Here is a 64,837-nt window from a genome sequence, read left to right as displayed (position 1 = left end):
TTTTTGGAAAGCGGAAGGGAGTAGGGTTTTGAGTTTTGGGTAAGGGGTGAGGTAAGAAAAAAATTTAAAATATTTTTTTTAATTGGGGGCAGGGGAGGGGGATTAAGGGTCGGAGTAGGGATGGGTGATTTTGAGATTCAACTCAAGAGGGAGGTTGAAAGAGAGTTTTGGAAAATGTTTTCCTTACTTTTTAAAGTGAAGTCATTTTCCTTAGATTTGAGGAAAATGAGTTGATTTGGAAAACATCTTCCAAAATCTTTAAGCCAACCAAACATGAGAAAATTGGAAAATATTTTCGAGAAAATGTTTTCCTTCATACCAAACACACCCTAAGAGAATGGCATTCTCTTGCATATTGATGATTACATTTTTTACTCCTTAAATTTTCTGGGATCTTTTTCCCTTATCAGCAGTTCGTACTATGTAAATTTAACTAACATTATTCTTTAATGGATTACATGACATTGTGATCATTGTCATTTGTGGTGATTGGCTATCACTTGTTCAATATTTCTTACAGAAAACCAGTAATACGTTAGCAGTCCCATCTACTATTTTGACTAGTCCTTTTTGCTTTCCCAGACTGAAATGACGACTGCTGAGAGAGAACTAGATCAAAATATTAATTATGATTGGAACCGGATTCAAGAAACGAGTGAGGATGTTGAACCACTTTTTGGACCTGGTTACACTGGCTTAGTCAATCTTGGCAACAGGTTAGGGTAACCTTTTATTAGTGCTGCTTAGCCAACAATGTATTTCTGAACTTCATTTGGAGAAAGAAACATATGAAACTCTCTGGTCTCATATATCATTTTTGCAGTTGCTACTTGGCTGCTACAATGCAGGTAATGTTCTCAACACGTTCCTTTTGTTCAAGGTAAGATAATTTTACTAGTGATAAATGTATTTGATGTTCATTAATTGAAGAAAAACGTCATTTAAGTTGAAATGGTTTTGTGATTTCCTTCTTTTTTACATCTCACTGTCTAATGTGGTATCCTTGTCAGATACCACGTGGATCAATGTCTGAAAGAAGCTTTCAGCAAGGCTCCTGCTGATCCAACTGTAGACCTTAACATGCAGCTGTGAGTAATTTGGATCTGTTCATTTACCTGTTCACCATTTCCATTACTTCTCAACTAGCTATTGCATTAGTTGTGCACTCTGCTGCCGCAAAAACACGTCGTTTTACAAAACATGTCATGTTTGATACTGAATTGGGCTTACATTTATCATTAATCGTTATTACAGGAAGCTAATCACTGCACACACTTTATGCATTTGCAAATTGAATTGCTCCATTAGGGTTCCCTAAGTATTACCTTTGAGAAGATAATCACATCCAGCATATTTGCTTGAATGAATGATATCAATCCCCAGCCTTCTTCCCCTCCTTTTTCTTTTTCTTTTCAAGGGCTTTTTATCAGGAGGATTATCAAGCAGGTTTTGTCAATACCCTGTAACTGAAATTCAGTTGTGCGGTACTTATTATGTTAAGAGTTGCAGTTAACTGAAGTTTCTGGTCCAAATACACACTAATCCCTAGCCGAGGACTTGTATTAGCTGACACAACTCTGGAATTGAGGCATAATTATTTAGTATAAACAGGACCCCTGTAGCAGAGCCTTTCCATGCTTCGATTTTCATATTTGGTAGATATTTTGTTATACCTGCCATTGTTATGAATTTTTCTGGTGTGCTCAACCTATTGACGTCTGACCTGTATTTTGGCAGAACAAAGTTGGCTCATGGCTTGCTTTCTGGTAAATATTCGGCTCCTGTTCTGGAGGTATGTGTGAGAGCATCTTGTTCCTTTTTGTATCATCGTTTCTTTTCGCTGGGGCTTATAACTATCTTTTGGTGATTCAGAAAGATAATACTGCTAATGCTGCTAATTCACAGGTAAATTTTCTTCTATGATTGCATTTACATGGTGGACTTGTAGAGTGGTCCAAGCATTTTAATATTTTGATAGAAGCTTGCTGCCCATGTAGTACAACAACTACATACCCTGTATTTCCCACAAAGTGGGGTCGGGGGTAAAGTGATCGCAGTCCATACCACTACCTTAAAGGTGATATAGAGAGGTTGTTTCCGATAGACCCATGGCTCAAGACAAAAACAAGCTAGAAAGGAAATGGTAAGGGAACAAGAAACAATAGGTACTAACACATCAAATAATAACAGAACAAGACTATCACCAAGTAATACGACAAACGATAACACACTCCGAAACAAGACTAGCCCTATGACTACTAGCACAGATAACAAAACAAAGTCCTCCGTCATACTAACCTTCTACCCTAATTCGACGCCTCCACTCCTTCCTATCTTAGGGTTATGGCAATTGATTATTGAAAAGATAAGTAAGTTTTCTCTGTGAACACAAAGCTCAAGGAACTAATCTGATTGTCATGTATGTACATTGAGGCAAATGCTTGCAACCATCAATGCAATCATAGGGAGGTTTTCTAGATCGTTGCAAGCATTTGCCTCAATGTACATATATGACAATTGGGTTAGTTTTTTATGCTTTGTTCACAGAGAAAACTAACTTACCTAGGTTCGGAACACTTTTATGTCACAGTTCATGGATCCTTAAGCTTTGTTTATGTACACCACAAAGCCCTTGAAGCAAAATTTCCAGAACCTCAACATTTTTTTTTTCAATTAAGAACCTCAACATGCTGCAGGTAGTGTATTTTTCCATGAACTTCATGTCAATGCCTTAAAATTGGAAGTTGGCTGCAAAATTTTCCCCAGAACTTGTGGTATCTGGTTTATTGAAGCTTTTTAAGTATGTTGCAAAATTATTTTTGAAAGTGTTTGTTTCACTTGTCGTGGTGCACTAAGAAATGCTTCTCATTATTTAGGGACATAATTTTAGTACTCAACTCATATGAGTTCTTTGTTCTCTTTTCATAGCATGTCTTTTTCACTTCATCCATCTCTCCCTTCTTATAAGTACTTGCTCTCATCACTTTCCAGAAACAGGATGGTATCCGTCCTCGAATGTTCAAGTCAGTGATAGCTGCTAGTCACCCTGAATTTTCAACAATGAGACAACAGGTACAAAACGAACTCTACCTTGAGGGTCAATTACATATTGCAATTTTCTGCTCCCAGACTATCATTTGTAATTTAAGATTATTAGACTTAAGTGTGATAGTGCTTCCCTACTAAAAGAAGTCCAGCAATCTCTTGGTACTGCTTCACACCTTAAAAATCCTTTTGAGCTCTTTTCTATCCAGCTGATGCAATGTTTGGCAAGTTGATGCATACATCAACCCTTGGGAATTTTCAATTTAGCCGGTCTCTCAGAACTGTTGTGCATGCTCTTATTAATTTCATAGTCCCTTAGCTTTGTTGCCCTTAAAATCCAGTAGGTTGTTTCTGTGTTGCTATTATGTTCATTTTAGTATGTTGTCATTGCCATGGCTGTCAGTCTGTCACTATTCTTATGATTTACTGATAACAACGTATGTCTAGGATGCCTTAGAGTTCTTCCTGCATTTTATTGATCAAGTAGAACGGATAAACTCTGGGACACCTGATTTTGATCCGTCGAAGAGCTTCAAGTTTGGTATTGAAGAACGCCTCCAATGTTCCTCTGGCAAAGTTACTTACAACAGAAGGAATGATTATATTCTCTCTCTTAATATTCCTTTGGAGAAGGCTGTAAATAAAAGTGAGCTTTCTTTTTTATCCAATGCTCTCTTCCTGCCATTTCTTGAAGTAGTTGTCATTACAAAATTCCATCTTAGCTTGTTATTAACGAGTAATTTAGTAGGCATTTGACCATGAGGTTTTTTTTCACTTTTTCCCGGAAAGTTATTTCACTTTAGTGAAAAAAGTGAAAATAGTAGTGTTTGGCCATAAGAATTATTTCAATTTAGTGAAAATTGTTGTTGGAAAAGTGAAAACAAGTAACCTATTTCTCTCACAAAATTTCAAAAACAACTCCAATTTATATTCATGGCCAAACACAACTTCAACTCCAACTCCGGAAAATCTGCCTCTGTTCTTATATTTTGTGTTGTATGAAATTCCAGAAGAGCTAGCAGAATTCCAAAATTTAAAGTCTGAGAGAGCTGCAGGCGGAAAAGAACTGTGAGTTTTAAGTGACTAATATGTGCCTGCCTTTCATGTACTTCTGCTAAATGTATGGCTTTTGCAGATCAGCTGATGAAATTGTTCGCCCAAGAGTGTCACTGAAGGATTGCTTAGATTGTTTTTCAGCTCCTGAGGAGGTGCATGATTTCTACAGCACAGCTTTATCGGCTAGAACAACAGCAATCAAGTAATCTTGTTATTCTCCTCATAAAGTTACTTCTTCAATTTTCCTCTCTCTGCTTACAGCATCTAATATGTAGTTTATCTGTATCTCTTCTTCTGTTTTAGTAGGTCCTGGTTTAATAAGTTGCTAGTCCCTAGTACCTTATTGTTTTGGCTTCCAAACTACTTACACAGTTGGCTGTAGATATTATAGATGTCTTGTCTCTAACCACTGGATGGATAGTGTCTGCAACCTTTTATCTATTTGCTTCAGATTCGTACCTGATGAGGCTACTTCTTTTTATCTTTTTTAATTCTGTTTGTAAATAGAACTGCAGGTTTGACTTCTTTTCCAGATTATCTCGTTTTGCACATGCGGAAATTTGTTATGGAGGAAGGTTGGGTGCCAAAGAAGCTTGGTATGTTAATGTTTCTTATTGATATAATTCTCTGAGTCTACTGCTTCATCTTGTTAAATTGCTAATCTCTTTCTGTGATGATCCTTCTAGATGTCTACATAGATGTCCCTGAAACCATTGACATAAGTAGCATGCGAAGTTATGGTATTCAACCAGGAGAAGAGCTGTTGCCCGAGAGTGGTATGGATCACCTCGTCTTTTACTAAATTCATAGTGTAAAAATGTCTTCCATTTCGGTGCAATAGTGCTCTATCGTTAAGAATAATATGAGCATGTCTATCAGGTTATGTCTCAGAACTTATTTTCTGCCGTGCACCCCTCTTGTAGCTACTCAACTTTTGTAAGATTTTTTCTTACTTTGTGGTAAAGCTGCTGCCATGTGACCAGGAGGGTTATGGGTTCTAGCCTTGGAAACAGCCCCTATGCAGAAATGTAAGGTGAGGCTGCGTACAATAGATCCTTGTGGTCGGGCCCATCCCCGGACCCTGCGCATAGCGGGAGCTTACTGCTTCGGGCTGTCCTTTTCCCCCCCTTACTTTGTAGTATCAGGTTGTGAGTGTTCAGATAACATTGAACTTTGCTTAGCCGTATTTAGTTCCCCTGGTGATACATGTAAAATGATTTGGCATCTTATTCAATTTTCTTTTTGACTTTTTGGTAAGTTATTTTTGGTATGCGGTTTAAGACGTTCAATTATATGTTCTAGTGTTTTTTAAGTGATATTGTTATGGTCTAGTTTTTCTATATAAATGGGAGTAGTGACGGGATAAATTTGTGTATTTGTAGAGCCATATTTAACAGACAGCATATACCTCAGAAATTCATAGTTCATGAAATAGAATTCCAGTCACTATTTAATCTAATTCCTGATCTAATAATAGTTTCTTTAGTTAAGCGAGTTATTAGTGTTGCTTCTCACTCTCCAAGCTAATGATGGTTCCAATTCTGGGGTTCTGCAAACTTGGGGATGGTTGCATTAACAGATTTTTTGTGGGTGTGTGATCGTCACATAATTAACGTCAGAGGTTTTGGCTATAGGTGTTGCTTGTATGTCAAGTTCCTTTAGGGTTTGAAACCTTTGGGTCATATTTTTTGAAGTAATAAATTGCTGTTACTTTTAATTACTTGCCCATGAACAGCTGCAGGAGATGGTGAGCAGTCAATAAAGCTTCTGGCTGACGAGGGTATTGTTGCACAGCTTGTTTCGATGGGATTTAATCAACTTCATTGTCAGAAGGCTGCAATCAGTACCTCCAACAGTGGAGTAGAGGCAGCAATGGATTGGTTACTTAATCACATGAATGATCCAGGTAGCCTTTGATTTTTCCTTTCAAGCAGGGTCTACCCACGTTTCGTGCTATTACTTGATACAGGGTATATTGATGCATATTTTCTTCCCAGATATTGATGCTCCTATATCAGAAAACAAGCAAAATCCTGAGATTGATCAATCTATAGTTGATACACTGGTTTCCTTTGGTTTTGAAGAGAAACTTGCTCGTAAAGCCCTGAAGGCATCGGTATATATCTCACTTCTACTGGCATTTATTATTTACTGCAAGGTTCCTTGCTCTTCACTGCCTATAGCATAATGTTGTCCTTCCCTTGTTTCTATCCATTCACAGGGAGGTGATGTTGAAAAAGCTACTGAATGGATATTCAGCAACCCTAGTGCTGGTACTGCATCAGACATGGATGTTACAACTAGTAGTGGAGCTGCAGTTGATACCTTGATGCCTGATGGAGGAGGAAGTAAGTTCCCCATCTCTGGTTCTACTAGTTGACGTACAGCTTTGTTGCTTTTATGTAGATCTGATCCGATGATATATTCTTAAAAAATCTACGAGGCAATGACATTAGCCTTTTCTTTAAGTGGTGCTAGTGAAGAGCCTCTGTAGTGTATTACTAAAAAATTTCTTTAGCTCCATATTTCTGATCCTGCTTAATGAGCTTGGTATAGGATCTTATATATATATATAAAATGTTATGGTAGTTCTACCACTTCAGCTTCTCCGTTAACCTTCCAATATAGCCACCTTCTCATGGACTTTATCATCTTGGTCATGGATTTTAGAAGTGGAATGCTATATTTACTGTCTAATTTTTCTGTCTCTCATACGTGAGCTTAGTAGAACTAGTGGAGTCTCCTTTCAAAATTCCTTACTCTACCACTTGTGTGGTTAGAAGTGGGTTTATTTTTCTTCTCCTTTTTGTGATTTGATAGCTCTTCGCCTCTTCCCCCTCTCCTCCAAGGGGCAACAATGGTTTCCCACTTTTCACACCTAGCATCTTGCACCTCCAACTAACGGTGGTCTGACTGGAGGGCTCTTAACATAACTCCATATCATGGGTTCTTGGTTTCTGGTGGTTGGAAATGGTCAAGATAGATGCCTCATATGCTTTTCTTGATCTAAACTTCTAATTTCCTATCTAGAGACCGGAATTTTTGTTTGGTTGAAGGGGCACAGGTTGCTTTCATTAAAACCATATTCCTGTCAAGGGCTCCAAATTAATTTCAGGACAAATTCAATTTATTTATGGGTCCTGTTTCTTTGGTTTTGCAATGTTGATTGATATCTGAACATTCTTCACCATTTGTTTGAATCACTGCATATACACTGCATATATCCGGAACGTTTAAGAGCAAGGACTATTGGGACTCGACATAACTATTCCTAAGTTTTAGGATGATAGAAGCTCCCTACATCTTTTTCAAAGGGTTTTAATACTTCAATTGTACTATGTATTTTCATCCAATGCAATTGGGCTTAATTCTATATTATTTCATGCCAGTTGAGTCTAACCAAGTGTTTCTTGGATAATAAACAGGATACAGGCTCCTTGGATTCGTGAGCCACATAGGCACATCTACCCAGTGTGGCCATTATGTCGCTCATATTCGCAAAGATGGCCGGTGGGTGATTTTTAATGATGAAAAAGTTGGGGTCTCAAAAAATCCCCCCATGGACATGGGATACCTTTACTTTTTTGAAAGACTTGAGAGTTGAACCATGGACATCTCGGAGTAGGATTAAATGTTGAGATACGCATACAGGACCAAGCAACTTCTGAGTCTGCTTGCTGGTGTCATTTGTTGAGGCTGAATACATACAACAAATGTCTCTCATAACATGTAAACTTGTTTAGGACCTGGATTTTGAAAGATTTTTCTTCCATACATGTAGGGATCGCCCTGTTGTACTGGTTCTAAATAGATTCGTTTTAACCTTCCGATGTTACTCTTTCTGTTTTGTTACTTGATTTTAAATGGTCATTGTTGATTGTTCAATAGGCATGCATTATTGTCTGATGATGAGAGATATTAGCGTCAATATAGGTGGCTAAATGAAATTTTTTAACAAACTTTAGTTTCTTAGTTCTTTTGGTCAAGGTGTAAGAGACCAAAGTATTTGAAATATTTTGAAGCATCAAGTTGTTTAGATTGACACCTATTACCACTCTCTGACATGGCACTAGTAGAGTGGAAATCAGCATATAAATTATATGTTTAACATCATTTAGATGAGATCTGACCGACATATCTCCACCTTAGCCTCTATTTCCAAGTTTTGGAACCAATTATTATCCAAATACAAACGCAGAATTGCAATTTGCCATTTTATGTGGGGAGGCTTACTTTGTCAAACTCTGTGTAGCAATTTAGTAGGGACTATTTTAAGTGTATCAGAGCCTAAAACGCATGGATAAAATAAACAATTTTTTAAAAGGCAAGGACTGCATTTCTAGTAGCAGCAGTACAAATCGTCTAGTACAACTTAAGGACGACTGCAAATGGATATTAGAGTCGAAGTACACTGAGAGAGATAGCTAAGAATTCAAAGTACGAATATATACATATTCAAATGTACTACTACAAAAAATCCCATATCTTAATGTACTTCAAAATTGTCAAAGTATTAAATTAAATTAATAGGTTGGACCAAGATAAAAGGAAGTGGAAGGTGTGGCTGCAAAATAATGTGAAACAGGAGATTTCCCAGAAATATTGCATAATGCTTAGTCCATAGCATCCCTGGATACGTTAGTATTCTGGAGTACCCTTTATCGCAGAGTGCTTAGTCTATAGCATCCCTAGATGCTTTAGTGCTTTGGAGTGCCCTTTATTGCAGAGTGCTTAGAAACATCATTGAGTGCAGCGTTGATGACATATTTGAGAATTCCCCTTTCTCGGTTTTTTTCATCTACGCTGCACTCAATCATGTTTTTAATTCTCTGAAGGAAACTATTTACATGAAGTTATATTGTTATCGCAGATCCAGCAGGTTTGTTCTCAAAAAACAACATATATTGTAATTCCCATTAATTCGATGTGTGCGGACACTTGGTAACTTCACTCGTCTTGAAATGTTCTTCCTTTTTCTCTGGTAAATCATCTAACTAAATTCAAGTTTTTATAATCAATTTGATATTTTGATTGAATCGGGGGCAAACGCCTACAAACAGATCAGGGGGTCTCGTTGGTGCCACCTAAGTAGGCAGTGGATGTATGACGTTTGGAGTTACTGTTCGTACACTTGTTCTCAATAGAAGAAGTATAAATAACATAAATACCAACTATTTTGGAAGTAATTATACTCTCTCCCACTCTTTTAGTTACTTTACTCTCTCCCTATTAATATACATAACATAGCCGACATACACATAGCATTATGTGTATATGTTGGGATTTTTGTAATATGTTTAGGGAGTTGGGATTTTTTGTAATATTAGAAACATAAGTTGTGTATTTGTGTAATTTTTAGACAGAAGAATGAGTGGTCTTTGCTCGAGGCAATTATGACCTTTCAGGAGAATCGATTATTGTATAAAAAATACACTCATACTACATCCAAGACTTCTTAATTGTCATGAAAATCGTTCCTCAACCTAAAAAGGCATTGACCACCCAATTTAATTTGAATTAGAACATACAGACATTTGTGAGCTCTAGTATTGACTATTTTTCAGATTCAGTCACAATGATTTACATCCTAATTGGACCAAAATTTTCAAGGCTTGTTCTAATTTATTTTCTGTTAAATTTCTATATTATAATAGTAATTTTTCCTAACCTAATGTACATTAGCTTAACCACTTATCTTATTTTACACTTTTAAACTAACGATTCCCACCATATAACAATTTTCATTAAGTCGATTTCTTTACTTTAACAAACTGCTGTTTTTCGATGATAGTGACATGATATCCTTAGGGGTCTAATTGAGTTCAATTTATCGAAAAATTATACTACTACGTAAATGATGCAAAGATAATTGTCTTAAATAAAAATTGTTGAATTTTTCCTTAATAAGAAAACTTATAACGTAATAATGTTGGTGGTTCACTTATTATTTTAGGTGCATTAACTAGTTACTCCCTTCGTCCCAAATTATTCGTCCCGAATTTCCTAATTTGATTTCTCATTTTACTTGTTGTAATAATGTTGGTGGTTCACTTATTATTTTAGGTGCATTAACTAGTTACTCCCTTCGTCCCAAGTTATTCGTCCCAAATTTTCTAATTTGATTTCTCATTTTACTTGTCTCTTTTCATTAATCAAGAAGAAACAAAAAAAAAAAATTCTATGTTTTACCCTTTACATTAATTATATTTTCTTCAAATTAAAATTTAAACATCATTTAATAGGTTTACTATGGTAAACTAGTCATGTTATTAATTATTTTTTTGAATCAATGTGTTATCTCAATTTGGGACAGGTAATTTGGGAGGGAGGGAGTATGTCACAAGTCACACCATTCTTTAAACAAGACAGGAAAATTAGATGCCAAAGGAAACAAGAAAAAAAGTTGAGAGTTAGCTCCAAGTTAACAACCCATGATTTCTTCCCATCTATTTTAGCCTTGGTGGACAGAGTTACCTGATACCTGTTGCTAGTGGAAGGTGACAGATATTCCGTGAAATTAATCGAAATGCATGCAAACTGACTCAAACATCACGATTATCATTAAAAAAGAAAAGAAAAGTTAACGACCGATGATTGAGAATTTCCTTCTAAGAATGAGAATCTGTAATGAATCAATTGTCCCACATTGGAAAAAAAGAGAAATGCTAAGGGGGTCAACCCAAAAGATTAGTTTAGTAGGTGGGAGAACCCATTGATTTATAACCCCCTTAGCATTTCTCTTTTTTTCCAATGTGGGACAGTTGGTTCATTACAGAATCAACATCAACAGTTCCACTAATCATTAGGTACATACATTATTATAACATAATTAAAGCAAGGGGAAAAGTATGATTTTATAAATTTCATAATTAAATGTCTTTGATTATTCTATAAGTGAATTACTTACGTATTTTATTATTTTGGCACGTAGAAAGAAAATATTATTCTAAGAATATTTGTGTATAATTTAAACAAGTATTATGAGAAGTGTGAGTAAGAGGGTTAAAACTTACACGCCATTTCCTACTTTCACTAATTTTTCTCATTTTTAAAGAATTTGTTTTCCTAAAATAAGTATTTTTCAAAATTTTTGATCAATTAAATATAAATAAATAAATAAATTTATTCCATATAATTGATAAAAATAAATAAATAAATAAATAAATCTCAATCAAGTGTTAATTTAATTGCCTATTATTTTATTTTTTTGGGGGGTTAAAATTGCCTAGAATTTTTTAGTACAATATTAGAAGACTTGCTCAACAATGAAAAGAGAATATATTTAGCAACAAATATGGGCAGAAGTTACACAATCGTTTATGATTCAAGTATATCTTCAATTAATTTAAATCAATAGTATCTCAATTTTAATTAAGGTAAAGAACGATTGTAATATAATTCTTGAGGAACAAGATTTCACTAGCCATCCCATTTTGCCGTTCCCAACTATTTGAGCACTAAAATAATCGATTTTATATTAGGACTAGTTTGAACGTATCTCGATTAAATTTACATAAAAATTTACTTTCTTTCATCAATAAATATATCATGTAAATATATTTATCAAGATGAACAAATTTTTTTTTTTACATAATACTAGTATCTGTAATAAAATTTGAACTTGAGATTTTTTTACTTTTAACCTATTACTTAAATCAATTTTTCTTTTTAAAATTTTTAAATAAAAATTATGATTTAAAATAAATCTTAGATATTTTATGAGATTATAAATCATTTCTTATGGTGAAAAAAAAAAAGACAAAGGACATTCTAATGCACTAAAGTTTCTGTTATACAAGTGCGAGAAAGAATCAGATCACAATAATTATACGCAGCCTCACTTTACATTTAGAAAGATTTATTTTTATGACGTGAACAAGCTAAAAAAGAAAATATATCATATAAATTAAGAAGAAAGATAAGTTTTTATCTATCACTATTTCTTCCACATCTCCTCCAACAAAAGAAAATTATTACTACTACAATTCTAAATTTAACCGCGAACTCAATAATTTTATTGCAAACTCTATATATATTTGTTTGAAACTCAATAAAAATTTGAAATTATAATATAAAGTCCATAAATTAGAAATTTTACATTTCCTATTCTCATGGTCCACGTAGAATGAATTTTAGGCAAATAAGTGAACAATAACCCCCTTGAGTCGCCAATATAATTGTGGTGCAATGGATGGGGCTGCTTCACCTTTAATCAGAGGTCGAGGGATTAACCTTGGGCATGAAAAAAACTTTGTTGGGAGCACTACACACTAAAATGGAGTCCTATCGGACCTAAATTCGAATTAATCGTACTCCAATGCAGGTATCGAACACCGAATAAAAAAAAAAACTAAACTTAAAGAGTCCAAAAAAATCCGTGGGCTTACGTAACCAGCAAACTGACTTGTAAAGAAAAGACAAAGATTCCGCGTGCACAGCTGCCCTGGTTTTTAAACACTACATACTCATTCTTAATTCCTTAAATTTATTATGATATTTTATGTAGATATTTTTATTTCATTTAAATAATTCAATTCCTAATAAAGTACTTATTATACAATTAAACACTTTCAATTCAAATAATGAAAAAGATTTGTCCGTTTTTATTTATGTATTAAATAGTTAAATTAGCCATATAAAGTGTAGTCTTCTTTATTTATACGCATCATCAATTTCAAATAGAAAATATATGGGATTTATGGCTTGTTAAGTTAAACGCATATAATTAAAGAAAGTATTATATTTTATGTGGTTAACTTACTTCATTCTTTTTATTATAGCTACTTCACAAAAGGTTATGTCATATTTATCATAGTATTTTTGTCACGACTTCTTCGTTTATGGTACTTCTTCGTTTATGGTACTTCTATTGCCTAACTACTTTTATCTATGTTTTATCAATTCAAAAGTTTATCGAAAATAACATTTCTACCTTCAACATAAAGCATGGTCTGAGTACACATATCCTTCCCAAAACCCCTTTAGAATTGTTAACTCAAATACCTAATAGACTAAATTAAAATAATTCATTAGAATTTAAGGTGCTCAATCGAAAAAAGAAAGTAAATTTGAATATCTAAATATAATATTCCCATAAGTTTAGGGACTGTAAAAATAATTAATTGCCTTACTTTATTATTATGCAAGTAAAGTAAGTAAATCAAAAACTATGGATCTTTTCCTAAACTATAGGCAAATCCGCCTCTAGTTTTTCATATTTCCAATTCCTTTCTCTTTCTTCCAGATTATTCCACCCTTATATTTAACCTCTCCCTATATATACATACTACACACACAAAATTAACATCTGATTCATCCTCAAATACACCAAACAAAAAATATAACATACTATTTTACTTGTCGTCCTTACTAAAAATGAATGCGGGAGCAACAAAAGGATCCGCATGGATAGTAGCAGCAAGTATAGGAGCAGTAGAAGCATTAAAAGATCAAGGATTTGCTAGATGGAATTATGCATTAAGGTCAATTAATCACTATGCTAAGACTTATTTAATTACTAATAATAATACTTCGAGTTCAGTGAGGAGATTTTCTACAACTCCAACAGGTTCACCAGGGCCAGTGGTGTCTAGTGAGAAGTGGAAGAAGAAAGAAGAGATGGTGAATAAAGTTATTGGTTTGAGTTGTTGGGGTCCAAGTACTGTTAGATTTTAGTGTTGTTTATTTGGTTTAATATATGATTTGTAATTTTGTTTTATGTAGTATATCGAAATATAAAAGTTCGAATGAAAGATTTTGATTTTAGAAATTTATTCGCAATTGATGTTTTCATTACTTTATGTTTGAACTTGGTATCTATATTGATAATCAGTGTCGAAGTCAGAAATTTGACGAAAAACATGTAAATCTTTTACTCAATTATATTAGGGATGTAAGAACATGTAAATCTTTTATTCAATTATATTAGGAGAACATGTAAATCTTTTACTCAATTATATTAGGGGTGTGTAAAATTTTTGGAACTGGCGATTACTTTTGAATTAAAGTAGCGACAAGCCTTATCATTTAACTTTCGTATATCACATAAGTTTCTGGCAAAGAGTGTGCACCTAAATCATACTTTGAATGCGCACTAAAAAAGTGAGTAATCAATTGTAGACACGTAATTTTGTCCCTCCCTGAAAACATTTTTACCATTCTACCCTCGTCTTACTGTGTGCCCTCATCCGTGTGATTATATCTCACAAAAATACAAAAAATAACAAACTAACTACTCAACCAATTAAATCTCAACACCCTCTACCTTATCCTAACCACCTACCTCACCCCCTAACCCACGTTACCCCATCCACTTACCCCCTCTTGGTCGCATTTTTTTTCCCTTCAACTAAGGATATATACACACACTAGATAATAATACAGGGGGATCTTTTTCAGAAGGAGGGCTTTTTCTTCCATAAGAGAGCGTTTTCCAGGGATTTGGAAGAGAGACTCTCAATTGACCATAGCCACGCAGATATCCATTTTTGGCTCCTTATTCACCAATATTCACTTACACGCACACAGAGAGCACACACTCATCCACCATCTTCATCACAGACCTTATATAAATAAACACTCATCCTCACTACTCCACAAAATTCCTACAAAAAGCTTCATTCTTCTACGTATACACAGAAAAATGGAGTAGATCGAGAGAGAAGATTGAGGGGGAGAAACGGGATCCATTTTTTATTTTCTTCTTCGGGGAGATGCACAATCGATCGGAGAGAGCTGGTTGGAGAAACTGAGATGCGGGAGAAAGAGAGAGGAGAGAAACAGCAGTCCCCGTCGCATCACTGTTTCGGCGACCTTCTCTTTACCGGAAAATAGCGAAAACTCTATCGGGTAACCCATTGAAATTGGCGAGAACTCTTCGAAATTAGCAAAATCAGTCCCAAATTGACTGAACCGATTTGTTGCGGTTTGAATCCAGTGAAATTCACTGAAAAACAGCTGGTATCTGTCGGGAAACAAGTAAATCAGTGAGTTCAATCCATCTAACAAGTAAATCAGTGAGTTCAATCCATCTCCATCACCTTAACTGAGAAAAACGGCGAGGGTACTAACGGGTCAGTAGCATCGAGGTTCCGAACGTTCATTTTCTATCTCGGTCTCATTGGTGCAAAATTGTTTTGGGGTTTGCTATATTTTGGGTTGGTCAGTCGAGTTGTGAATTTCCTATTGGTTCGTTGTTGAGGTTCGAATCGAGGTTTTTTGGCACGTGGATTCGTCTTCTCGATTGACTGATATTTGGAATAAAATCATCGTTGAGGTCCATTTCTACTCTTTTCCTTTTTTTATTTCATTGTTGATGGAATATGGTGCATTGAATGAAATCTCGTGTGTTGTTTGATTTGGATTGGTGATAAATTGCTACTTTGATATTGATTTGTTGCTTAATTTCGTTAAAAAGTGATTGTGGATTATTGAAATAAAAATCATGAATTGTGGAAATTTAGCATTAAAAGAAAATTTGAGGCGGAATTGAGAAATTGGTCAAAATGGGAGAATTTAGATTAACTTTGGTTTAGTGTTGTCTCGTTCAATTCGGAATGAGCATAAGTATTATTGGAACGTGATAGAATTATGATATGTTGAAATGGATAGGCAAATGTAGGTTCGGGTAGGCAAATTTAGAACTTGTGTTTTGGTTGAATGTTTGAATGTGCGTGAGAATGTTTCTTTCTAGTTTATCGTATTTGATTCAAGTGTATTCATTTGGCCGGGGGATGCCCCGAGGTTTCATGTATTTGTTCAGCGGGGAATGCCCCGACGTATTATGTTTTCGAAGGAGGTTCGTGATCAAGGCCCGAGGCATCGGGTGAGGCATTCGGACTTAGTCTAGGATTAGTTTAAAATAGGATTTACATTTCCGTATTTTTCTATTTCGGGACTGGACACTATATTTTTTATTCGTTTTATTTTGTTTGTTTGTTTGATTGTTTTATATGTTTTTGTGTGGTTTGTACATTCGTAGTGTCAAATTAGCCAATACACTCTACCAAGCGACCGTGGTCGAACCACAGGATCAAGGGGTGCCTAACACCTTTCCCTCGGTCAACATAATTTCTTAGCCGGAATCTTTGTTCGTAAACCTGTTTAAAGAGTCAAATCATTTTGAAAAGAATCTTTCAAAGGTGACATGGCACACCGAATTATGTCAAGTGGCGACTCTGAGCAAAAAATGTAAACAATCCTTTTTCAAAATTAATTTTCAATCTTTTTGTTACTTTGATAATAAAAAATCCTTTCAAACTTAAAATCAATCCTTTTGGAGTTACAAAAAAGGGGGTGTGACAGCTCCGGCGACTCTGCCAGGGACTTTTTCAGAATTCGAGCTTATTTTTGGAGTTGTATCGGCTTACTTTGACATTATGGGTGTATAAACATTGTTTGTGTTATCATTTGTTGTTTATTTTATCATTGTTGAGTGCTACGTGTTTACCGTTTTTCTCTTGTGTGCAACCACTTTATATCTGGCATCATGTGCATAACCCGAGTCAATTCTTTCTGCAACAAGTCCCAGAGTGCACGTCGTGCGCACGAACTCTAGTTAAGTCACCCTTATTTTAGGAGGGGAAGCCGTTGGATGTATGGAGTAGGTGAAAAGCAAAACAACCACTATTGACCATATGCTCCCCCGAACGGCCTTATTAGTGAACCACAACGTAGGTCAACCTTTAGGTCATATTTATCTGCATCATATTGAGACCTAGCGGGACCCACTTAGTCCTTTGTAGGAGACTCACCTCTGAAGCATACCTACGTGCTAAATGTTGCATTTTGAGGGTAACAGGGCCATTTGATGGACTAATTTGGGGAAAGCATGTGCTAGAATTAAAGAAAGGTGTGTAGGCATGGAAAAATTTAAAAAAAAGGGAAAAAGGAGAAAAGGTGAATCAAAAAAGAGTTTTGTAGTTGTTAGGTTCTTTATGGCTTTTGTTTTCCACGATTCAAAAATTCAAAAAAAAAAGATTTTTTTTTACTTTTTGCACTCATTTTTCAAAAATAATTAAAAAAAACATTAAAAAGATTTTCCTTTTGTTTCATTTAGCAAGAATTCACAATTCGAAAACTCCAAAATAATTTTTTTTAGGAGCTTTTTATAGAAGAAAAATTCAAAAAAAAGGTGGTAGAAGTTTTGTACATTTCATATAACGAAAATACCAAAAAGATTTTCTTTCATAGCTGTTGGTGTCATTTTTTATGTGAAGTGTCAAATTGAAAACTCAAAAAAAAAAATTGTTATGTTATTCATCGTGTGTCGTTGGTCGTGTGTCAAGTCAGGGTGCAATCTGTTATTTAATCATTAATTGTCCAATCTGGATGAACTACGCACCCCTGATTCTCCTCTCTCGGGAGTGATTTGAAAAATCCCCCAAAAGATTTTCTTCACTTTTCCTTTAAAGTTAGTGTTTCCATACATCTTTAAAAGAAAATCACAAAAAAAGATTTTTTGTTAATTGCTTCAAGTCTCATTTTCGTATGAAATTCAAAAATCGAAAACCCAAAAAGATTTTTCTTTGGTAATCATAGGTTTCATTTTGTATAGGGAGTTTAAACCTGAAAAATGCAAAAAGATTTTTGTCAATTCTTTTGACAATTTGTTATTTTTGAAGTTTCTGAAAAATAAAGGAAAGAGAATTAATTGGCCATTGTGACAAGACTTCATGAACTATGCACACCGAATTCTCCTCTTTCGGGGGTGAGATACGTAGGCACCCCTCTTGGGTTCGGTGACCTTTTCAAAAAGAAAAAAAAGGGTTTTAAAAAAAATGTTGAATTCTAACGCATTTGTTATCTCTTGTTCAGTTAGTTTAAGGTGGTTGGTTTGTGGCATTTTGACTGGTCCTCCATATTGGACCAAGTCACAGAGAAAGTTATGGCCAACAAGGATATCGAGTTTGTTGTCACTGATCAGATAGGGAGTTCGGGCAATGAGAATTTAGAAGCTAATGAAGAGATTTGAAAATTAAGGCAACAAATGATAGAAATGCATTGAGTTTGGGCTAATGGGTTACCACCTCCTCCATTTCCCGCTGATAATCTGGAATATCTTTCTAGCTTGCCTCCAGTGTCACATAAACAGTTTCCTATTTTTGTTGACACAGCACAATATGCATCAGGAACTGCTCCGGGGCAACATTATCCAAACACTTCCAATACATTTCCTCACTCCTCAACACAAAGCTACCACATGCTCGGCTCCACCCACTGTTCATGTTTTTGCAGCACCACCCCCACTCGAAGCTCCTACTTTTGAGTTTTATCCACAAGTTGTGCCTCTCCACTCTGCGAGAGAGCCTGTATTGAATATTTTTGTTGATCAACATCATGCTATTGAGCCCACATTTAAGTCAACTAATCCTTATGGCTATACTCACCCGCCTGAATTTCCTCTTAACACTGAGAAGCCTGTTATAACAGAAGAATAAGAGGAAATGACTAGAAAATTAAGAAGTTTGGAACTGGCTATGAAAGACCTCCAGGGACTTGAGGGGTACAAAAGTGTCTCATATAAAGATCTGTGTATGTTTTCAGGGGTTCATCTTCCTTTTGGTTTTAAAATGCCGAAGTTTGAGAAGTATGATGGACATGGCAATCCTGAAAAAATTACTCATGACATATTTTGGTGAGAGTCTTTCAGGCCTAGCCTCAGAATGGTTTGTTGACCAAGACATCGACAAGTGGATTAGTTGGGATGACCTAGCTAATGAATTTGTGCAACAATTCCAATACAATGTGGAGTTGATTCCTGATGAGAAATCCCTAACTAACATGAAGAAAAAGAGTACTGAGACTTTCAGAGAGTATGCGATTAGATGGCGTGAACAAGCTGCTAGGGTGAAATCGTCAATGAAAGAAAGTAAGATAGTGGAGGTACTTTTTCAAGCGCAGGATGAAACATATTATCAACACTTGTTACCTGCATTAGGCAAGCCATTTATTGAGGTCCTCAAAATGGGGAAGATGATAGAAGAGGGAATTAAGACTAGTCACATTGTGAGTTTTACAACATTGAAAGCGACAACTCAAGCAATTCAAAAGAGTTTAGGAAGTGTTGGGGAGACAAAGAATGAGGAAGTTGCATCTTCTATTGTAGTTGGACAGCGGGTACGGTCAAGAAGATCCCGTTGTCGTCACTTTCAGGCTCAAACCCAAGTTCATGCCCAAGCTCTATAGAATCACTCCCAAAATCCATTATACTCTGCTCCTCCACCTCCATATCTAGTATATAAATCACAATCATATGTTCAACCCCCATCTTACCCATAGTGGAACACACCAACTCCTCAGAGTCATCTTCTAACTCTACAAACATACCAAAATCCTTTCAAGCCTGATTTTCGATCCAAGCCAAACAATGAAATAAGGCAGAATTCGAGAGATCGCTTCACACCAATTAGAGATTTGTATACCAGTTTATTTTAGAGATTAGTACAATGAGGCATGATAAATCCTCTTCTTGGGTGCACTCTTAATCGACATTCAAGAAATTTTGATCCTAATGTACGATGCGCGTATCATTCTGATGCTCAGGGTCATAGTATTGAAGATTGTCGAGATTTGAAAAGAGAAATTTAAAAGAAGATTCAAGATAGATCAATTATAGTGCAGAACATTGACAGTGTAGGAAGCTCTAGTCATGCTGGTATGCAAACCAGTGGCTAAGTTGTCAGGCTGAGCAATTGAGAAGTCACCCCCCTCCCTACTAGGAAGAGGTCTGGTAGTTTGTTTTATTTTCTTTTCTGTTTTTTGAATTATTTCAGGGTTGTAGTTCGGGATCTATCTTAGTTTGGCTTTTTTTTGTTTATGTTCAAACCCTTATATCTTTTATTTCAACTAACTGAATTGCCCCTTTTCCTTTGTGTTTTAAATATGTGTTGTTTGTTTGTTTTTTTTATACATTACATTTTATGTTGACTCTAGTGATATGACATGCTTGTGAAATTTTCAGCTAGATCTTAAAGTCTAATTTAATCATGAAACATGGAATCAGAGGGCTAAGTTTAAAAAAACATCTGAGAAAATAGGTAGAGTGCTGAAACATTTGGTGACAAGTTGAAGCCCTTTTTTGAAAATTAAGACAATTATTTTGAGAATCACATGAATAACTTGGTCATCAATTGAAAAACATAGCTCAATTAGGTCAAACAGTGTCTGCTGATCCTATCAAAATGAACAGAAAGAAAATCAACTCCACGAAAGCATGAGTCATTCAATGTGAGGGATGTACAATAAATATAGAGTTGTATATTTGACAAGTATAGAAAAGAGGTGACACACATGCTCGGGGAAAGTTAGTGTTGTAAAACATGTCATAAGTGATGTTGATCGTGCACTTTCACATTGCATGCTAGGTACTAGTATTTTCAAGGATTGATATGATGAATGCATTTTATTCTGCTATCCAAACGTTGTGTCATCCTTTGTTTACCCCATTTGAGCCTTAGTGTTATTTTCTTTCATACCCCTCTTTTGGAATCAAGATAAAGCCAGCAAAGCTCTACAGAAAAGTATCAAGAAAGAGAATAGAGTCAGAAAGTTAAAAAAAAAAAGAGAAAAATGTGTCCAAGAAGGAAGAAAAGAGTGTCGAGAAATTAGAGTCAGAAAAATCACAAAGAAAAACAAGCCAAAAAAAAAAACAAGTCAGAATCAAGCAAAAAAAGAATAAGCTAACAGAACTACGCGTAACCTGATTCTCCACTTTCGGGAGTGAGATACGTAGGATGCCCTACCCGGGGCTCGGTCCAACCAAATAAACAATTTAGAGTCACCCAGTCAGAAGAAACTGGGGCATGAGTTAATCCTCATTGTTTGAGTCGATTCCAAAAGTTGTAAGTCCTATCCCACTTTAAGTGTCGTTTGTTCCCCATGCCATCCTTTCTTTCTAACCCTATCCAAAATCCAAGTTTCAACCAAATAAAGATCTTCAGATCAATCTTTGAGAATGTTAAGACTAAACATGCAATGGATGTGATGACGTATTTTGGGAACTACTTATTTTCCTCAGCAGAATCAGGAGAGAAATAAAAATGAGAGAGTTTTATTGGTGAAAACCCTCATGGGCACCGTAAGATGATGGTAAGTTGAGAGAGATAAAATAAGAGTCTTATCGGTGAAAACCCTTACGGGCACTGTGAGACGACTGTGAGTTGAAAGAAATGAAAATAAGAGAATCTTATTGGTGAAAAACCCTCTCGGATACCATAAGGAAATGGTGAGGTGATAAAAAGAAATGAGAGAGACTTGTTGGCGGAAACCCTTCAAGGCGCCACTAGCCGAATGAGGTCTCAGAATGTAATTGGCCCAAGGAAGCAACTCACTTTCAGGGTCATTAACTCAACAACGATTTGTGAGTATTTTGGATGGAAAGATCAGACAGTTTAATTTGATATGCATGTCATAATCATTAGAGTTGACTATCATTTCCAGATAAACTTTTCTTTCATCTTTTTCAATGGGGACATTCATTGTCATTTCTTTCTTTTCTATAGTTACATTTTTATCTTCTTGAGTCAGTTATCCAAATAAAAGAAAAATTGTTATTATCTTTCTCTTGTCTTTGAGTTAAGTCCATGTCAAAACAAGTAAGAAAGGATCTCAAAACTGGCTACTGGCTTCTTTAATTGCATAAAGCAAAACAAAAGGCCAACACATGAAAGGCACATGATTGTGAGCTGAAATAAGGCATGAAAAATTTTTCTCAACAGACAAGTCGGGAACTCATAGAAATACTAAGGTTTAAAAGGTCTATCTGAGAAGCATGGCAAAGCAGAGATACTGTGTTTGTTTTAGTCACTCTTAATAATCTGAGTTCGAGTTAATGATTTAGCAAGTCAATGATATATGCTAATGGTTGGAAGCAAGGTTAAATGTAATGATGGCAAGAGCGATTGCCGCGAAATCTAAAGCCACAAACCAACCACCGTGTTTTTAAACTTACAAGTTTTCTTTGATGAATCAGGAAATATGTTACCTTTAAATCAAGGACTTCATAGCATAAATATCAAGGGCTACAATGCCTCATTCCTACAAATGCAGGAAACAATATTGATGCACAGGTTTGATAATCAAATCATAGTAAAATTCATCATCCTATATCCCTTGGAGATACACTTTCTTGTCCAGGGATTTCAGTTTTCATTTGCTAGGGGATACACTTCTTAAATTGAACCTTGATTCCTATAAGACGTACCTTTTAGTCGAGTCATTTTCCTTGACCCCTAGAAGACGTACCTTTTAGTCGAGTCATTCCCTTTGACCCCTAGAAGACGTACCTTTTAGTCGAGTCATTTCTCTTGACCCTTAGAAGACGTACCTTTTAATCGAGTCATCCTCTTTGACCCCTAAAAGATGTACCTTTTAGTCGAGTCATTCCCCTTGACCCCTAGAAGACGTACTTTTTAGTCGAGTCATTCCCTTTGACCCCTAGAAGACGTACCTTTTAGTCAAGTCATTCCCTTTGACCCCTAGAAGACGTACCTTTTAGTCGAGTCATTCCCTTTGAACCCTAGAAGATGTACCTTTTAGTTGAGTCATTCCCTTTGATTCGTATAAGAAGTACCTTTTAGTCGAGTTATTTCCTTGACCCCTAGAAGACGTACCTTTTAGTCGAGTCATTCCCTTTGATTCCTATTAGACATACCTTTTAGTCAAGTCATTCCCCTTGACCCCTAGAAGACGTAACTTTTAGTCGAGTCATCTCCTTTGATTCCTATAAGACGTACCTTTTAATTGAGTTATCACCTTTGATTCCTATTAGACTGAGCACCTGAACCTATATTATTAAACAATGTAGAACATAGAGATATATGTGGATCAGTAACCCCTAGAAGACGTACCTTTTAGTCGAGTCATTTCCCTTGATTCCCATAAGACGTACCTTTTAGTCGAGTCATTTCCCTTGATTCCTATAAGACGTACTTTTTAGTCAAGTCATCCGTCTGATTCCTATAAGACGTACCTTTTAGTCGAGTCATTCTCCTTGGTTCCTATAATGATGTGACTGTCACAAAAGTCCTTTAATGATAAACTGGAGCAAAATTTAATTCTTGTGTTTGGAACTTCACTTTTCTGGCAAATGAAATCTCTTTATAATACTCTTTGTTTGGTATAATTTTATTTTAAGTTTTGATGTGATTTCAGGAGCCCGCCTGAAGAACAGGGTGAATAAATAAAAGTCAAGCAAAATGGTGAAAAGTTTAAAGTCAAGTAATAGGACGAATAAATGAAAAGTCAAGCAACATGGTGAAAAGTTGAAAGTCAAGCAACAAGGTAAAGAAATTGAAAGTCAACAGATTAAAAAATAGCAGGTTAGGAATCCGCCTGAAGAATAGGGTGAAGGAATTGAAAAACAAGCAACTAGCGATGAAATTGCAAGTCAGGAGCCCGCCTAAAGAATAGGGTGAAGAAATTGCAAGTCAGGAGCCCGCCTGAAGAATAGGGTGATGAAGTAGCGAGTCAAGAGTCAAGAAAAGCTGCATAGATAGAGCTTTTGTAATTTCTTTTATATTTTTAACTTGTAATTTTTATTTTTGATGTAATGACAGATCCGCGGACCGGAACCTCGATGAGACCTCACTCGACTCTCCAACTCAATTATCCTTCTTCCTTTTGTTTATTTCTTTGAATAATGATCGGGTCAAAATTCTATCTTGTTGTCTACTTCTTTGTATGAAAACACTTTGTGTTTACATGCAAAGAGGGGCATGATGTAGACACGCAATTTTATCCCTCCCTGAAAATATTTTTACCATTTTACCCTCATCTTTCTGCGTGCCCTCACCCGTGTGATTATATCTCACAAAAATATAAAAATAACAAACTAACTACTCAACCAATTAAATCTCAACACCCTCTACCTTATCCTAACCACCTACCTTACCCCCTAACCCACGTTACCCCATCCATTTACCCCCTCTTGGTTACGTTTTTTTTCCTTCGACTAAGGATATATACACACTAGATAATAATACAGGGGGGATCTTTTTCAAAAGGAGGGTTTCTTCTTCCATAAGAGAGCGTTTTCTAGGGATTTAAAAGAGAGACTCTCAATTGACCATAGCCACGCAGACCTTCATTTTTGGCTCCTTATTCACCAATATTCATATACACGCACACAGAGAGCACACACTCATCCACCATCTTCATCACAGACCTTATATAAATTCACACTCATCCTCACTGCTCCACATAATTCCTACAAAAAGCTTCATTCTTCTACGTACACACAAAAAAATAGAGTAGATCGAGAGAGAAGATTGAGGATAAGAAACGGGACCTATTTTTGGTTTTTTTCTTCAGGGAGACGCACAATCGATCGAAGATAGCTGGTTGGAGAAACTGAGATGGGGAGAGAGAGAGATGAGAGAAACAACATTCCCCGTCGCATCACTGTTCCGCGACCTTCTCTTCACCGGAAAATAGCGAAAAATTGGTCGGGTAACCCATTGAAATTGGCGATAACTCATCGAAATTAGCAAAATCAGTCCCAAATCGACTGAACTGATCTGTTGCGGTCTGACTCCAGTGATATTTGCCGAAAAACGGCCGGTATCTGCCAAAAAACAAGTAAATCAGTGAGTTCAATCCATCTCCATCACCTGTAACTGAGAAAAACGGTGAGGGTACTAACGGGTCAGTAGCATCGAGGTTTCGAATGCTCATTTTCTATCTCGGTCTCATATCATTTTCTATCTCGGTCTCATTGGTGCGAAATTGTTTTGGGGTTTGCTATATTTTGGGTTGGTTAATCGAGTTGGTTAATCGAGTTGTGAATTTCCTATTGGTTCGTTGTTGAGGTTCGAATCAAGATTTTTTGACACGCGGATTCATCTTCTCGATTGACTGATATTTGGAATAAAATCATCGTTGAGGTCTATTTCTACTATTTTTCTCTTTTTATTTCATTGTTGATGGAATATGGTGCATTGAATGGAATCTCGTGTGTTGTTTGATTTGGATTGGTGATGAATTGCTACTTTGATATTGATTTGTTGCTTAATTTCGTTAAAAAATGATTGTGGATTATTGAAATAGAAATCATGAATTGTGGAAATTTAACATTAAAAGGGAATTTGAGGCGGAATTGAGAAATTGGTAAAAATGGGTGAATTTAGATTAACTTTGGTTTAGTGTTGTCTCGTTCAATTCGGAATGAGCATAAGTATTGTTGGAACGTAATAGAATTATGATATGTTGAAATAGATAGACAAATGTAGGTTCGGGTAGGAAAATTTAGAACTTGTGTTTTGGTTGAATGTTTGAATGTGCGTGTGAATGTTTCTTTCTAGTTTATCTTATTTGATTCAAGTGTATTCATTTGGCCGGGGAATGCCCCGAGGTTTCATGTATTTGTTCACCGGGGAATGCCCCGACGTATTATATTTTCGAAGGAGGTTCGTGATCAAGGCCCGAGGCATCAAGTGAGGCATTCGAGCTTAGTCTAGGATTAGTTTAGAATAGGATTTACATTTCCGTATTTTTCTATTTCGGGACTGTATAACTCGGACTGGACACTATATTTTTTATTTGCTTTGTTTTGTTTGTTTGTTTGATTTTTTTACATGTTTTTGTGTGATTTGTACATCGTAGTGTCAAATTAGCCGATACACTCTACCTAGTGACCGTGGTCGAATCACAGGATCGAGGGGTGCCTAACACCTTTTCCTCGGTCAACAGAATTCCTTAGCCGGAATATCTGTTCGCAAATCAGTTTAAAGAGTCAAATCGTTTTGAAAAGGATCTTTCAAAGGTGACTTGGCACACCGGATTATGTCAAATGGCGACTCTGAATAAAAAAATGTAAACAATCTTTTTTCGAAATAAATTTTCAATCTTTTTGTCACTTTGATAATAAAAAACCCTTTCAAACTTAAAATCAATTCTTTCGGAGTTAAAAAAAGGGGTGTGACATCAATCAGTTGAGTTATTAAAATTCACTATAATGTGTGTTTTATTATATATACAATTATCATTCAATAGTAGTAGAGTAATATGAACTTTCAATTTAAGTAGTGATAATTAATTAATTGAGTTACTAAGATTTAATTATGTTTTAAGAATTGAGTTACTAAGGTATAATTGTGTTTAAGAAGTTGAATGTCTTAGTTTGGTTTGCCCGACTCACAATTTTTGCACTAATGCTACAGGGCTTTCAAAAAAAGCAGCAAAACAAGAGAGGTTCAGCAGCTTGAAGTTCTGTTTTTAAAGAGAAAAAAATTCACCTTAGCTATGGTTAGGGGTGCCAAATGTTAATCTGAGTCAATTTTAGGGGTTAAAATAAGTTGAATTAATAAATGAGTGAGTTATTGATTTGTCAAAAATTATTTTAATTAAATTGAGTTAAAAAGTGGTTATAACTAAATTTTAATTACTTTATTTGTTATTTTATAATTTTTATTATCTGATATAATTTCTTTTTATGACTATATATAACATCAAATAAAAAAATATCTTTTAAAACTATTTTGATAAAATTTCTTAATTGTTCAATTTGAACTACATATCAATTTAACTTTTGATATGTTGAAGGCATCCTTGGATGATCTTATAGTTTCTACGGAGTGGAGATGGTAGGGTTGGTCCATGATTTTCCCTTTCTATTCTACCACATTTCGCTTAAAAGATTGAAGAAAGATAGTGCATCAAGTTGTTTGCAAGAGCCAACTTGATCCTCTTTTCAGAAATTTCAGATGAGGAAGTCTGAAAGAGTCGTCGATTTTTAATTATCGTTCATGTACGATCCTAATTAACTCCATCATACCTGTTTGATCTTCACAACTCATCTTTATTTCAGTAGAGTCATTTGGTTACATGTTTCGATCCTCTTTTTCCATTTCTTAGAAAAAGTGAACTATAGGATTAGATACAAAATAGGATTTATATAAGTAGAAAAAGTGAACTGTATGATTAGATACAAAATAGGATTTATATAAGTTTGTCTAACTTAATAAACGAGCGAGTCAATATTTAGTTCAAACTTTAAGTGGATTGGACAAATTATGCTTTCATCTATTAATTTTATCATCATTGTCTCGACTACTGAGAGAGTTTCACTAGTACTTTAAAATTTTGGGTGAATTACCAAACTTGAAGTCTTTGTTCGATATTGTTTATTACTCGTTTTCAATAAGTAATACTAGATTTGTTTTTTAACCATTAGATCACTTTTTAACTTTAATGCTTGCATAATTCTAATCTAGAGAAACTCTTAAATATATATGTTGTGGCCGTGGCGAAATTAAGAGTTTTATTAAGAAGGTTTAAAACTTAAAAGTGTACACATAAGCTAGTTTCGCCTCTGAATGGTGTAAAGTGTAGGGTTGGACATAAAATATTAAATATCGAATTACAAAATCGAATTGAAACATTTGATAATTGATATTCGATAATTCAATATTTGGTATGATATTTGGGAGTAAAATTTCAGCATTTCGATATTCGAAATTGGGTTTGATACAAGATATTAATACCATTTGGTATTTACCGAATATCTTATTTGGTACACACACATATGTCTAACCAATCCAATAGGCAATAGTATTAGTAATCTCAAAGAATCTCTTGAACCTTGGTAATATATTCGTAAAAAATAACAAAAAGAATACTAAATAGGGTTTCTAATAAATATACTCTTTAAAATTTAAACGTGCATTTGCACATCTCTAACTTTAATATGATATTACCAAATACCGTACCGACCCGAAGTTTAATTTATCGAGGACCACATTACCAAATCAATATTTATAAGTATGGTATGTGATATCTATATTCAAATATCGATTACTAAATTATTGAATTCAAATTTTAAAATTAACGAATCGAATATCAGACCCAGTGTAGGTCAAATTCAGGTGAAAATGTTTAATTACCAAATTAATTCCTACCATCCAACTAACCAACACCAACAAATGTAGCCGACAAATGTAAATGTCTTACGTCCACTCAGCCACCTTCCTCTTTAATTATCAACCCATTGTTTTCCTATCAATTTATTACACCTCCTCTCTATTTTTCTTTCACTACTGATAGATCTATCAAAAGTGACCTCTTTTCAAACTTACACACACTATAATTGAAAGATTTTTTATACTACGTATATAAAGTTCAGATATAGTTCTATACTTCTAGTATATTAAAATAAAATTATATGTTAATGTTAAGTGGCCGTCACCTTCTGTCTGCGATTGCTATCGTTAAAAATGGCATAGTCATAAAACTTTGTCGTGGTATACACCATTTCAATAGCTATTCGCAAAAATACATGATATTTACGCGTGAATAGAGGTCAAGAATTTAAACATCACAATTGATGATCTATATAAAGGCTATGTTATAGTGGTGGTCGAAAATTATGAGTATTTAAAATTGAAGTTGAAAAATATATTAGAAAATTAATTAAGAACTTTAACACTTCCAGCCCAAGTGGAGGGAATAATAATAATATACTAACTTGATGCTCAATGCTAACATTATCTTACAGCCAGATGCCTTGCCATTTCACATTCGCTGTCCACTCATGATTTGTCCCTCTATTCATATGCAATCTTGTCTTATTTGAGTTTGCTAATGATTTATTGAAAATAAATTAATTTATGCATACATGATCTTTTTTAAATTTCACTTGTGAAATATTGAGTATGCTATTATTTTAAGTTTAGTCTGGTTGCTATAACTTAACGCCAATAAAATATTTTAAAATATAGTAATATATTTCCTCCGTTTCAAATTATCCTTCCCAAATTTTATAATTTGATTTTCTATTTTACTTGTTTTTTTTCATTTATCAAGAAGAGAATTTTTTTTTTCATATTTTACCCTTTTCATTAATTACATTTAATTAAAATGTAAATATCATTTAATAGGGATACTATGATAAATTAATCATGTTATTAATTATTATTTTTAATTAATATGTTATCTTAATTTAGGACGGGTAATTTGAGACGGAAGAAGTGTTTTTGATTAAGAATGTTTAACTAACCATCATGACACGACGCTATTGCTCTTTCATCTTTCCATTAATGAAGATGTATGCACCTAAATTTTAGTGATACACACGTTTAATATATTTTGTTGTAAGAAATATCAACTCTTATTCATTGGAGTAAATGTCTTTATTGAGTGTTGAATCAATCAAATGCTATACTGAAAACGTAAACAGTGTATCAAGTTGAAGATACAAAAATAAAATTTAGTGATAATTATCTGATAGCAACAGAGCTTTATTATTGCATTTTTCGATCAGCAAGGGATTTTAGAATAGTGGATTTAATTAAAATAGAATTTTATAGTCAGAGGCGAAGCCAGCCCTCTTTAGAGTTCGTCCGAATCTCATTCGTCAAAAAAATATATTATTTATTAGTGGCGGATCCAGAATTTAAGGAATGTGGGTGCTTACTGTAGAAAAAGAAATAAAAATTCACCTCAATCAAGTTTGAACCTGAGCACACCTACCAAGGGAGAGCCTTAAAGATCAACCTAAATACCAGTGCACCTAATCAACTTCTTGTTTAGTGGGTAATTTTATATAATTTATACCTATTTTCTTATATTTTTAATGTAATTATACCTATTCTGCATCGAGTTTAGTGGGTGCCGGATCACCCAAAAATTATGCATAGTTCCGCCCCTGCTATTTATACATGATTAAAATTATTTTTATGTAGTTATAGTAGGTTTTGAATTCCTTTCGACTTAATTTTCTTTGAATATTGAACCCCCTTACTTGAAATCATGACTCCGCTTACGCTTTTGGCTATATAAAATGGAAACAAAGTACTCCGAAAGATACAAAACTTGTAAAGAACTACTATTAAAGATATGAAATGTAGAAGAGAAGTAGTAGTTGAAATATGAAGATTTTACTAAAAAACTTAGGGCGTGTTTGGTAAGATGGAAAATATTTTTTTGGAATTTTTTTTTTTTAAAAATAAGCTGGTTTTCTACTTATTTTCTCATGTTTGGTTGGTGAGTAAAAAATATTTTTCGAAAAATATTTTATGATATTTGATTGATGAGTAGAAAATAAAGGGCAGCCCGGTGCATTAAAGCTACCGCTATGTGCGGTATCCGGGAAAGGGCCCCACCACAAGGGTGTTTGATTGGTGAGTAAAAAATATTTTTCAAAAACATATTTTCTAGTGTTTAGTTGGTGAGTGAAAAAATATTTTTTAGAAAATACTACTAATGGTTTACTAGTATATCGCTGCCTGTACTAATTTGAGCATAACAAATAATATAAATATCGAGTATTAAGATATTACAAGTCACTAAATTTTAAGCAACTACTAATTAGCAAGCATAGGAAACACTTGTCAATATTTTGTCAGGACAATCTCAAGATACTACAATCAATAGAAATACAATTGAACGATAAGCTTATTCAACCTTACGAAACAAGCGACAACGATGACAAAATGGAATATGCAATTAGCAAAAGTAATATAGGCAAGTCTTCCTCTATGCATATGAAAATAACAATACATTCAACGAACATTGGAAACAGAAAAAAATTCGGACTTCAATATTTTTATTTCAAACAGTGAAAAATTGAAGTAAAGCACATTGAAAAATATTTTTGAGTAATGTAAATTTTTTGAGTAATGTGAATTTGCGTGTTGTTGGGGTTGGGGCATAAAAATCATATCTATTATTTTCCCTCAAATAAAAGGAAATGAGTCATTTTAAAAAATATTTTACTAATATTTTAATACAACCAAATAAGAGAAAATAAGAATTTTCCATTATACCAAACACACCCTTAGATGGTAATAGTACTTATATTAGAACTTTTTCTTACACCTATTTTCATGCATGCCAAAAGGAGAAGAAAAATGTGTGGAACTAAAATCTCTTCCAAATGTGCATATGCATTGATTGTCATGACCTCATTTCGAGTTGATTTTTGTATGCAGTATAACTATGAAAGTGACCAGAGTCTAATTAAGAAATGTAACTAGGAATTTATAGTTTGTGAGATGAGAATTGTCTAAAATCATATAAAGACTACCTCATCCCATTTTTAAAGAGTCGCTATGGAGATTCCATATCTTGCACGTCCAAATCTGTCAGTCGATGTTTAAATAATATTTTATAAAATTATGACGAGTTTAACTTTAATATCATAATAATAAAATAAAATTTATCTATAATCCCTACAAAAGTTTGGCTCATGAAATAAAAATTGTCGAAGAAGGGTATATAAAATAATATTATATGGGGGTTCAATATCAAAGCCGATCAGGCTAAGTTTAACATCAAGAGAAATAACTGGACTTTGAAGAATCTAAACACATTGTTAAACATATAAATGGGGAGTCAACAGAGACATCCAAACACATTAACCATAGAAAATTCGAAATATTTATGAGAAAAAGTGCAAATATTTAAATTTTCTTTCAAATTTTAAAACTCATCCCATGTCAAGCTCAATATATTAACAACTCCATGATGATTGTAATCACCCAAAACATAATTAAATAAATAAATACTCCTGCTCTTTAAGTTTGGGGCACCGTCGATATAGCTTTTTTTACACTATCATGTAACTCTTACCTACTATAGTAAGTCATTCATTTCTTAGATAAAAATATAAAAATCAATGACCTGTTATAACAGGTAAAAGTCACCTGATAATGATGTAGAAAAAAACTATACTAATGTTGCACCAAACTTAAACTCTTTTTAAAATTAATTAATGGTGTGAATGGACGTCAAAACAAAAAGAAAATGAACTTATAACTGTCATTTCAAGTCCGAAAACGCGCTTGGCGCTGTGCACTTTCCTATTCGATCAACTGCAAATACTAGTAGTATTGACAATGATAATGATGGATGAATAATATTCCATATTACTAAAAATAAATAGTATTATATAATAATATTTGTTCAGTTAAAATTTTGTATTCTGTAAAGCTAAATTAGTTGATTTAAATAAATATATAAATATATATATATATATAATAACAAGATATTTCGTGTAGTCACAATATCACATAAGTGAAAATGGACATTATGAAGGAATGCACACAAATTCTACTTCTATTTTTGTGGAAAGAAAAATGAGTTTCGAATAAATTTTTGGCTCAAAAGAAATTTTTTTATACACGCGATAGGTAGTAATCTACCATAAGGTTAGGCGATAACCAACTACCTCTCAACCGCTCTTACATAAAATATGACATACATAATTATTTATTAATCTTCTATCATAATTTTAGACCTTCAAAATCTTCAAATTGTTTTATATAACATCATCTACTCAATAAGCTGAAATTGTGTCAGTTTTTATCCAATCACTTTCTCATTTGTCAAAATTCTCCTTCTCTTCACTCTTTGTTATCTCTCACACTACCTACATCACATTTGGACTATCTCAATCCTATTTCACTCATTTTATCTATCACTAAAACCGCTTCCACTTTATCCCGCATAAATTAACATTTTCAGCCAATAGTAAAAACGACCATCTTACTCGCGCATCGCCACTATATCATATCCGAACCATCTAAATCCCACTTCACTCATTTTGTCCGTCACCACCACCAACAACAACAAACTCAGTGTATTCCCACCTAGTAGGGTCTGGAGGTAAGATGTACGCAGTCCATACCTCTACCAAAAGCCAATAATAAATACAATTTCTTTGTCAATGCATCACCATTCATTCTTTCCAAATCATTCCAATCTCACTTTACTCATTTTATCCATTGCTAAACCACTCCACCTTCCTCGAATAATCAAACACTTCTCTTTCTACCAACAATAAATATGATATCCCTGCTCGCGCATCACTACTAAATCATATTCGAATCATCTCGATCCCAGTCACTCACTTTGTTTGTCACTAAAAGTCAATAATAAATACAACATCTTTATTAACGCATTGCTACATCATGTCCAAATTATCTTATTCTTATTTTATTTATTTTATCCTTACTAAATCACTCCACCTTTTCTCAAAAAATCAAACACTTCTCTTTCTGCCAATAGTAAATATGAAAATTTATATTCTTTTCATTTAAAAAAATGATTTACTCTTCATTTTGAAACGGAGGGAGTACAAATTACATAAAACAAAACAAAAATCCCCAACGACTTCAATATAATTTACTTACATAGACTTTTTTCTGACCATATATTAACATATAGTCAACGTCGTAAAACTATTTCCTCACAAAGTCCACAATTTCAATTTTCAACCTCCCTAAATTTCCCTTCACTGGAAAATTCCAACTCATCATCGGAAAGCTCCAAACTCCGGCAAAACTCCGACGCCTATGGCCATCGCCGACCACCACAACTCCGACGGAAAGTTCTGGAACTTTTGTACTCTATGGCAATCAGGAACTACTACTTCTTCTTCTTCTTCGTCTACACAAAATCTTCACAGTAACCAAAACGGCGTCGGATCTAACGGCGCTCGTGCTTCAACTTCCGTTAGCTCCGTAGCTAGATCATTACTTCCGGCTCGACGTCGTCTTCGGCTTGATCCAGCTAACAATCTCTACTTCCCTTGTACGTTGACTAAATTGACTTTATTTATTTTTATTTTTTAATTATTTTTTCTTGTTTAAAATTGTAGGAATTTTGCTAGTATGTTTTTATTTGTTAAATTTTGTAATTTAACAATTTTTTTGGTTGATAATTTCTGGTTTTTATAGGTCGTATAATTTTGGAGGAATTTTGGTAGTTTTTTTTACTCGTTAAATTTTGTAATTTAACAGCTTTTTTGGTTAATAATTTCTCTTTTTTTTGGGTCGCGTAATTTTTTTTCGTGTTAAAAATTGAATTTTGGTCTGGTTTTACTTTTTAAATTTTGTAATTTTTTTATTTTTTGGCAGATGAACCGGGAAAGCAGGTGAAGAGTGCTGTAAAGATTAAGAACACTAGCAAATCTTATGTTGCATTTAAGGTAGTTTTTTTTTTAATAAAAATTATGCGTAGGGGATTACAAGATGGGGAATTGAACACTCGCGAATGAGGTGAGAGAGTTCACGTAGCTAACTAACGGAACTAGTAAGATTTCCCCCATTGAAGTAAGAACTTAAGAGATTTCTGTAATTTTTTAATTTAGGTAGTCAACTAACTGAATTACTGAGGTTTCCCGCATTTAAGGTAATCTTGTTTAAGAAATTTCTGTAATTTTTAGTTTAGGTAGCCAACCGACTGAACTACTAAGATGAAAGTTCTGTAATCTTTAGTTTAGGTAGCTAAACAACTGAACTACTAAGATGAACTTTCTGTAATTTTTAGTTTAGGTAGCCAATCATATGAACTACTATGGTTTCCGCATTTAAGGTAATCTTGTTTATGAGATTTCTGTAATTTTCAGTTTAGGTAGCCAACCAACTAAACTACTAACATTTCCCGCATTTTCAGAAATCTGTTTTAATCTATGTTGTCTGCCAAGTGTTTGCATATTTCAGAAGAAGTAGTTACATTTTCAAACACAAGAAAAAGACATTAAAAACAGGGGGGTGTTATTAATTTCCTAATGATTTTACCATTTCTGGATCTTCTAGATAGTTCATGATTTGAACCAACAACATTTACTTTCGAACGGTTCTCGTCTACTCTTGTTGTAGCTCAATTTTCAATCCGTGCATAAAATGAGTATGTTCTATGCTTTTAGGGTCGAAAGACTAAACCAAGACTATTTAGCTAGTGAAAGCAGAATCTCAAGGTCATTGAGGTCCCAAAAGGGCGTCTTGCCTAATGCTCTCTCCATCCCAATTTAAGACTATTTAGCTAGTGAAAGCAGAATCTCAAGGTCATTGAGGTCCCAAAAGGGCGTCTTGCCTAATGCTCTCTCCATCCCAATTTATTTGTCACCATTTGACAAGGCACACAGTTTAAGAAAGAAAGGAAGACTTTTAGAACTAGTGGTCTAAAACAAGCCTTGGATGTTTGTGTGACTATAAATCATTTCATTAAGGGTAAAGGTGAAATTTTGAAGTTATATATTTCTAAAAATAGAAACATGACATTCTTTTTGGTACAGTTGTAAAAGGAAAATGTGCCATATAAATTGGGAACTGAGAGAATTTATTTATATAATAATAATGGATATACAAAATTGTACAGATATCTGTCTGTAAACAAAAACAAGAAGCAAAAATAAAGAAAATCACTTCTTAAAATTGTTGTACTGGTGTTTCGATAAATAATATAGCTGACATCGTCTAGTTTGAGGTTGAGACATAGAAGTAGTAGTAGTAGTAATATGGAGGTTTTATTTATGATTGCCTTCACACCATGTAAGTAGTGGTCTGAACTTCTCATTCTTCCTTTTGCATTATAAGTTTCAAACTACTGCACCGAAGAGCTGCTACATGCGGCCTCCTGGAGGACTTCTCGAACCCGGTGAAAGCATTATTGCCACAGGTAATTGTTTGTCCAAGCTTTCTTGTTTCCAGTATTCTTTTTGATGCCAAAGATTAACTTATATTTGATCATGTGCCTGAATGATAGTCTTCAAGTTCGTTGAGCACCCTGAGAACAACGAAAAGCCTGTAGTAGATCAAAAGAGCAAGGTGAAGTTCAAGATCATGAGCTTGAAAGTGAAAGAAGGAGTAGATTACGTACCTGAGTTAGTAAGTAACTGAACTTCCTAGTTTGTTTTTTTGTTTTTTCGAAAGAGGCGATTTTATGGGTTTGCAGCATCTTTTGACGACAAAATAAGTTGGCGTATCATGCTTCTTCAGCTTTATGCACATCATTTGCAGCACATCTATTTTCTTGCTGATAATTTCATCCACTTTGACTTAACATATTGAAATGAAAAGGTCTAGACGGACTTAGCTGGATCCCGGACATCTTTGGTTTTGTCTTTTTTTTGGTGGTGAAATTCATGAGTTCTTTATTTGTCTATCTGTTCTATGTAGTTTTCTTTGTTTCAGGATAGACCTGTCCTATCCACCCGACATATTTATGAAATCGGGTTGGATTATAATATTTACTGCTTATTAAGTAGAGGATTATGATAAGATGTGGGTAAATAATGAGCTATTCGTGATCAGGCATTATCAGAAATGAGATCTCCTCTTTGGCTCCTGTATATCTATCTTATTACTAGAAGTGCTAATAATTTGTTAGAACTTAGAATAAACTCAGATCTTTCGTACACCGTAATTTCAAGTCATAAAGTTCATCCAGGATGTATAGCTAATTTGTGGTGGCTATATTCATGTGGTTCCGTGCTTCTTTCCTGTTAGTCCTTCAACTTAATTCAGAAGATACTCTTACCACTGGCTCTATGAGTGAGTCATAGTAGGAACTTTTCTTTGTAACGCTTTGTCTAAGAAAGGATATTTTAGCTGATTCCCGTCCTACCTATTAAAGTAGCATCAAACATTAGATATGCTGTTGGTATGTGTCCCGAGAGAAGACAACAACAACAACAACAACAAACCCAGTGTATTCCCACTTAGTGAGAAGAATTATTATAATTTTACAGTGATGTGTTTGTAGTGTTATCTTAAAATCCCCTTTACATGGGGATGCTTCTTCTGTCATTCACAAATTGGATTTTATGAAAAAAGATTTTTCTTTATTGTATATTCTATCAGTTAAGAGTATCCTGAAAAAATGGCAAGACTTTGAATAGAGGAAGCTGTTGAGATCAGGTGCTTTTTACAATGTAGCTGTTAGCAGTTTCTTTTGCCTGCATCCCCCATGTTTGAAATGTTCCATTTCATATTTGTATCAAAGCAAGGAGCATTATTGTGTCATACATAACCCATTTCTTCTTGTCCTGTCTCTTACATAGTCAAAAGATTTTCTTTTCTTCACCATCACTCTTTACTCCTTGGAGGGAAGTCTTGTTGTAATTGTACGGAGATTGATTGGGTAGTTGGGTTCACGTGCTCCCAATACAAAATTTGCGAACTGTGTGCCTCTGTCGCCATTGTGTGTGAAATCTGATGTATAACTGAAGTATATAAGTCTATAGCGTGACTCAAAGTTTGTTGTCAAGTAAGTTTAACAGTGATATAACCCTTTTGGTTCATGTTGATGCAGTTTGATGAACAAAAGGATCAAGTGACTATTGAACGTATCCTACGAGTGGTGTTCTTGGACCCAGAATGCCCTTCTCCAGTAAGAATTAAACATGTTACCATTTATCTGCTTGTTCAGTTTGCTCCGATTTCATTCTCCAGCTAAATAACATGATTGATCAAGGTACTGGAAAAACTAAAACGCCAATTGGCTGAAGCTGAGGCAGCATTAGAATCTCGCAAGAAACCTCCAGTTGAAGCTGGACCAAAAGTTGTAGGAGAGGGTCTAGTAATAGATGAATGGGTAAGGCTATCTGTCCGCGCATATAAAAGTATGTATCTTTCTAAGTTTGACTACTCTAACAATGTGTCTCTGCTTGCTATTGTTCAATAGAAGGAGCGAAGGGAGAAGTATCTAGCTCGGCAGCAGGTTGAGGCTGTTGATTCAGTGTAAAGCAACTAGTGGATTTTAATGCAAGTGTCTCTTTTGCCATAATCGTAATGCTAAGCCGGATCCACTTCTTTTCTGCTTTGTTTCTTTCGAAGGATGGTGGAAAAGGGGCAATTCGGTGCTTCTTGTAAAGAAAAATAATCAGTGAAGGTTTTAGTTTCTCCTCCATGGAGTAGAAGCTTTGTTATGTAATTGTTTGGCTGTTTTCTTGTAGATATTGCATCACTTTTTGTTGAAACCTATTCTTTTGGTGCGTTGAAACATAAAGCAGATACTGCTCGTGTGGCTGCAATGTTATCGAATGCTGCCTGTATGAATTCCCCACGGAAACAAAATACCATTTCACTGTATAACTTTGTTGTGAAAAGTACAGAAAAGCTTATTTCTTCGCAACAGAATCATAAGCTAGACTAACATGTATTCTCACTTCATTAACTCACTTAACGTCGCTATAGTAAATTTTCATGATTTGGTGTAAACACTCGAGGGTATAAGTACATATCACACTGGCTTGATGTCTTTAGAGGATGTCAAGGCGAAAAACAGAAAGGTTGAGAAAACCAATAAAACTAAACATCTCTAGTCGCATTTTCCAATAATCCAATTACTTAGTACAAGGAAAGAATCACTAGCTCAAACCAAAAAAAAAAAGAAGAAGATGAGAAATCTAACATGAAGAGTCTCACACAACCTATATACACACGAGGAACAAGCTGATATTTAGAATGTTGTGCAGAAAAAAATTATCATAAATGTACACTACAAGCTTTCGTGAACCGGGCTGCCCTTTCTTGCACTACAAACAATCCATCCAACCTATAACCAGCCATTGTCATCAAGAGTTTCAATCAGTGATGGATCATCAAAGAATTCAGAGTTTCTCCGGCAATTTAAAGTTCTGCGATCCACAAATTTGATGAGAGCCAGTTTCCACAAACAGCGCTACGCCACATTTGCTGCTATTGAATCCATCCCAAAGAGAGAAAGTGACAGTTCCAGAGATTGTCTTCTTTGCAGTAATATCCTTTACAGAACACAGCTTCTCCACCTTCCTAACAACATAGTCATTCGCGAGCATTTTTCCTTTGTTCTCTCCTGTAGTTATATCAGTTACCAAACCACATTCGTACAGAGCAATCATCACGTTGGCGCCATTGTCATCCACCTTACTCTTCAAGGATCCTAATAGAGATACTTGCAAGGACTCTGGTGTTGGCCTCTCGAATGTCGCCTGTTAAGATTTTTTTTGCAGCATTAGCAACATGCATAAGCCATTATTTCACTGAATTCGATAACTTATGACACGGAAGTGAATAAAAGTTTCAGCTAATATTAAATTCTGAACTCATAATTTCAAAAGTACGCTGAGTTCGGTTCAACAACCTTAAAGGTTGAATCAATCAGAGGTACATAAAAGTTGATAATAATCGCAACAAACGAGAAGAGTCTAATGACAATAGTTAAACTGGATAGTAACAATTCAAGAAGGAAAGAATCAGAACAATATGTCGAGGTCAAAATTGAGCTACATTTTCTTGATTATGATTGTGATGTGGGATAATGTGAACCTTTTTCAGATCCAATTGATCAGATCTCGAATTGCACATATTAGCTCATCATTTCCAGTACATTGTAACCTGGTGCAAGATCATGTGGAATCAAATCAACCCCAAATTACCATGAATCTACTAGTATATCATTTCTTAAAGTCCATTTTGATTGTTTCGACGATCATAAGGAATAAGCAAGACAAATGGTTTATATAAAACTTGGTTTGCATTTGATGATAAAGCATGGTTTAAATTCCCTAATTATGAGCCTACTCAGATGAAAACTAAACTAATTGATTCTCTTTGACTGGCCGGTTCTCGCTCTTGGCATTTCCTGCTGAGATCCCAAGTCTCCAAGTGGGCCCTCTTGGCCACCCACGACCTTGGCTTTTTAGAGAATCCCGCTTCTCTGTCGTAGGACTTGTAGCTCGGCAGTCCACCGTTGGGTTTGTTTATCCTTCCAGTTTCGAGTGTTTTCTTGGCAGGAGGAATGAATATCCTATCCTATACGAAGGCCTATACGAAGGCCTATATACAAAAAAAAAGCACTTTGCCTAGATTCTAATCACAGAACTTTCTAAGCACCCGAGCGTGGATCTTCTAGATTGGTTTAGACGTCCTGAGGTTATGTCCGTACAATAGATCCTTTGTGGTCGGAACCTTTGCATCGAGCTTAGTGCACCAGACTCTCTTCTCTTTAATTTTTTGAACTCGGTGGCTAATCTGGATGCGCTACGCATAAGGCCATAAAACAGGGGAACACTCCTTTTCTCTCCATTTCCCGATTCGAACTCGAGATCTCTAATTAAGTAATAACTATTCAATCATACATACAATTCAATTTATTCCCTGAACAGAAACACAACACAGCCCGATGCACTAAGTTACCGCGATTCAATCTTATAATCATAAATTCAATCAAACAGTAAATAATAACAAACCTGGAAAGATGGAGCAGCAAATCTTGCAGCAGATTTAATACAATCCAAAACAGCATCAAGTTGATTACCAACACACTGTGTTCTTCCTTGAACAACAATTTGCGGCGTAAACATCGTATCAAGATTCAAAGATTCCACATACGCTTTCTGTTTAACAGTCCATAAACTCGATCCAAATGGATCTTTCCATCCCATATAATCCCAATAATCAACATGATACGCCAACAATACCACCGGCATTTCAAGGTTAAAATCCCCACGTCCAATTCTTGATAAGAATAGCTCTGCTTCTGGTGACGTTGCGCACCCTTGTGATGCGAATAACTCCACCACTACTGGTCCACAACGTCTTGATTCTTCTGCTGTTAAATCTGCTGTTGCTATGTTGGTATTGTGGTTTGGATTATCGTCTTTTGATGATGAAGATGAACTGCGTTTGCCGAAACAGTTGAAGAGACTTCGCGCCATTTTGGCGACGTGTAGTCTCAACGGAGAAAATTATAAGAACAGATTATTATTGTTTTTTTGAAGGGTGTAATTGTGGGGTTTTTTTTGAAAGAAGAAGAATGTCTATATGAAGAAATAAGAGAGAAATGAAAAAAGGAAAGTATAGTAAAAATATAATGAGAAGATGGTAGAGAGAAAAAGGTGGCGGAGCAAGCAATTAAAATGGTGGTGCTATATTAGTACTTTTCTCCGTTTCATTTTATTAAAATTTTACTAAATTAATTTTACTATTAATAATAATAGTTTGTAATTTTAAATTTGATGGTAATTCTTTAATATTCAAGGTAATAACAGAAAAATATACTCCCTTCATATCATACTCCTTTGTTTTTTGTTTTTTTTCACAATTCTATAGGAGAAAATAAAAAGGAGTGCAAATTAATTAATTTGATTCTATTAAATTTATATTAAACATTATTATCATCTATTAAGATTAATTATTTTTATTAAATTATTAAAAAAATTGAAAAAAATATTTAATTATTTTTAAATTTTTAAAATATATTAATTATTTTAAGATAATTTTTTTTGACAAATATATTAAATAATATAAGACGAAGGAGCTAACAAAAATTCTTTTATGACCAAAGAAAATGGTGGGAGAATTCATGCAGTACCTTTTATTGCAACAAGATTCCCCTGCTCTTTTTTTTTTTTTTTTCAGTATAGTGGTTCGATGTTGGTATTAAAGTATAGCAAATTGATCCGAAATAAGTGCATCATATTTGATTTAGAATTATTATTTAATTATGTCCACAGTTTAAATTTTGAATTGGTTTTGTATGACGAAACTTAGTGCATATGATTGAAATTGAAATTGAAGCACCGTAGGACCACATAGACATGCAAAGATTTTAAAAAGTGTATTCATACTGTGGGACAAAATTTATAAATGATTGAACAAGAAATAAATAGTGGATCAATACTATGCTCTAACATTAAAAGAAAAATAAAATAAACTTTAATCGAGATACATAAAAGTTGATGAAAATAAGAAAAAAAAATCAAAATATATCGAAATTTTGTAGCGATTTTATGACCCCTCGCTTATTTATTATCGTATTTTCGTGATATATATTTACTCAGCTGAATTATTGCATGAATACATGCAAATTGAGCGCGTAAGAGTCTAAAATGATCCAGCTGAATAAATATATGTTACAAAAATACGGTAACAAATATAGAATTTCCACAAGATTGAGATTAGTTATAACAAATTTTGTCAAAATTTAAATATATTTTTGATTTTTTTTCCCAAAAAAAATAAAAAGAACACGACAATAATTAAAAAAAAAATACTCCCTCAATTTCAAAACAGTTGATATTTATTGACTTGACACTTTCATTAAAAAATATTATTTAAGTATTTATTTTATTAAATTAGCTTTATTAATTATAATTTAAAAGTACTATAAATGAAATTATGTATACTTTATATAGTTATTTAATAATAGAAATAATTTTGAAAGAGTATAATAAAATTTTCTTAATTTTATAAATAAAATAATTATTTTTAACAAGAGAGTCAACTATTTTAAAGTGAGGGAGTAAAAAGAGAATTAGGTGAAATGGCATTGCGGGGAAGGATGGTTGAATGTCGTTACCGACACGAAGGAGAAGTCGGTGACACGTTACTTCATTTATTTATTTATTTATTTATTGTTAGGTATGTATGTATGCATTTTGTCAGACGTTCTATCTGCCCACTGGTTTGCTATAAAAAAAGTGTCATATATTCACAGGCAATCTCTTCAATTAGCAATTAGGTGGACACCATTTTAAACTTTACTTGAATTTGATTCTTCATCTGCAATGTCCTATCTGTATTGAAATTCGAATCACGTATTGAAGAGTTCATTCTAATGAAGCACTCTCAACTAGGTGCACCACATTTTAATATTAGACAATGATTTTAACTACATTTGATGCAATCTAAATATATATATATAGAGAGTAAGAAATCATAGTGAAATAGTGAGAGGAAAAGTTAGAATGGTAATAAATTATAAAAGATTAAATGATAATACTGTAATGGATGAATATAATATCTGCCTTATATCTATGTAATACTTCTGTTTATTATTATTAACTATACTCATTATATTCTGCTTATTATCTACTAGCTGCTTATTACACAAACAAATCTCCATCTTACAAAATAATTACAAAAATTTCAACTAATTATGTATCTTCGTTGGATGTTTTGGGAGCTAATTATGTATCTCGACATACACAAAATTAAAAAAAAAAGTATTAAGAGCTAATTATGTATCTTTATAAAGGAAAAATGTATCTTCATGTACCGGGAGTTAATTATCTGTCTTAGCAGATCCAAAATTGAAATTTTCAGTAATTATGTAAAATATTAAATTTTTTTATAATTAAATTTTAAATTATCGAAATTTATGTTGTTTATAACTAGTTATCTAATTATTTATGATTAGATTTTGTTGAATGAAAAAATTACGCTGCCGCAAATTAAAATTGATCTTTTTCTGTTTGCGAATGATGAATGTGGTAGGTGCGAAGAAGGTAGCTGATCGAACGACCTGTGAGCCCAAGCTAAGGACATTTTGGAAACACCTATGTGGCTGTTGGCACATCCACAAAATTTACATACAAAAAGAGCCCAAACAAACATAGAAATAACGTTTTATAATATATGGTAATTGGTAGGTGTTTATGCACAATCAAGCAGACAATTTACAAATAGCTTTCTAAAAATTTGTCAGTAGCTTCTGGAAAATGACACGTACAACAATTTCTTAGAAAAGCCTTGCAACGATCATTCTAACAACTAATAATACTTTAATTTGAAATTATTTTTTACTAATACTGAACTAAGATAACTTTAAATGAAATAACATAAAGTTTGAAATTAATACGTACATACATAGATTATTATTGCTAGATTTTGTCCTGCAAGCTGTTTCATATAACCATCAATCATCATCCTTCACAACTTGGGTACATGGATTGCCTTCATGATTTAGTACTATTGTCTGTTACTCCAAATTATATTGTATTAGTTTATATACATTTATGTTTTGTGTTTGTTATACTGCTATTGATCCTAAGTTGGGGGTCTATCGGAAATAGCCACTCTACTTTACCTGAGGTAGTGATATGATCTGCGTACATTTTATTCTCTCCAAACCCACTATATGGGAATACATTGAATATGTTGTTGTTATTGTCTATTACTCCAAATTAAATTAGTTACAAAAAAATAACTCTTATAATTCTTTAGATCCACTTCCCACTAAAATGTCCATTCCTAATTTCTAATTTCTACTTTCTACAATCGATTGACCACCTTCATCAAAGAGAAAAAAGAAGAAGGAAAAAGTCGAGGGAAATGACAACCAAGAAGATAATCAAACAGTCGCAAAGTTGAAAATTTAACGAAGAGTGCAAATTTTCTTCTCAGTTACATTAAAAACGTACAACATTAAATACACGCTCATCATAATTGATATTTAACCTATATATACAACATAATTTTTTGATAAAAAATATGTATCTGACCATCCTTTTGAAATACGTAGCTCTGCGCATGTAACCAAACCAAATAGCCCACAAGAACCTGCCACCACGAAGAAGCAAAAACAAAAAGCAAGTGGTATTTACGCGTGAGTCTCTTCTATATTTTTCTATTTTTATTTTTCTGAAAAGGATGACTTGATATTGGGGGCGGAGCTATAAGTTGATATATAGTTCGCGAATATAGTGTGAGAAATCTTAATAAATTAATTGGTTAGTTACCTGAATTTTTTACTTTGTTGATGAGGGTTTGATTCTTCGTATTATAATTCCCTCCTTTATTTTTCTTCCCCTATTCCTAATTAAAAATAAATAAATGTCGTGAATGCAATAGTTTAAGTTAAACTCTATATTTATATTAAAAATTTTGTATGAAAATTAAATTTTAAGATCTAATCATACTAACACCTTACATCATCATCCTAAAATTTAGAATTCATAAAATATAAATTCTAATTTTTCCTCTATTTATGTCTTTAATATTACTATTTTTATACTTTTTTTTTTTTTTGAGATTTTGTTGAGGTGTTTTTGGAGGATAAGTATGAAGACTTTTCTAATCCACACCATGCATCTTCTTCACGTGTACTTTACGTTGTGAAACTGAGATTTGAGGGAAATAGATATGCAGAGAATCAGTATACTGCCAAAACAAGATTCGTGGAAGACTTGACAGCATAATCACTGATTGATTGTCCTCGAGGAAAAATGTACACGTATAGGGATGTGTACGTAGGAAAAATGTACACCTATATGAAATGTATGTTTTCAAGAAAATTTTCTTGAAAAGTATTTTTAATGGAAAATAGGTAAACGTCTTACTTTAATTTTATTTTTTCGTGTCCAATAAATAAGAAATAATATTCTCTCTATATTATTACTTATTATAAGCGATAATCTTAAGTTTTCGGCATCCTCATAGGAACATTTTTGAAATATAATTATGAACTTTTATAAATGATATTGATAAACATCATGAATTAATGTGGGATCATGAAAGATGTTTTGGTTTAGGAAAATACCAAACACTTATATGAAGACTTTTTTTTAAATCGGTAAATGTGTATCTTCATGGCTTGCTTTCATTGTGCTCTCACAAGAAAATTATATCGTATTCTACTCTTTTGATTATTTTTTTCCTCAGCTCTCACTTACGGTTTTTATTCTTCGTCTTTTTTTTTCTTTCCATTTTTGGTGGGTTTCATAAGTGATGTTTTGATTTCCTCTATTTCTTTACTTGTATCTATGTTTTAATCTAAGTAAAATTTTAGGAGATTATTTTTTTTATTTGACTGAATTTTTCTTTGTGCATGTGTTAGCTTTGTCGAGATGGATGGCTTTCTTTTGCTCTTCTTTCTTTTCCTCTATAAATAAATGTCCTCTTTTGTTCTGATTTCGCTTTGCTTAGTTCATTTTTTTTTTCCTTTTCTTTCTTTTCATTTTTTTTATTTCTTCAACTTTTATTTCTTATAGCTATATTATATGAGTCTGAGTAAAAATTTTAAAAAAATTTAGGAGTTGATATTTTATGATTTTGACCGAATATTTTCCTGTGCATGTGTTGCCTATGTCCTGAGAATAATTGATGGGAATAATTGAAGAAGATATTTCGAAGTTTTTCTTTTAGAAATTCAGATATGGTATTTTAATATTTTTGCTTTTACTCTTCTTTCTTTTTATTTTTTAGCCTCTATTTTGGCACCACATGCCTATCTTTTCTTATTTTTTACCTGCAATTATATGCCTCATTTTATTCTGATTTTGCTTTGATTTATTTGGTCTAGCAAGTTGATAGAATTTCTCACTGTGTTTTAAGTTCTCTGTTTTGTACTTTTATTATTTCACTTACTTATTGCTAATTGAATATTGATGGATATTTAATTACATAATGTATTAAGTTTTTCAGGATTCTAAAAGTCAAATTTTTTCTATGTGCTGAAAATTACCTCTTCGTGATGAAAAAACATCAACACTTTTTCTATAAAAGGTAATTTATGTTCCCCTGATGTGGTGTGTTCAGTTATATAATACATGACTGTTCTGCTCCATATATATTTTATACTGTATGGTTGTGCACGCTGTTGAAATCTTGAATATCATATCGCCTATAAAGAAGTGTCGTGTGAGAAAAAACAATACTTCTAGAACGATGTGTTATCTCTTTTCAAATAAATTTCCTCATCAATAACGGAGTATTCATTTGGTTGGATTTACGAAATTACCCATCAACAACTACAATGCTGACTTTTTGTTATTCATTTAGTTGCAGTGTAATGGTTGCAAAATTACTATTTCACATGTTTTTGAAAGTGGGAGTTACGCAAGATGAAGAAAAAAAAACTGTTTGTATTCATTTCATATAGAGGTAATTTTGACACTTTTCTTGTTAAAACTCTACACACTTAATTATATTGCTTATGGTTCTAAAAGTTATAGTAAATACAATCAAATCTTTTGTCTGAATTTCATTGAGATCTGTTAGATTGAGTTTTCTGGTGCCCTTAAAATTAGGCAGTTGCATAAGATTTCTATTAATCAACTAGAAAATCACCACAGACATTAACAACTCCCCGATGCATCCAACTTTGAGTCAAGAATATAGAGAGTTCAGGAGAGAGGTACGAGAATTAATCCTCAAAATTCAAAAACAATGCTACTGGATCAATAAAATAAATATTTGTTGATATCTCTTTTGTCTGTGCACCGTGTTTGATAGAAATTAGAAAGGTTATTGTTCATTTGAGAGAGCTTAAAATTAGAGTTTTAGTACTGAAAACTTTTAAATTAATGTTGCATAAAGAAAATCTATGGTTAAATGTTGCCTACAGTTTCAAAATTGCTTATACAAGAACTAATTATGTCAAGCACGTTTCTTATTTATAACTTGTTGACCTTTTGCGCCTTGTGTTTTAATGTTACTATCAGAATGACTTTTTTGGTGATGAGTTGGTGCGCTGTTGGAAGACATGAGGAGCTCTTAATGTGGAGTCAGACGCAAAGGTTTTCACAACCATCCCACCTGTTTTTTGTCAAATTGAAAATTTTGCTATGGAGGAAAAATATCTGAGAACAATATCATCACTAATTTATATTTGTGAAGCTCTTTGATAAGCATGTATTAAGGTTGTGGCTTCATTGATTCAAGGAGGCCAGAAAACCTAATTATTAATTCACATAATCCCCCAGGTAATTAACGTTATAAATTTGGTATGCATTGATCACATAGAATTAAGAGAAACAATTTTATCTTTCTATAAATTTCTGCACTTATTCAGATAGATGATTTGATAAATACTTTTTGTATGAAAATGTTTAGTGATGAGATAAACTGCAGGGACAAATTTAGATAGGATGATACGACACTGGCAATATGAATTGTTTGCATTTGGTTCTTCCTATTTTTTTAGTTTTTTTTTCCTCTTTTTTAATCATCCTCACTAATACTCTCTGACCTTGGTTTATATTTTTATAACATTGTGAAAGAGAAATTAGATCAATCATATTCACAGATCAATAAAATCAATATAATAAATTTTACCACGATTGTTTAGTTTACCTGAATATAACATACTCATATAGTCTCGTAAAGTGGAGTCTGAAAAGAATAGGGTGTACGCAAACCTAATATCTACCTCAAAGGTAGAGCGCCTGTTTACCTCAACTAAACATTGAATTTTTATTGTGTATGTCACTATTCTTTTTTCTTTTGTTCATGAGATACTTTGACTTTCTCTTCGGACATACAGGATTGAAATCACACTATTTGAATTGATTGGCTGATAAATATACTAGGCTAGTTTTACATTCAGTTTTCTTATTTCACTCTAATAAAGTATTATATTTGAAATGTTACATAATGAACTTATTGCTTGATGGTGCAGAATCCTTGAGAAAGATGGGTAGGTCCATTCAGAAGAGGACTTAAAATACTAAAGCCAGGGCTTATACTTTGATCTTCAAAGTCTATAGCATCTTCTTCCTAGATTTGCTCCTGTATGCTTGACTGAAGGTTGTGTTTCTTGTTTATACTTGAACTGGAAAAAAGGAAAACAATAACAATAAGGTTGTTGGCTTGGAAAGCTTAAACAGAAACTTTGCAGAACTTGCTGTAAGCTTTGCATTCAGAGGTTAATGTGATGATCAGAATAAATTGCCTTTCTGATTTTGAGTTCATGATCAAGTTAATTAGATAACAGAATCATGAGACTTGTTCGCATTTTGTTTGTGATCTCATTCTGATATTTCATGGAATTGTATATTGCAAAAATCACAGAAGAGGGTGTAACAATTTCTCAACCACATTTATTGAAGACTTTCTGAAGCTTCTATGCTTTCCAGAATGCAACTGCTGGTGCATGAGGGTTCATGGTAATAACTGGTTGATGCATTGACTTGTTTTGATGAACGAAATACACAGACATCGTGTGTCATAGATTTTTGAAATCATTACAGCTTCATGAAAACGATGTTTGTCAGATGCTGTATAAAGATTTCTGGAATTTCTTGGTTGTTTTTTTATGTAAACTATAAGGACATACCATCTTATGCTTCACGTTTTCCTTCATTATGTAGGAGTTTGTCTTCCAAAAATTTTGTACTGTTTTGTGATGTATTTCAGATCTTTTTGTATGCCATGGCTTTATCTCAGTTATAGATCACTTTGTAGTTTCGTCAGTTTGATATATTTGCTAAGTTCATGACTGAAGTGTGCTCCCCTTACCTAATTTTAAGTTATAATTCTGTTCGAACTCTCTAAAAATGTTGTTGCACATGTGTCGGATCAAAGATCCTTCGAAAATATACTTATGAAAGATCTCACACACCTAAAGACATTTTTTAGGAGTCTGAGCAACTTATCTTTTTTGAGATGTTTCATTCTGCAGTTGTCATTATTGAGCGTTATTTGTGACATTTTTGGGATTTTAACTTTTAGACAGCTTTATTGTTTTATTAAAGGTTCTGTACATAAACATTTTCTTTTTTACCACTAAATGAATGGGGTGGGCGAAGAAAAAAATGGAGAGGAGATTACAAGGTGATCAAAGTATGCATCAACAAATATGCGATGCAGATTCAAATTAGTTGGTGGCCTAAAAATTAGACACCATACTTGCACCATAAAACTATGAATTTACAACACAATCACTAATACAACGTTAAGGATCATACTTGTGTATTATGGCTCGAAAAGTATCAAATTCTACTTTTATGAACGGAGTCCCTCTTTAGTAAGGAACGTTTTACTTTTCAACCCAAAATTTTCTAGCATAAGATTATACCTACGTGGTAAATGATACTGGGGCAAAGAAGCCAAAAGCTCAAATTAAGGTAAAGTTTAAATGGAGTCTTTACTAATCACACCTTTTCTTTCTTTATAGATAAAATATGTTTTGTATAATTGAAATATCTTTCTTTGTCTTTTCACCCTTGAGTCAAACCAATACCTCTAATTAAAGTTGAAGTTCAAATAGATATTTTTCTTTGTCTTTTCACCCTTGAGTGAGCTGACATTTCTGATTAAGGTGAAGTTCAAATCGTCTCTTTAATAGTCACATTTCACCTTACCATCTTTCTCTTGCCTTATATAGCTTATATAAGGTGATTCTTTGTCCAATTGAAACGTCTTTCTTTGATTTTCTTGTCTCTTCAACTAAGATATTCCTACCATCATGTGGTATCTATTATTGATGATCATGTGGTGTATATGAGGCTTTTGGAGCATATTTATTGGTCTTACGGTGATTAGATTCACAAGTTTTTTAAAATCTTGCTAATAGCTTATAATATTTTTGAGATACTCTGTAAGCTGTTGCAAAAAATATGACAAGAAAATTTCGTCGTATTTTTATTTTTCTGTCACTTATATTAAGTAGTAAATATAACAATATTTTTATATCCTATTTATCATGGTTGTTAAATATAATGTTTGAACTCAAAATTTGATGTATTTTTATTTTTGTACCGAATATACTTGATGTGTTTTATGCATATTTTGTGGCTACCAAAGGTGATAACAAACTTTTGCACTTGGGCCCGGGCTTAGCACGGGCCATGATCACTAGTATATATATACGTAGGAAAAATGTACACCTATATGAAATGTATGGTTTCAACAAAATTTTCTTGAAAAGTATTTTTAATGGAAAATAGGTAAACTTTTTACTTTAATTTTATTTTTTTGTGTTCAATAAATAAGAAATAATATTCTCTCTCTCTATATATATATTTACTAGCTAGTTTAGGTGTGTTGGGTTTGAAATTGAGGGGACGTCATGCGGAAGATAGTAGTTGCAAACCATCGTGATGATAGTTCAGGCGATAAAGAAAATAATACTAAAAAACATAAAATTATTATATATTTTGGCCGCCTACATATTAATAACCTAAATAAAAATATAAAAAATTTTCCCCTTAACAAGACTCTTTAATGATTGCATTGTAGATACTATTGTGTTATGGTATGAGAAGATGAATTTTCTATTTATAGATGTCCAAAACATTTTCTCCAAGAAAGAGGTTTGTCAAATATGAAAAAGTCTATATTTTCTTTTTAGAAAAAGTAAAAGTATTTATGGTATTACTTTTATTTTCTTTCTAAGAAAAGTAAAGTTAAATTTGGTAAGAAAATCAAGACAAAAATCCTAACAAGTCGTACACGCCTCATGCGTGTACCTCATTTCAATGAGTTCAAATATTAAAGTAAATATTTTATTTATTCAAATAACAAACATGAATACAATAATTAAATTCTACATGTTTCGAACATGTAAAGTTGAAAATTTTATTTAATTAATTATATAATATTTGTAGATATCTAGGACACACATATTATAGTTGGAATAAATTAATAAACTCTTAAATTGCCTTAATGTGTTCAATAAGCCTATAATTAATGCTTGTTAATTCATAAAGTTGCGCAACTTGACTTGGTTCCATCATAAAAGTGTAAAATTTATCCTGCAAATTTCATGCCATTAATCCCTCTTCTTGATCAAATAGTCCGTACATCTTTTCCACCACTTCAAATATAGCCATGTTTTTTCTCATAAAACAATGAATTAAACTTTACAATGGCTTTAAATTGAAATTGTAGAAATAGAAGATTACAATGGTGAATTACTTTCACAATACATATGACTTCTATGTTGCAGCAATGCTTATTAAAGCAACTATCTCATATCCTTAGAGGGGTCTCTCTCTTAAGTCATATTGTTACTCGAGCTTTTGTAATTTTCTCTATATGCTTAAAAAATATTGATAAAAAAACAATATGGTGAGAACGTAAAAAATGAAATTAGCATGCTTTTATAGAATAAAAGTTGACAAAAATATGTTAAAGCCTATTTAACATGGGATAAGAATTGTTGTTTGTCGATTTTGGATTGTCCTATTCTAGTTAGGATTGGTTAGTTTTTTTAGATAGGCATTCAGACTAAAGGATATGAAGAAATAAATAATGAAAATAATTTATTAATATGTGTAGGATTTATAGAAAAACTTGCCACCAATAGTAGTATAAAATTCAATTTAAGATAGATGATATAGTAAGTACAATGGGAAATAAAAGAATTAAATTAATGAAGGCTTTAAAGATAAATTCAGAAGAATATGTAGGATTAGAATGAAATTTAGACAATTTCAGTAAGAAAGAAATATTAAAACCACAGATTATTTAATGTATACTAATAAGAAAGGAGACACCTCGGTAAGATTTACAGATTATACATATACAAATTAAAGAGAGATAGATGAAGAGGATGAGACAAGTGAGTATAATGAATACATGAATATAGAAATAATAGAAAAAGATGATTTTGAAGTAAATAAGGCTATAATGAAAGCAGAAGCCCTATAAGAAATAAATAGCAATAACGTTTTTAAATGCACAAACTGTAAATTAGAAAACTTAAAACTTGTGGAAATGAAAGAACATTTTATAAAATGTAATTTAAGAACAGATAATTATGGTTATACACATAAAAAGGAACGAAAAAGTGAAGACTCAGAATCGATCTATAGTATAGACGAAAGTATAAAAGAATTTATGAAAAGTGCAGCAAGTACTGCAAGCCCTTTCCAGAGAACAACTGGTATGCAAAGAGTACCAGTAACAACAGAAAATTTACCCAGATATAGAATATTTAGAATAAGCTCAGACACTCAAGCAGAACAAGACATAAAACCTAGAGGAAAAAGAATGCCAATAGAAGAACCCATTAGATTACAAGAAGGCCATAAAGAAAAAATTTTAAACTTACCAGCTCATGACCCTCAGGCATGGAATAATGTAATAGACATAAGGAAAAATATAGTTATAGCAGACTACATACAACATATACAGGGGAATCAAGAACCAGATGCAGAAATTATGTATAGATATTTAGAAACATTTTTAGGAGAAAGTACTAAAGCACTTTGGGAAGCATATAAGACATCATTCCCACAAGATTTTCAGAAATTAATAGAACTAGGTTCAAATCCATACAATTTTGTAAACAAAGTACATACTCTATTAACAGCCGAAGATCCCAATAGTGGATTAGTAGTATTGCAACAAAAAATCCTAATAAATTTAGAACAACTAAATATTAATAATTGATCAAGGATTAGAGAATTTCTAAATGACTACTTTTATTATTGTACAATTAGTGGAAACTCGTTTGATCATACTTTAGGAGCTAAATTATTTAATAAATTACTAGGGGCTCTAGGAAGAGAGATGGAAGAAAAATGGTCCAAGAGAGGAGTAATACAATTGGATGTCCATTAATAAATAATATGTCTCGTTAAAACCTTACTAGAAAAATTCAAAGGAAAAAAGCCTAGTGAAGAAAAAAGAGTACACAGATCTTGTAATATGACTTTAGTGTTACCTCATTAAAAACCTTACCAGGAAAACCCTATTAGGACAAAACCTTGGTTAAAAAAAAAGAGTACAACATGTATTTTACTCCCCCTGATGAAACTTCAATTTAATGACTTCAATCTCCACATTTCAATATTGTGTACCATCTTCTTGAAAGTTGTATGTTTATAGTGTCACGATCCAACTTTTCAGGTCATGATGACGCCTACCATAACCCACCAGTAGGCAAGCCAACCTGTAGTCCGGAACGGCTAGTAACGGACTACTCAATAACATAAGAAAAGAAATGCGGAATATATGAGATAAAGATCAATACATAGATGAAACCCAAAAGCTGGTGGTATCAGTACAAGAGCTTCTAAACATAATAAGAGTACAAAAGTGATATATCAAGGAGAAATACACTGATTCAACTTACCTGTGAATACAACTTAGAGGCTAGTCTAATACATAGATAGATAAGTAATACTCCAAACGTCAGGACCTCACTCTAAGTCTCTGAATCAGGGCTACTCCATACGATGCACACATCAATGGCGATAACTCGTACTATGATCTGCAAGCTGCGGAGGTGTAGTATGAATACCAAATGAATTGTAATCAGTAGGCAACTGTCAACTGAGCTCCAAAGATAAAGTAGATATATACAACATATAAACAGAATGAAAACTACAACCAAGAGTCCATAAATCATATAATAAGTCAATGAGAATTACAAGGGACAACTATCCTATTCATGTCCAAGAGTTTAACATAATAAGACTAAGGAAGTATCAAGGTGAACTATCCTATTCCAGCTACATTCAATATATGCCAAAGCTATACCATATATACCAGGTCAATATACAAATAAAGAGAGAAAGAAAGATATATGGTAATATACAAGGCGAAGGAACGACTACACAATATGAACAACGAAGAAAGGGATATCCGATTGTTCCATGACTTCATATAGCTATATATATATATATATATATATATATATATATATAAATAGAAGGTCATCTCAAACATAACCTAGATCATCATGTTCTCATTTTAAGACCTCATTATAATACTATCAGGATTCAATACCAACATACTCAGGATTTCTAATCCGTATGGCTAAACATAGAATAATCGTGCATAGTAATGCAATCATAAGATAGCAAAGGCCGAAGACATACCTCAATCCCAATACCGGATCCATGACCAATATATCATAGGCTAGCCATAATAATGATCATAGCAATGATAATAACAATATCAATAACATCGTAAATAAACGGCTACTCCAGACAACCAAATACCTAGCTGAGCCTATGCATACCCTCACCGGCCCAGATTCGGAAGGTTCAATCAACATATAACAACACAAGGCATCTTTTTCACCCATATCTATACACCCATCCCATACCAACTGATAGACATAGGTGCATACTGGTGATAGGCGCTGCACATGCAGGAATGAATTCAAAGTATACCATCAATATCACAACTCATAATATCTGTCCTCATCAGGACCATCATCATCAAAATCAACCTCCGACCTTGCCGGGAATCAATATCATCTCAATAGTATCCTCCGGACTTGAACCGGGTATCAATATCATCATAATATCCTCTGGCCTTGTCGGGAATCAATATCATCTCAATAGTATCCTCCAAACTTGAACCGGGTATAAATATCATCATAATATCCTCTGGCCTTTTCGGGAATCAATATCATCTCAATAGTATCCTCCAGACTCGAATCGGGTATCAATATCCTCTAGCCTTATTGGGAATCAATAGTATCCTCCAAACTCAAACCGGGTATTAGTACCATAATAATATCCTCCGGCCTTGCCAGGTATCAGTATGTCATCACAATATCTTCCGGCCTTGCCGGGTACCAATGTACCATCATAACTCTCGACACATAAATATAGTCATATAATAGGTGCACAGACACAAGCCGATATACTCATAACCATAAAAATATCTATGTTATCAATACATCCCAACTACTCGTTATTAGCTAACCAAAACTTATTATTATTAAACCGCTAATTCGCTAGTCATCACATAACCTCTAGTTATTAGCCTAAACATTATCCTTCACATAATCCTTGTTCACAAGATAACAACTAACCACTATTCATTTAACAGTCAACATCTACCATCTAGTCTAGGTTCATCATTAGACCAAAATCGTTATTTATCCACCATTCATTATTATCAACTATTTATCCTATTTTTGTTAATCATTATTAGACAACACATTACTACTTGTCGTCTAACCATCTTTTATTAAATGACATCATTCATTAACTGACCATCGTTAGCTACCATGTTCCAACTAAGCAAGATTCATTAACTAATACATTAGCTTTCTAGCCATCAAGTGTAATATTCATCTAATAGACAACTAGTTACCACATAGCTTAACTGTCTAACAAGAAGAACAGCCATAAGATCACATTTCAGCTATAATCACATCATTTATAATGGTAAATAATCATGAACGTAGCAAATCTATGCATGCCATCATCATTATTCAATCAGTGGAATAATAAGCATCATACTGCATCTTTCTCCGTCCCATATCGGAGATATGTGTATACAAACATATATATATATATATATATATATTTATATTCATAAATCGCAATTACATCATTCACAATGATAAACACTTCTTGGATATTTAATAAGTACTATAACATGACCCTTGGCCTATTAATTTATCCAAAATAATCACAACATCATAATCATGGCCTTAGGCCCATATACATGTCTGGAACTCATACCAATAATTATAGTATAAGCCGTAGCATACCACTAATCATCTCACATATAGGAGGCATAATATTAATAAATATGTTATCATCTCTCACACAAGATACATCTCACACCTAGGAGACATAATATAGATAGACATGTAATTATCTATAGAATATCATCTATCAATAGGTCATACGTCAAGACAACGAGGAATATCGCTTCTGTAGGCCAATTTACATATCCAAAAGGACCATCATCTCTATAGGTCCAATAATCATGACTAAAGGAAATAGCAACTCTATAGGCCAAATATCAAGTCTAAGAGGAAATAACATCTCTATAGGCCAACTATCAAGTCTAAGAGAAAATAGCATCTCTATAGGCCACATAATGTATCTTGGAGGAATATCACCTCTAAATACCCAATATCACTTCCACATGTAGTATCATAATCATAACTAAATAGACACAATCTTGAAACATCAATAAAAGTTACCAAGTTATGAAGCAACCTTATTCTAAGGTTTACTAGCCTCATCTATGTGTAACATCCGCAACTAACTCCACAAGTCTTAACATAAGCTGAGGCCTAAGTGGGTCGAACGATCCCACTTCCAATCCATAATTTTCATAATTAGACATACTATGGCCCAAACTAGGCTAAGGTATCTAGTTCATCTTCTAGATGTCAAGCAAGCCATATTTAATCCTAAGATAGTAACTTCGACTAGAAACAAGAATACTCAAGTCAACTCTAGCAAACTTACGGTTTCAAAACTATCACACTAGCCCAATAAGACTAAATATACAAATCATGCTTCAAATGATAACACCATATTCCAAGCATAGCATTATATCATATCCATGCTACAAATTTACCCAAACTAGGGAGAAGGTAATAGGATTCTACAAGGGTATTAAGTAATTCAACCTACGGGTCAAAACCCCCATCTAATCACCAAACTTATATGTATAATCAATACTAAGTCATTCTATCCAATATCAATCTTAACATTCACGTTCACACGCAATATATATCATACATCATCCATGAAGAAGAGTAAACAGAAGCCTCCCTCAAGGCTAAATCGCAAAATCACACTTCAAGCACCATATGCTCGGCTTTACTTCACAATCCCCAAAATGTCATCACACTATAAAAAAAATAATCTACTCATCAATACGAGTCTAATGATACCCATATTGCACTATTGTGTTTCAGATCCAAAAAGGACACCAAAAACCCCAAGTGGATCCCACGTACGGAAATCGCGTTTTCGAGGTCAACCCAATGCTCATACATCACCAAGGAATCATAACCCTTAATGAATTGGTGAAAACAAACCAAATTTACAGGTAAATCAAGCCCTAGGATAAATTGGGGTTTTGGGTCAAGAACTAAGAAATTCACCAATAAAGTAATAAAATCTTATTTTAATCAGAATGATAATCATGATAAAAGATGTTTACCAAGCTCCCTAGACACCCACAAGACTCAATTTTGAGTTATCATACCCATTTAGGGTTTTACGCTCTATAAAATGAGTTAAAATGGTGAAAAATGCCGCTATAGGTGCTTAAATACCCATACTTGCTTTGGAGATCCGCAGTCGCTGTCTGGGCCATCAGCAAAGTCAAAAACTTATTTTTGACCCCCGAAACTCATTCGAAAATCAAAATATATGATCCAATAGTAAAATTTGAGTGTAGATCACATTTCAAATTCATTGGAATCATCAAAACTTTCATCCGAGATCATTTCAATAAAAAGTGGGTCCCACACCTATTCATTCAAATTTTCAACTTTCCAACCAATAGGTCGAAATGAGCTATGGTGCATTGGGACCTGAACCAAAGGTCTATCTAAATGAAAACCAATATTTCGGATCTGTAGACGTAGTCAGAATTTGCATGCAAGATCATTTCACTAAAGTTCACTCGGTGGCCATTTGAAACCAGTGAAGATTTTTAAACAGGAAATTGGCTCTAAAAACCAAATGAACTACCCGATAATCGAACCGTTTGGTCCCAGTAAGTCATAAATGACTTGGGGCAGATATGGAGAAGCTCAAACGGTAAAGATAAGCATAAGTATATAAAATGACCTGAAGGGTCATTATAAATAGAGACTTGGTGAATAAATCGGCAATATTGTCACTTGAACGAATCTGTTGTACTTTTGATATCACCATTCTTCTGCAGCTCATGTATGTAGAAATTTTTTGTCGAAATATACTTTGTTTTATCTCTTTATGAATCCTCCCTTTAATTGCGCTATGCGTGTTGCATTATCTTCATATATAAAATAGTTGGCACTTTATCACATTTCAGACCACATTTTTCTCAGATGAGATGTATCATGGACACACACACATCCTCGGATTGTTTTATGAATAAATATTATCTCAGCATGATTTAAAGAAGTGACAGTTGTTCTATACTTTACCGAATGCCATGATGTAAATGTATCTCCATATATAAGTAAATAGCCCATCTGAGATTAAATTTTATGTGGATCAGATAAATACTTTTTCAACGTATGCTGATCAATGGACAAATATTTTATTTGTCAAATACTCCGAGTATACATCCAGTAGTATGCATTGTTAGCTGCCTCATTAAAAACCTTGCCAGGAAAACCTTGTGGGATAAACCTCAGCTAAGGAAAAAAGAGCGTAGCGTGCATATTATAATCGCATAGTTTAAAACACCACTTTATTCTTATAAATGATGCTCTGCAATTCATAAATGCACCAACTGCACTAAAACATAGTACTTACTAATCATTTTCATGAGATCAAAATTGATTTGTTTTCAAGTTAAATGATCTTTATAATCATGGAGTATTCAATAGAATCGCTTTATAACATTTTAAATCCTTCAAGGATTTTCATATAACTTTTGTCATCTAGCTAGATATGACAATAATTTATTATATGTATTCAAGCTTTTCAATATTTTCAGACTAAAACAAACTTCATTTCATTTCATTCATTTCATTCAAGCTATGCATGCTGCATTATCTTCATATATAAAATATAAGTTATACTTTATATCTTACGAATTTTACTTCTTGCATAGTAAATCATTTGTACCCCACTGACATTATACCTCTGATCGTTGGATTATGAGTCCAAATATTCACTTTTCAAGTGAAACAAATCACTTGAATTACATACTTTTATTTGGCCAATAATTTATTTGTCCATACTCTTTGACAAATTTGTATCCAAGATCCTTGATACTATTTATAATGTTGAGTGCTATATTATATCAAGTATAGCATCAACGATTGTTTAATACGATTCCAATGATACATAACTTAATGAAGATCACTTCATATTCATTACTATTCTGGTACCTGAATTTTTGTCAAGGTTTTATGAAGTGTTATGTCGGTGCTAAAGAATTTGCCTTATTATCATGACCATCTTGATCATTTGCTCCTTTCCTTTTTCATGAAGTTTTACCTTTGGAATCGATTGGTCTATCACACTTCAGGCATGTCATAGACGCTGTCCTTTTACAGATTTTTTTATTGGAGCATTTTATAGTTGAATTATCATATAGAGTTAGCAAACATATCTGACAATTAGTTTGCAACATTTTGCAAATAATCTCTTGAACTTCAAGTTCACATATATATATTTTTTATGAGGATCTAGATAATTCATTTCATGCATAATTTTTAACTGTTAATCAACTCTTCCCCTAATGTTAGAAAATCTAACATTTATCCCCAACCTTATCTTGGGATTCATATTTGTGCATTGTGATGAAGCAATTGCATCATATACCGCACACCAAAAAAAAAATTTTAGATGAAAATTATTTGGTTCTTGACCTTGAACCAATAGTGATAGGGGAACCTTGCTGGCTTGATGCATATAAATGCTGTTATATTTTAAATGGTACATCTCATATAAAATTTCTTTTGGAGGATTTGTTCTAATAATCAATGATTTAGCTAGAATTGGAGGCATACAATTTCTACTAAACCAACCAGAATTATCAACATAATTTATAGTTTGAAACTGCGCTCTAAATTTAATAATTTGAGCAAACAACTGTGCAAAAATCAAATTGCAAGTTAATAGAAGAGCACATATGACCATATCATAGATGCATCTATTAAACTATTAATAGTAATCGGTCCACATGGCAGGGGAACGTGCCCATATTATTCACCTTTTTATATGTTTCAAAATTTTTAGAAAATATGATTCCAACCTTAGCTAGTACAATGATCAATTCATTGTGAGAACAAGCAGCACAAGAGAATTCGTGAAGAATCTTTTATTTCTTCAATATATAACCACATGAATTCTCAATTACTTTTGCATCACATATGAACCGGGATGTTCAGCCGTCATGCCGACTGATATGTATTTCAGTAAATTTTTAATTTACTATTGCATGTGATTCTATCATCATGCTCATAAATAAGAGGAAAAATGTGGATAACCTTTACATAAATATTTATGTCGATTGTAGTAATATGAAGATATAACATCTTTCAATTATTTATAGTCTCAATATAATTTATGTTTGGTAATGTCTTTGAAACTTAATAAGTTTCTTTCAAGACTTACTACAATCCCAATATTATGAACAATTTCATTCCTCTAGATAGTAACACTTAAGCTCTTTTGGAGCTCTCAATTAATCTCGTGTGCTACACATATTTCACACACCATTCATATGGTGAACATCTCCTTCAAGGAGAAAATCATATAAGTACGATCATAATCTTAAAATATTATATAAGCAAGACTTTTTTCTTTCTTTAATCCTTTGGTAATCCATGATAAACGTATCAAAATATTTATGGCATACTATAAGTACGCAATCAATGACCGTTTATGTACAAATAATTTTTTTTCTCAAACCTTTCGTAGAGGTGAGATGTGATATCTATCCAACCATGCATCAACATGTCCTTATTCATAATTTTTATCTCATCTTGACACATTCATTTCAAGAATGGTCGAACATCAACGATGTTTTTCAAGGAATGAATTATAATCATATGCAAATGCTTCATTAATTTTCATTAGAAGCTCATTCTCACGACATGAAATTTATTATATTTACATGACAGACCTCAACATCACTTTGAAAGGTCAAGTGCGCCATCACTTTATATTCCTTTGTTTTGATGGAAAATTTATAAAAATTATATCAAATTATGTCGCACGACAATCACGTGTTCAAAGACCTTTCATACCATGCCCATTAGTGGCAAAAATTACCTTCATCTTTTGAAGGATCATTTGAGAACTCATAATGTTCTTCGAAAAATATAACCTTCTAATTTTTTAATATATATGTTATGTAATACTCAATGTGTACATCTTTGAGATGACAAAATCATTCATGCCAACTTATGAACTTATTTGTACTAGTAAACTTCAAGTTTACCATGACTTATGAATTTTACTTAGTAAATTTCAGATCTACTAGAAATGAATAATTTTTCAAGTTTGCTATATTTTGGAGTATATTTTATAATATTTCTTCTCAATTATTCTACCTCTTATGGAGGTGTTATTCCTATCACATTCAGGGAATGGATCTGTAGTTTTAACAATCAAAAATTTCATTCCCCAAGAATGAAATATACTGATGCCTTAAGCTTATCAAATTATGATAGCTTAGAATTTCTTTCAAAATATTGCTCTTTCATGAGCAAATCGAGGAGTGCATATAATGTAACGAAAGATTTTGTCCTTGTTACGCTTATATTTATATTCATAAATTCAATTGCATATCTTTTTTTAGACATACTATATACTGCATGCTACCACATTTACTTCAAGGAATAGAGCATATTCAATGTGACATATTTCATGACTTTTCAACAAAATTTTGGCTTAGTCATCATTATATCATCAATATGGTGCATTGAGATTCCAACTCAATGTCTTATTCATATAAAGACACCTTAGGCCACAAATCATTGGGACTTAAACCCAACATCTTCTTATCATGGTGCATCGGGACTCTTAACCCGATGTCTTACCCTCTTAATGGCATGAGATTTAAATCTATCATCACATCCTCGACCAATAACATATTAGGCAAAAGTATAATAGACTTAAACTTGAGCCTATAACAATATCAACACTTTGTGATTATCAATACTCTTTTCAAACTTAATTAAAGAACATGAGTTAACAATATACTTATCTTATTATAAATAGTAGAAAAGTGAAATCCAAGTTGTGATGATCGCATAGTTCATGCAGTCTTGCCTTCTCCACCTTTTGGAGACGGTAGAGTCTCGTGCTGATAAAATGTTATAAAATAAAGATAAAATGTCAATATCAAACTTAAAGAAATGAGAGAACTTTAGAGAATTTTAGTAGTACATTTGCTACTACTTGGATGTCTAAATAAAATGTACAAATGGTGGCTATTTATAGACACCAAACTTAGTTTCTAAACTTGCCAAACTTGACTTCGAGTTGGCAAAATGACAAGTTGGCAAATTGGCCAACTATGTTGTATTCAAATCCAAATTGAACAAGGAATGTTTTGGTCTCCAAGTCTAACTTGACAACTACCTATTATCTCTAATATTTCACACATATACATGTCACATGACATCCATATTATATAACAGTTAAAGAATACATACATACATACATATATATATATATATATATATATATATATATATATATATAATCTATAATATATTAAAAGTGTGAAGACCCTTAGAAAAGGGATTTGAATTTTTTTTCCCTTCATTAAAACATCCCGTAATAGACAAAATCGTCTTTTTACTTTTATTTTAAAAATAATTATCATTAAATTGTTATTTAAATATTTAGAATACAGAGAAAAATATAAGGAATAATTTCCATTCTAAAAGGAATTAAATGTTATGTGACATTTTTTTATTAAGAGTCCTATGCAATTTTTTTAGGGACAGAGCTATTGATGGAAAGGAAAAAAAATTTAAGAACCAAATTTATAGTTAAAAATACGCATGGAAACAAAAGATTCCTACCCAAATTTTTTAAGGAAAAATTTTAGGAACCAATATATATATATATATTTTTTTTAAAAATATACATGGAACGAAAAAAAAGATATCTTTTCAGGTAAGAAATCATGATATTTGACAATTCTAAATCAATTAAAATTTTACCTTATATAAACAAAAAGAATGTCTATAATTCTATTTAAATAGTTATTTGATCAAATTTTACTAGAATAATAATTGTAATTTTTCTACTTCTACATTTCATCTTATTCTTCTTCTTATTTTTTTTATTTTGATTAATGATTAATTAAAGTTTTCTTCTTTGATTCTTTAGGGTTTTCTAGCCTTCTTCATTATATGAATTCTCTTTTAAGTTTTTGCTTATATGCAATTATTTTTATCGTAAATAAATCATGAGATTTAGCATATCATCATTATGTTTATTAATAGATTTTAATGGTCGTCCTTTTTTTTTTGTGCAGGTTCTAACAATTACCGCCATATATAAAATATGATCAAACAGCCTTTTTAGAGGTAATTTTATAAAAAGTGTCTATAATTTTATTTAAATAGTTATTTGATGATATTTTACTAGAAAAATAAGTGTAATTTTTCAACTTTTACATTTCTTCTTATTTTTGTTTTGATTTTGAGTGATGATTTATTAAAGTTTTCTTCTTGGATTCTTTAGGATTTTCTAGCATACTTCGTTATATATTCTCTTTAAAATTTTTGTTTATATGCAATTATTTTATTATAAATAAATCATGAGATTTAGCATATCATCATTATACAGATTATGACAACTCTATCGATATTGGAATGATGGAACTAAGACGGTGTGGTCTTCAGCCACTACATTCGGCCTGTGCAATCAAATATCTATCAGAATCATCATGATAGCGTTGATTTTTTTCTCTTCTACAAGATCCATTGGTTGATGTGAGGAACAATTAGCGTTAACTATTTTTAAAATTAAGAAGTCCTAAAATATATGATAGGAAAAAAATTATGTTAAACATTAAGGAGTTTTAAAATATATTATAAGATAAAAGTATAGGGTAAATTCAAATTAGTTCTAAAAGTATTTGATTCTTAAGTTGATGAAATTCATAGTGTAATGCACCGGGATTTTTTCTAATTTTTAGAAATCATATATATGAGTTTTTTTTTTTTAAAGAAAAAAGCCAAGAAGCCATTTTATTTAAATAAAATAAAACATATAAAGTTGAACCAAAAAATCAAACCATACACGTCTTGAGAAAAAAGTAAAAAAAAAAAAGAAAAGAGAGAGATAAGAGTTTATATTTGGAATGCATATTATTTTAATATTAAAAATAATTTATGACATAAAAATAAAAATCTGTCATATTTAGATATTTCTTTAAGGGAAAGGTTTTGGACATCTAAATCAATTAAAATTTTACCTTATATATTAAAAAAAATTCTAAAATTATATTTAAATAATATTTTGATCAAATTTTAACACATAAAATTTGTCACTTCTTCTATTATAAAATTAGACAAGACAGTTACCGCCAAATAAAGTAAATGTTTATCTTGCCTAGAAACTAACATTTATATTACGAGAATGGTGATTCTCCTTTTTTTTTTTTTCAAAAGTTTTACTCTTTTCAAAGATATTTCATAGTTTTTATATAATTATTAAGATAATAGGATATATATTGGGTTAAACGGACTGGAGCACTTCAGCCTCTATTGGTTTTGAAGTCTTTATACTTTTATTTTTGTAATTTTCTATTTGAACTACATATAAATTTGTCTTGAATTCGTTTCTGTTTTGAATTCTGAATACAAAGATTTCTATGATAACAGTTAGGGGGTGCTCATCGGTTGGTTTATAGTTTGATTTTATGTATTATCAGTTCAATTTGTTAGTTTTTGATTTCTAAACAAGCTAAATCGATAATCAAATCAATAATGAATTTCTTATCAATTTGAGTCATTAATAGTTCGATTTTTGAGTTAACTGAGAAAATATGTTCATTTATATACACGATATGAAAATGTTCGTATAGCTAAAGACTTTGTTATAGATTTATACGAAAGTAATTTTGTATTATGTCTATGTAGTATAATTTTTTATTATTTTAATTTCTATTTCATACCTTTA

General features: G+C 32.9%; 3 protein-coding genes and 2 long non-coding RNA genes across 9 annotated transcripts in view; 4 read left to right on the top strand and 1 right to left on the bottom strand.

Annotated features, from left to right (window-relative positions):
• The window catches only part of LOC107878714 (ubiquitin carboxyl-terminal hydrolase 14), a 14,741-nt gene extending 6,755 nt beyond the window's left edge, over window positions 1–7,986 (top strand). Inside the window, exons 6-20 of the mRNA XM_016725807.2 lie at window positions 583–716; window positions 824–880; window positions 1,011–1,088; window positions 1,738–1,792; window positions 1,873–1,905; window positions 2,992–3,072; window positions 3,493–3,691; window positions 4,056–4,113; window positions 4,181–4,303; window positions 4,609–4,697; window positions 4,788–4,877; window positions 5,837–6,007; window positions 6,099–6,217; window positions 6,323–6,449; window positions 7,527–7,986. Coding sequence (XP_016581293.1) covers window positions 583–716; window positions 824–880; window positions 1,011–1,088; window positions 1,738–1,792; window positions 1,873–1,905; window positions 2,992–3,072; window positions 3,493–3,691; window positions 4,056–4,113; window positions 4,181–4,303; window positions 4,609–4,697; window positions 4,788–4,877; window positions 5,837–6,007; window positions 6,099–6,217; window positions 6,323–6,449; window positions 7,527–7,705 — 1,593 coding nt within the window. The 3' untranslated portion in view covers window positions 7,706–7,986. The remainder of the gene's footprint in view (window positions 1–582; window positions 717–823; window positions 881–1,010; window positions 1,089–1,737; window positions 1,793–1,872; window positions 1,906–2,991; window positions 3,073–3,492; window positions 3,692–4,055; window positions 4,114–4,180; window positions 4,304–4,608; window positions 4,698–4,787; window positions 4,878–5,836; window positions 6,008–6,098; window positions 6,218–6,322; window positions 6,450–7,526) is intronic.
• A 4,956-nt stretch (window positions 7,987–12,942) lies between these two features.
• LOC124900129 lies at window positions 12,943–25,111 on the top strand. Its single transcript, XR_007057891.1, has 2 exons — window positions 12,943–15,376; window positions 23,254–25,111. It is a non-coding gene; the product is annotated as an uncharacterized LOC124900129 (long non-coding RNA).
• Window positions 25,112–32,383: 7,272 nt separating this feature from the next.
• On the top strand, window positions 32,384–37,862 carry LOC107878712 (vesicle-associated protein 4-1). Its single transcript, XM_016725805.2, has 7 exons — window positions 32,384–33,627; window positions 33,954–34,024; window positions 35,415–35,496; window positions 35,584–35,705; window positions 37,132–37,209; window positions 37,294–37,413; window positions 37,504–37,862. The coding sequence occupies exons 1-7, from the start codon at window positions 33,390–33,392 to the stop codon at window positions 37,561–37,563; spliced, it is 771 nt and encodes a 256-aa protein (XP_016581291.1). The 5' UTR covers window positions 32,384–33,389; the 3' UTR covers window positions 37,564–37,862.
• A 262-nt stretch (window positions 37,863–38,124) lies between these two features.
• Window positions 38,125–41,139, bottom strand: LOC107878711. The gene is made up of 2 exons (XM_016725804.2): window positions 40,052–41,139; window positions 38,125–38,791 (listed from the first exon to the last, which is right to left on the bottom strand). Exons 1-2 carry the CDS (start codon window positions 40,517–40,519, stop codon window positions 38,432–38,434), a joined length of 828 nt encoding a protein of 275 aa, XP_016581290.1. The 5' UTR covers window positions 40,520–41,139; the 3' UTR covers window positions 38,125–38,431.
• Window positions 41,140–45,053: 3,914 nt separating this feature from the next.
• Window positions 45,054–48,801, top strand: LOC107878710. 5 transcript variants are annotated; one of them, XR_007057890.1, is made up of 5 exons: window positions 45,163–45,741; window positions 46,008–46,088; window positions 46,371–46,466; window positions 47,027–47,287; window positions 47,983–48,801. It is a non-coding gene; the product is annotated as an uncharacterized LOC107878710 (long non-coding RNA). The 5 variants fall into 5 exon arrangements; XR_001676936.2 differs by having other exon boundaries at window positions 46,365–46,466; XR_001676940.2 differs by lacking the exons at window positions 45,163–45,741; window positions 46,008–46,088 and adding an exon at window positions 45,054–45,156 and having other exon boundaries at window positions 46,365–46,466; window positions 47,983–48,770.
• Window positions 48,802–64,837: the final 16,036 nt, after the last annotated feature.

Source organism: Capsicum annuum, chromosome 7, assembly GCF_002878395.1.
Source record: "Capsicum annuum cultivar UCD-10X-F1 chromosome 7, UCD10Xv1.1, whole genome shotgun sequence".
NCBI classification, from domain to species: Eukaryota; Viridiplantae; Streptophyta; class Magnoliopsida; order Solanales; family Solanaceae; genus Capsicum; species Capsicum annuum.
The sequence above is the reverse complement of the archived record's forward strand: the minus strand, read 5'-3'. Positions and strand labels throughout refer to the sequence as shown.

Excerpts from the sequence above, each read along its gene's own strand:
- LOC107878712 (XM_016725805.2), top strand. The coding sequence starts at position 33,390 with ATGGCCATCGCCGACCACCACAACTCCGACGGAAAGTTCTGGAACTTT. Across the intron at positions 35,706-37,131 it reads TAGATTACGTACCTGAGTTA|TTTGATGAACAAAAGGATCA; the intron begins GTAAGTAACTGA and ends ATGTTGATGCAG. Across the intron at positions 37,414-37,503 it reads GTCTAGTAATAGATGAATGG|AAGGAGCGAAGGGAGAAGTA; the intron begins GTAAGGCTATCT and ends ATTGTTCAATAG.
- LOC107878711 (XM_016725804.2), bottom strand. The coding sequence starts at position 40,519 with ATGGCGCGAAGTCTCTTCAACTGTTTCGGCAAACGCAGTTCATCTTCA. Across the intron at positions 38,792-40,051 it reads TTGCTGCTCCATCTTTCCAG|GCGACATTCGAGAGGCCAAC; the intron begins GTTTGTTATTAT and ends AAATCTTAACAG.